Source organism: Rhinolophus hipposideros (assembly GCF_964194185.1).
Source record: "Rhinolophus hipposideros genome assembly, chromosome: 3".
NCBI lineage: Eukaryota > Metazoa > Chordata > Mammalia > Chiroptera > Rhinolophidae > Rhinolophus > Rhinolophus hipposideros.
Window position 1 is genome coordinate 14,929,487 of NC_138049.1, and position 63,136 is coordinate 14,992,622.

The 63,136-nt window shown below is 43.7% G+C and overlaps 1 protein-coding gene and 1 pseudogene across 2 annotated transcripts; one reads left to right on the top strand and one right to left on the bottom strand.

The window, feature by feature from the left end:
• Positions 1 to 3,440: 3,440 nt before the first annotated feature.
• On the bottom strand, positions 3,441 to 30,646 carry LOC308489973 (UL16-binding protein 1-like). Its single transcript, XM_081031582.1, has 5 exons — positions 30,150 to 30,646; positions 27,507 to 27,761; positions 27,013 to 27,288; positions 26,214 to 26,341; positions 3,441 to 3,884 (listed from the first exon to the last, which is right to left on the bottom strand). Exons 1-4 carry the CDS (start codon positions 30,256 to 30,258, stop codon positions 26,217 to 26,219), a joined length of 765 nt encoding a protein of 254 aa, XP_080887708.1. The 5' UTR covers positions 30,259 to 30,646; the 3' UTR covers positions 3,441 to 3,884; positions 26,214 to 26,216.
• An 11,525-nt stretch (positions 30,647 to 42,171) lies between these two features.
• On the top strand, positions 42,172 to 54,565 carry LOC308492313 (hsc70-interacting protein-like; annotated as a pseudogene). The gene is made up of 2 exons: positions 42,172 to 42,906; positions 54,230 to 54,565. The product of its transcript is annotated as a hsc70-interacting protein-like (transcript).
• The last annotated feature ends 8,571 nt before the right edge of the window (positions 54,566 to 63,136 follow it).

Here is a 63,136-nt window from a genome sequence, read left to right on the forward strand (position 1 = left end):
AGGTCCAGCACAGGCAGCAACCAACCACATATAATTTTGTTGTTCCTACAGATAGCAACAGGCCAGTAACAGGCCAAGGCTAAAATTGGCCTGCACAGGAAACCTGCCCAAGAGACACCAGAAACAACACACCAGAGGCCAGCTTCAGACCACACCAGAGCACTACCTGGTTAGCCCCACAAGAGGCACACCCAAAGGGGGGGTCTCAACAGGCACAAGAGCCCGCAGTGGTAAAGCCTCCTCTGAGGAGTCAGCCCCACAGCTCATACATTGTGGACATGGCCAATCCTCACAGTCAGTCAGCCCAGGAGCAATCCCACCCACTGACGTGCCAAAAGCAATCAAGGCTCAACTACAACAGAACACACACAACTTACAAAGGACACTCCTGGAGCACACACACACAGGAGATCAGGGAGACTACATAATTGGACTGTACAGGACACATACTACCTAAGGCCACTCAGCCAAGTCTGAGAGGCATAGGAGATCTACCTAAAACCTAGAAGCAAACACAGAGGGGCAGGCAGAATGAGGAAACAAAAAACCATGTCCCAAATAAAAGAACAGGAGAAAGCTCCAGAAATAAAACTAAATGAAACAGAGGCAACCAACCTACCAGAGACAGAATTTAAAACACTAATTATAAAAATGCTTAAGGAACTTAGTGAGAATATCAACAAAGAGATAGCAAGCTTAAAGAAGGACATAGAAATTATAAAAAATAATCAGAAATAAAGAATACAATAACTGAAATAAATAACACACTACAAGGAATCACCAGAAGATTAGATGAAGCAGAGGATCAAGTCAGTAATTTAGAAGACAAGGAAGCAGAAAACACCTAATTAGAATAGCAAAAATAAAAAAAAATAAAAAACAATGAAGATAATTTAAGGAACCCGTGAGACAGCATCAAGCATAACAACATTTGCATCATAAGCATATCAAAAGGAGAAGAGAGGGAGCCAGGGATCGAGAACCTATTCAAAGAAATAATGACCTTCCTAAGCTGGTGAAGGAAATAGACATACAAGCCTAGGAAGTGCAGAGAGTCCCAAACAAGATGAACCCAAAGAGGCCCTCACCAGACACATTATAATTACAACGGCAAAGGGTAAAGACAAAGAGAGAATCCTAAAAGAAGCAAGAGAAAGACAAATAGTTACTCACAAGGGAGCTCCCATTGACTATCAGCTGATTTCTCAACAGAAACTTTGCAGGACAGAAGGGAGTGGCAGGAAATATTCAAAGTGATGAAAAACAAGGGCCTACAACCAAGACTACTCTACCCAGCAAGGCTATTTAAAATTGAAGGAGAGATAAAGAGCTTACCAGACCAAAAGAAAAGAAAAGAAAAAGTAAAAGCTAAAGGAATTCATTACGACCATGCCAGTATTGCAGGAAATGTTAAAAGGACTTACTTAAGCAGCAAGAAAGGAGAAAACAAACTAATGAAGATCAAAAATATGAATAATAAAACGGCAATAACTCTGTATCTACCAATAATTACTTTAAATGTAAATGAATTCAATGCTCCAATCAAAAGACATAGGGTAGCTGAGTGGATAAGAAAACAAGACCCATACATATGCTGTCTACAAGAGACCCACCTCAGATCGAAAGATACAAAGAAACTGAAAGTAAAGGGATAGGAAAAGATATTTAATGCAAATGGAAATGAGAAAACACTGGGGCAGCAATACTTATATGGGACAAAATATACTTTAAAATGAAGACTATAATAAGAGACAAAGAAGGACATTAAATAATAATAAAGGGATCAATCCAACAAGAGGACATAACCCTAGTAAACATCTATGCACCCAACATAGGAGCACCTAAATATATAAAACAAATATTAACAGACATAAAAGCAGAGATCAACAGTAAACAATCATAGTGGGGGACTTTAACACCCCACTGACAACTGTGGACAGATCCTCCAAACAGAAAATCAACATGGAAAGAGTGGCCTTACATGACACTAGATCAGATGGATTTAATTAATATTTTTAGAGCATTTCACCCCCAAACAGCAGAATATACATTCTTTTCAAGTGCACATGGAACATTTTCCAAGATAGATCACATGTAATCCACAAAACAAGTGTCAACAAATTTAAGAAGATTGAAATAATATCAAGCGTCTTCTCTGACTACAGTGATATGAAACTAGAAATCAATTATAAGAAAAAAGTGGGGAAAAAACACACAAACACATGGAAACTGAATGCTACTAAATAATGAATGGGTCAACAATGAGATCAAGGAAGGAACCAAAAGATATCTGAGACAAACAAAAATGAAAACACAATGACTCAAAATCTATGTGACACAGTGAAAGCAATCCTAAGAGGGAAAATCATAGCAATGCATGCATATCTAAAGACACAAGAAAAATTTCAAATCAACAGTCTATCTTTTCACCTAAGGGAACTAGAAAAAGAACACCAAAAAAAGCCTAAAGTGAGTACAAGGAAGGATATAATAAAGATCAGAGTGGAAATAAATAAAATAGAGATCAAAAAGAATACAAAGATCAATGAAACCAAGAGCTGGGTTTTGAAAAGATAAACAAAATTTACAAACCTTTAACCAGACTCATCATGAAAAAAGAGAGAGAGGATCCAATTAAACTAAATCAGAAATGAAAAACGGAAAGTGACAACCAACACCAGAGAAATACAAAAAAAAAGAAAATTAAGAAAATACTACAAGCAACCATATGCCAACAAATTAGGTAATCTGGAAGAAATGGATAAATTCCTAGAAACATACAATCTTCCAAGGCTAAATCAAGAAGAAATAGAAAAGCTGAACAGACCAATTGCTACCAATGAAATTGAATCAGTAATCAACAAGCTACCAACAAACAAAAGTCCTGGACCAGATGGCTACACAGGTGAATTTTGCCAAACATTCAGAAAACGAATTAACACTTATTTTTCTCAAACTATTCCAAAAAATCCAGGAAGAGAGGAGGCTCACAAGCTCATTTTATGAAGCCACCATTATCCTGATTCCAAAACCAGACAAAGACATTACAAAAAAAGAAAACTACAGGTCAATATCACTAATGAACACAGATGAAAAAATCCTCAACGAAATATTAGCAAACCAAATTCAGCAGTACGTTAAAAAGATCATACACAATGATTAAGTGGGATTTATTCCTGGTATACAAGGTTGGTTCAGTACCTGCAAATTAATGTGATACACCACATTAGCAAAACAAAAAATAAAAATAATAGATGCAGAAAAAGCATTTGACAAAATCCAGCATTCAATTATAATAAAAAACTCTCAGTAAACTGGGAATAGAGGAAACATATCTCAACATATAATAAAGGTCATATATACAAACCCACAGCTAACATCATACTCAATGGAGAAACGCTAAAAGCATTCCCCTTAAAATCAGGAACAAGACAAGGATGCCCATTTCCACCATTTTTATTCAACATGGTACTGGAAGTTCTAGCCACAACAATCAGACAGGAAAAAGAAATGTTATAATAAAAGGCATCGAAATTGGAAAGGAGGAAGTAATATTGTCATTATTTGAAGATGACTTGATACTAAGTATATATAGAGCGCCCCAAAGATTCCACCAAAAAAAACTATTAGAAGTGATAAATGAATTTAGTAAAGCAGCAAGATACAAAATTAATATTCAGAAATTGGTTGCATTTTTATACATCAATAATGAACTATCAGAAAGAGAAATTAAGAAAACATCTTGGGGCAGTCAGTTAGCTCAGTTGGTTAGAGCGCGATGCTCATAGCACCAGTGTTGCCAATTCGATCCCCACATGAGCCAGAGTGAGCTGCATCCTCCACAACTAGATGAAAGCAACTGCTTGACTTGGGGCTGATGGGTCCTGGAAAAACACACTTAAAATAAAATAAAAGTTTAAAAACATAAAAGAAAACAATCCCATTTGCAATTGCATCAAAAAAATAAAATACTTAAGAATAAATTTAACCAAGCAAGTAAAAGACCTGTAGTCAGAAAATTGTAAGACATTGAAAAGAGAAAGTAAAGAAAATACAAATAAATGGACACATATACCATGCTCATGGATAGGAAGAATAGTTAAAATATTCATACCACCCAAAACCATATATAGATTCAATGTAATCCCTAACAAAATACCAATGACATTTTTCACAGAACTAAAACAAATAATCCTAAAATTTGTATGGAACCATAAAAGACCCTGAATAGCCTCTGCAATCCTGAGAAAGAAGAACAAAACTAGAGGTATTATGCTACTTGATATCAAATTATACTACAAGGCTATATTAATCAAAACAGCATGGTATTGCCATAAAAACAGACACATAGATCAATGGAACAGAATAGAGAGCCTACAAATAAATCCATGATATGGTCATTTAATCTATGATGAAGGAAGTAAGAATTTACATTGGTGTAAAGACAGTCTACTTAATAAGTGGTGCTGGAAAAACTGGACAGATACATGCAAAAAAAATTAAAGTGGACCACCTTCTTATGCCATATACAAGAATAAACTCAAAATGGATTAAAGACCTAAATATATGACCCAAAACCATAAAACTCCTAGAACAAAATATAAGAAGTAAACTCTCAGACATTAACCTTAGTAATATTTTTACTGATATATCTCCTGGGCAGAGAAACAAAAGAAAAAGTAAACAAATGGGACCACATCAAACTAAAAAATTTTTTCACAGCAAAGGAAATCATCAATAAAACAAAAAGAAATCCTACTAAATGGGAGAAGATATTTGCCAATGACATGTCTGATAAGGGGTTAATATCCAAAATTTACATTAAAAAAAAAAAACTCAACACCAAAAAAACAAACAATATAATTTAAAAATGGGTAGAGAGCATGAATAGACATTCCCCCAAAGAGGACATATGCTGTCAGACAATTAAGTTTGTGAACTCGTCCTAGAAAAAGTGCTACATACCTCATTGCTGAGTAGCACTACGGTCACCTTGAAGTACTCCCCTTGGGAAGCTATGCACTGACACCAGCACCTAGCCCACCTTTCAAAGCAATTTTGGAACTCTTTTTCTGGAATGGCCATCAGAATTGTCATCGTATTACCCTTGTCCTGAATGTCATCAAAATTATTTCCTTTCAGTATTTCCTTTATCTTCGGGTAAAGAAAGAAGTCATTGGGGGGGTCAGATCAGGTGAGTAGGGAGGGTGTTCCAATACAGTCATTTGTTTACTGGCTAAAAATTCACTCACAGACAGTGCCATGTGAGCTGGTGCATTGTTGTGATGCAAGAGCCATGAATTGTTGGCCAAAAGTTCAGGTCGTCTAACTTTTTCATGCAGCCTTTTAAGCACTTCCAAACAGTTAACGTGGTTAACTGTTTGTCCAGTTGGTACATATTCATAATGAAAAATCCCTCTGATATAAAAAGGTTAGCAACATCATTGCAACAAGTTCACGAACTTAATTGTCAGACCTTGTAAGGATGGCCAATAGATATATGAAAAGATGCTCACTAATCATCAGAGAAATACAAATAAAAACTACAATGAAATACCACCTCATCCCTGTCAGAATGGCTGTCATCAATAAATCAACAAACAACAAGTATTGGTGAAGATGTGGAGAAAAGGGAACCCTTGTTGGAATTACACATTATTGCAGCCACTATAAAAACCAGTATAGAGGTTCCTCAAAAAATTAAAAACAGAATTAGGTTATGACCCAGCAACTCTACTCCTGGGTATTTAGCCCAAAAATAGTAATTCGAAAAAATATATGCACCCCTATATTTATTACAGCACTGTTCACAGTAGCCAACAATTGATGGAAACAACAAAAATGCCCATCAATAGAGTATTGAATAAAGCAATTGTGGTACATTTATGTAATGGAGTGTTACTCTGCCATAAAAAAGAATGAAATCTTACCATTTGCAACAATGTAGATGGAACTAGAGGATATTATGCTAAGTGAAATAAGTCAGACTGAGAAAGACAAATACCATATGATCTCACTTATATGTGGAATCTAAAGAACAGAATAAATGAACATACATAACAGAAATAGACTCATAGATACAGAGAAAAAAACGAATGGTTGCTTGATGAGAAGCGGGTTGGAGGAAGGAGGAGAAAGGGAAGGAATTAGAAAGCACAGATTGGTAGTCACAACATAGTCATGGGGATATGAAGTACAGTATGGGGAATATACTGTAAAGTTGTAAAGACTATGTAGGGTGTCAGATGCGTACTGGACTTATCGGGGGATCACTTCATAGATTACATAAGCCTAACCACTGTGCTGTACACCTGAAACTAATATAAAATAATATTGAATGTCCAATGTGTATATATATATGTATATATATATATATACACACATATATATATACATATATACATATATATGGTCATGGGAGGTAAGGACAGCATAGAGAATATAAATAGTCAATGGTATTGTAACAGCTATGTACAATGTCAGAGGAGTAGTAGACTTGTTGGGGTCTACTTTGCGAGGGGTGTAAATGTCTAACCATTATGTTGTTTTGTACACCTGAAACTAATAAAAAACATAGAAAAAGTAAGAGAAAATGTCTCAGAATGCACAACAAAAAAATATGAAAAAATGAAAAATAAAATTACCTGATTAAATACAGGTATACTTCAGTGTTTAGCACATACCTGTTAATAAAGCAAAAATTTTCATGAAAAATGTGTATTACTAGCCTTCCATTTTATGTCCGTACATTTTCCCCCCAGATAAATATTAATCCCCTCTACTGACAATTTTCATCTATTATTGCAGAAATCAGAGGCTTAAGTGTTGTTCATTATCATTGCTGTTGTTCTTTGTTTGTTGATTTGTTGGGAGGAGGAAGGACCTGAGAAAAAATGCGTTTCAAAAGAGGAGTTGAAATCATTTTATTTCTAGCAGAAAATTTCGTGGTTTTCTTGCTTTCCTGTTGCTATGTCACGTGGTATCAGCCAGCTAGAGCTGAACAGTCAGTTATGCAGTTTCTAGGCAGAAAAATGCTTGCATTGCAAGGAAATGTCTAAGCATTCCATGAGGTAACTCTAGTAATGCGTGTTTTCATTGCTCGTTTGTACTCTTAAAGGTACAATTCTTCTGACTTTACATGTTTTCCTACGGTGCCACTCTGTATGTTAAATCCAAAGTTAACGATTTCTTCTGAAAGATAAAGTATTTCTATAATTCACACAGTTTAAGTATATTCTAAAAATGTATTTTAAACTATTTAAAATTGTTCATTAAGCTTCTATTAGAGTCCAAAATATATCTAGTAATATTGGATTAATTCAGCTGAGTTCAGTTTTTAAATGGTTCTGTTGTTCTACAATGTGGCTATTTACTTTATAAAGCCTAGAATTAATGTTTCCAATGACAAAAAGGGATTGGATGTTTTATTAAAATATCTATCATACTCACAGTATACCTAGAGTTATGTGGACTGATTTTGTGAAATTTATAAAGACTAAAAATGATAGTAAGTGAAAGTGACTTACTGGAGTTCCAGTATTCACTTAGTCTAAAAGCTAAAGCATGTTTGCTGAAAATATCATTTGTTTTTCCAAAGTACTAAAGATAGTACTGCTTGGAAATATGAGTCTCCCTAGAATTTACAGGTTGGTGAGATGATTCCTGGCTGAAATCCTATCATTCATCTGCTTTTACTTCCATAGCCTGGGACATGCCTTAGGGTTTGGCCAAACGTCTACATGTTTCTCATATACTCCCAAAGATAAGTGCCTGACTGTAAGCTACCTGGGTTGAAAAAGAAGGAGAACATTGTCTGTAAATTATATCTCAATAAACTTGATTTTTGTACAAGGTAGAGGGAGAGAAGGCTAGTGTGCTGAACAAAAGAAAAGCAATTAAGTTGTCACACCTACAATTGCATCTACTGACCTATTGGTTGAAAAGTGTTTAAAACCTTCCTTCATCTCCCTGAGACTACGATGGCCAACCTGGAATAGTCCAGGGTCAATTGAGCAGAGATGACAAATGAGCACTGTCTTCCAGCCCCTCCCCCAAATGAGCCCTGAAACTATACAAGTAAGAAGGAAGCAGATCAACAGCAGACTTCTCAACAGCGATCCTAATTGCAAGAGGGCCAAGAAATATTGTCTCCAAAGTATTGAAGGAAAAGAGCTTTGGGCCTGGAACTTTATATCCAGTCAAATTCTCATTTAAATAGGAGAAAAATCAATCAATCAATCAATCAATCAATCAATCAGAGGGTATTAGTTTTCTGTTGCAGCCATCACATATCATCACAAGATAATCTGTTTAAATCAACACATATTTATTACTTCCTAGTTCTGGAGGTTAGAAGTCTGAGTTGGCTCCATCAGCTTCTCTGCTCTGGTGTTACAAGGCCAAAATCAAAGTGTGGACCAGCTGGGCTCTTAGTCAGAGACCCTGAGAGGGATCTGCTAACAAGTTCAAGCAGATTACTGGTCGAATTCAGTTCCTTGGGACTTTGAGACTGGAGTCCCTACTTTCTTGTTGGCTGCCAACGAAGGGGTCTTCTTGCCTCCTGGGGGCCTGCTCTCCTGTCTTTGCATATGGCCCCCTATATCTCATAGTGCATCAAATCTCTCTGACTTCTTCTGCCACATCTTTCTTGCCTCTGGTTGGACAAAGTTCTTCACTTTTAAGGGCTCATGTGATTGATTACACTGGGCCCACTCAGATAACCAAGGATAATCTCTTTATTTTAAGGTCAACTAATTTGTAACCTTAATTGTATCTGCAAAGCCCCCTCACATCAGTACCTAAATTAGTGTTTGATTAAGTAACAAAGTGACAGGAAACTTGAGGAACATCTTAAAATATATATATACATATATATATACACACACACACACATATATATTTGAACATAGAAAGCTTAAAAAATATTTGCCACAGAAAGATACAAGATGAAAATACTTTTCGGAGGAAGGACTCCAATACATCTAGGAGATGTGACAAGAGAAATAAAAAGGATGAGTAACCAAAATTGATTAGATTATTGTTACCTAAAAAAGAGGGAGGATGCATTAAAATCACAGAAAAGAAAAAGTACACCTATAAATAATACAGAAATGAAATTCTGGACAATATCAGAGAAATTGGATGGGAGGTGGCACACATAAGAAATATGAAAACATGCCAAATACTTTTTATTAAAGATAAACAGAAATAATAATAAATAATGTAAGAAAACATTGGTGTGTGTCCCAGGTTCAGAGCAACCATTATGAGAAGAAAAATAAGGCATAAACTAGTAGAACACTCACTAAAATAAATGGAGTGCAGGTATGGAGGGGAAAATCTTTTTTTAAAGCATAATAAATGAAAAATATGATGGTAGAGATAAATTCTAATATAGCAGTAATTATAATAAATGTAAATTATTAAGCTCACTAATTGGATAACAGAAATTCTCAGGTTGGATTTATAAATAACCCAATGACATACATCGTTTTCAAGAGAAACCCTTAAAATGAAAAGAACAGAAAGATTAAAAGTAAAAAGCCTATCTCAATCAAACGAGGCTAGGTTTACTGCAAAAACAAACACCACCAAAATATTAGAGGCTTAATATGTATTGTACACTAAAAAGGGGTTAAGATGGTAAAGTTTATGTGTTTTGATCACAATTTAAATTTCGTAAATTATTTTTTCAAAGGCATTATGTCTCGTGCCATATGTACAATGTGAGGCAGCAAGAACTCTGCTCATTAAAATCAAGGAGTGCATTCAGTGCCCTGTTCCTGAAAATCTATAGCAATCTATTCAGTGAGATTGGCACATCCTACTGCCACTAACACAACCATCCTTCCCACATCTCTTGCTGTACAGAGGCTCAGCAAAACATGTTTAATTAAGACAGGAATGTACTTGGAGATGAAAATCCTGAGTCATGTAAGATTGGAATGATGTCGTGTGATGTAAGACATTCCTCCTTTTCATTTCCCATTGTCAACAAATTAAGTATCTGTGAACAATAGCACCTTTGCGGGTGTTGTGGGATCTGGCACCATATGTTGAGGGACCCAGGAGAAATCTCACTCACTTGTGCACTGGGTGATAGGGAGACAGGCCCCTGTTCAGGCTGAAGAACCTGCAGAAGCCCCTCTCTCTGCAGAAGAAAAAACCTAGAGAGTTCTGACCTGTGCAGATACCCATGGACCAGAGAATTTTCAGAAGTCCAACCTTCCCTAGGGCAAGGGAAGCTCCTAGGGCAGCTCACTATTGGAGGAAAAAAATACAACTTTGGACACAGCCAAAGCAGCCATAAGAGAAACTTTCCCAGAGCTGCCCCTCCCACCGAAGAAACACTGCCCCAGGCTGATATATTTGGGGGTAGTGAGCTCTGGGGCAGAGGAGGGGGGGAAATAGTGGTAAGTTAGTGTGCAGGCTACCTTAGTTGTGTGGGATGCAGCTGGAGAAACCCTTTTCTCTCCTGAAACACCCAGAGTACCGAGTCAGAACCTCGATGATTGGAGGAAGTGGGGAAGGAGACTGGGAAAGAGGCAGATGAGGAACACAGTTCTGGCTGACTGCACTCACAGGAAGTCCACCCACAACCGGGGAGTACCACACCCCAGGATCTCCCTAACAGATCCGTGGGCAGCCGCAACACTGCAGGTACTAGACACACACGCACACACACATGCACACTCACACACTGCAGCTAGTTTCCTGTGTGAGCGTCTATGTGTGGTGTGAGAGAGCTCTAGCAGACAGGGAGTGCACGCCACCAAGATTCCTGGGCAGTCTCCCACAAACGCGCTATAGCACCACCTTCTGGAAAACAAAAGAGAAGTTTCCATGAACCGCTCCAGTGAGTTGTAAAAACCAGTAAAGCATAAAACCTTAGGAACACTGCCATGAGCAGGTGTACTGATACAGAAACAGAGAAAACTTCAAATAATAACACCACCATCTAACAGAATACCCCCTCTGAAGGTAACTAGCAAACATTTCAGGAGGTGTCTGTTACTTCAAATGCAAAAGCAGCAACTCAAAGCTACAAGGGTCATGAGAAATCAAGGAAACATGCCATTCCAAAAAGAAAATAATAATTCTCTAATAACCAAACTCGAAGGCACAGAATTTTGTGATCTAGCTAATAAACAATTCAAAATTGCTGTTTTGAAGAAACTCGAAGAGCTACAGAAATCTGAGAAAGATTATTCAATGAAATCTTGAAAAAAAATATTATCAAAGTGAGGTTATGACCAAAGAGATAGAAATCATTTAAAAAGAACCAAACAGAGATTCTGGAGCTGACGAACTCAATGAACGGAATAAAAAATGCAATTGAGCACATCTGTAGAACGTAGACAGAATAAGTGAATTAGAGGCTAGAAATTTTGAAATAACTCTGTTAGATGAGAACAGAGAATGGAAAAAAAGAGATGAAAGCTTGCATAATCTTTCCATAAAAAAGACAAATATTAAAATAATCAGGACTCCAGAAGAAGAGAGAAGGAAGCAGAAATGTTATTTAAAGCCATAATAGCTCAGAATTTCCCAAACCTGGGGGGACAACTGGACATCCAAAATACATGAAGCTAAAAGATCACCCTGTTATCTCCAATGCGGAAAGACCTTCTCCAAGACACATTAAAATGAAATTGTCAAAACTTAAGAATAAAGAAAGAATTCTAAAAACAGTTATGTAAAAAGTAAAATAAAAGATTGTAGCCTAAAAGGAACCCCCAATAGGGCATCAGTGGATTTCTTAGCAGAAACACCAAAGGCCAGGATAAAGTGGAATGATACAAAGTGTTGGAAGACAAGAATTGCCAACCAGGAATATTCTATATGACAGTTATCTTTCACATCTGAAGGAGAAATAAAGACTTTCCTAGAAACACAAAAGCTGAGGAAGTTCACCACTAGACCCACCTTCCAGAAATGCTGGAAGGAGATCTTCAAGCTGAAATAAAAAGACACTAATTACCGACATAAAAACATATGAAAGTATACGACACACTGGGAAAGCTAAATATACAGTAAGACTAAGAAAACTCTAAATATGCAATAATATAGTGTGTTAACCATCTGTCTTTAGTATAAAACTCAAAAGAAAAAAGTGTGAAAAATTATTATAGCTATTATAAGTGTTGAATACACAACACAAAAAGAGGTAAATGAGGATATCAAAAATATAAACTGGGGGAGTAAAAAGGAGAAGCTTTTGTAGACAATCAAAGTTAACTTGCTATCAACCTAAAATGCGCTGTCTTATCTATGAAATGTCTTATGTAAACTCATGATAACCACAGAGCAAAAGCTTGAGCATACGTATTAAAGATACAGATAGGGAAACAGAGCATCCCAGCACAGAAAATCACCAATTTACAAAGATACGCAGAAACAGAAAGAAAAGAAACAATGGAAATTTTTTTAAAAAGAAAACTATTAACACGATGTGTTAATAAATCCTCAATATCAATAACTAAATTTAAATAGATTGAATTCACCAATTATAAGACACAGAGTGGCTGAATAAATAAAAAATACTTTAAAGGCCCAAATATATGTTACCTATAAGACACTCACTTTGCGTTTAAAGACACACATAGGATCAAAAGGGGAGAAGGGGGGAGAAGAGGGGAAATGAGGAGAAAGAGGAGGGGAGAAGGGAGAGGGGAAGGAAGAAGGGGAAGTGGGAGGCAGGAGGGGAGGATGAAGAAAAAGGGAGAGGAAGGAGAGGGGCGGGGGACAGGAAGGAGGAGGGGAAGGTGGAAGGGGGGAGGGGAAGGGGAAATTTTATTTTTAAAAAAGGAAATAGAAATACAACCGATTTATCTGTCTGGATAGTACTGGATGGGGGAGGGGAGGCGAGAGGAGGAAGTGGGGAGAAAAGGAGGGAGGAAAGGAAAAAAATTTTTTTTAAAAAGAAAATAGAAATACAACGTACCACTTTTTGTGTCTGGATAATATTTGCTTCCCAGGGTACACTTACCCGAGTCACTGGCCACATGGCTCTTTGGGGAAGGATGGAAGGAACCTTTGCACTTGTTGATTTGAGGGGCCCTCCTCATTGGAACCTGGCCTCTCTTTCTAGCAATGGGTTCCAGATCCAAGAAATGGCTAGTTTGGACACAGGGCACAGGATGCAGACATTTTCAATGTATGGAGTATAAAGTCTTTGTCTATTCCTCTAATTTAAATAGGACAGGGCTCAGTGGACCAGGACAGGGTGGGATTCATGGACTCTCCCAGTCCTCACAAGGAGCTATTAGTGGTTCCCCAGCTGTCAGGGGCCTCTGGGCCTCTCAATTGCCTTTTATAACAACAAGAAAGTCATTCAGGTTTCCCACTGGTGATGTCTGGAGTGATCAGAGTGATGAACTCTTAGGGTGGGGCTGCTCCCAGGGAGTCACAGACGGCTTCGCCACACCTACTTGTCCAGGGAAGTGAGCTCCAAATTTCAGTAGAACTCTTCCTAAGCTCCTGATCCCCAAGGTAATTCAATTTAGCACAGATTATTGAGCAACAAAATGTATGACACCTTGTATATAAGTGATAAAAGGACCCCTGCTGCTCCCAGTGACCACATGAAGTGTGCAGCACACAAATACACAAACACCTCTCACCAAGTGCGATAGTCGTACTGTGGACTCAGGTGTTAGGACACACAGGAGGAGATGACTTAGCCTGAGGAAGGACAAGAAGACTTAATGGGAGGTGATGTTTATGTCCAGCTTTAAAGCAGAACCAGCTCTTGGTGATGGGACAGGAAGCAGCAGCCAGAGGAAAGAGCCAAAACAGCAGCTTGAAGGCACGACTGTGATGACCAAGGAGTAGGCCAAGGTGTTATACCGTAGGGCACTGGAGAAAAGGAGAGGCCAGCAGGTGAGATGAGACATAGTGGATGCGTGGGAAATCCCATCCAAAATCATGATTTCCAGGAACATACACACACAGTGGGCTTAGGACATTGATCTACCTCAGAGCTGCTAAGCCCTCTTCTCTGACTTGGTTACCTGGAAGCTGCCGCATCACAGTGATGGGCAGGACCTAGAACAGTGAGTTTGCACCCCTCCCATTCCAGGCCTGGGCTGCCATGCTGATGAGGTAGAGGAGGGAGAAGCTGACAAAGGCTGGAGCACAGAAGGGTAAGAAGGAACCAAAGGAGGGTAGATCTGTTTTTATACAGGAGCAAGATGTGATGGAGACAGGGGAGGCTTAAAATTTTTTTAAACACATCTGTTGAATTTACTGAGGTCATCAAATTTTGAAAATTAAATTTTTCCTAAATTCTCATTTTTAACAACTTTCTCAAAAATTTTGAAACAAGTGAAAACTTACAAAAACATTGCACGTGCATTAAGAAACTTGTGTTCCTGAGCTATGTGTGAGTCAGCTGTCACCCTGATATCCCATCACTGCTACATACTCTAGTGTATTTCTTAAAAACCGGGAACAATCTCTAATATCATCCCAATCCTCAAAATGACTTGTCATCGATACATTAGCGCCAGCACTTCATTAGTCCCCACCAAGTTTCACCAGAATGTCCTCTATTCACCAATGATATTCAGGAAAAGGGCCTGAGGGACTGAGGTGTTTGCATCACCTTCTTATGCTAAAGTTGTAGTTTATGCGTGTTTTATTTGCCCATTTTGTGATTTGTATGCTTTTTAAAGATGTGTAGAGAGATTTGTATGTAGAGGGTCACTGTTCATGTGGATCAGCCAGAAGTCTTCATTAAAAGGTTTAATTGAAAGATTTAAAAATGTTCATTGAAAGATTTAAAAATGTTCATTTAGACTTTTGTTTTCATTTTTTTTTTTTAATATGTGAGCATGTATTTAAGGGTGGGTCATTGTATCCTGAAAAGGGAATGAGACAATGACTCTCATTCATTTTTGGTAGAAAAGAAAAAATGGCCACTTTGGAGGAAAGTTTGGCAGTTTCTTACAAAACTAAACATACGAAGTATGATCAAACAATACGGTGAATGTTTACATTAAAAAAAAAATTACAGTAAAAAATACATTGCCATTAACCCCCCTCACTTCAAACACACTTATTCCATCATTCTTGCCACTTTCTGAAGCAGTTCTGGAAGTCCTCTTTTGTGAGTATCTTTAGTTGCCCTGTCATGGCTGCCTCGATGTCCTGAATCGATTCAAAACATTTTCCTTTCATGGTCGTTTTGACTTTGGGGAAGAGCCAGAAGTCACATGGTGACAGATCCGGTGAATAAGGTGCATAAGTACACACCGTAATGTTTTTATTTGACAGAAAACTGCCATACCAGAAGCGATGTGTGCATTGTCATGATGGAGGATGATTTATGACACACTTTAAAACACACCTTCTCTCAACAGCTCAAACCTGACTGACTACACCAAACAAGTTGAAACTGGTCACACACTGTTACTAAGATTCAATGAACTGCTTCCCATATTGAAGATCCGTGCCCATCCATTGGATGTCACTTGGCAGCAGCATTCACCCTATGTTTTTTTTTTCTTTTGAACATGTGATTTGCTTTATTCATTATCTTTTATAATTTCTTTTATTATTATTATTATTAGTTTCAGGTGCACAAGACAAGGTAATACTTAGACGTTCATCATTTATATCCCTCACACTGTGAACCCCCTCCTCCCCCATCCCCCTTTCCACTATCCCTCCGACATCGCACCGAGCCATGACATTATATATACAAAATTATAGTTGGCATTCATTATTGTTCAGCTTCAGATGTACAGTACATTGATCAAGCATCTACATCTTCCCTGAGGTGGTCTCCCAAATGGGACCTGTGTCCATCAGATACCCTACAAAATCTTTACAACATTATTGATTACGTTCCCGGAATTATTTTTCAAAAACCCTGAGGCCATTTTGTGGTTACCAACTGTTTTCTAATCCCCTCACCTTTCCCCTTATCCCCACCCCCCCCCGCCCATCTAACAACCCTCAGTTTTTCCTCTTTGTCCCCAGAACTGTTTCTGATTAGTTCATTCACTTATTTTTTTCTTTAGATTCCGCATATAAGTGAGATCATATGGTACTTGTCTTTCTCTTTCTGGCTTATTTCGCTTAACATAATGTTCTCTAAATCCATCCATGTTGTTGAAAATGGTAAGATTTCTTTTTTCTTTATGGCTGCATAATACTCCATTGTATAAATGTAGCATAACTGCTTAATCCAGTCATCTACCGATGGACATTTCGGTTGTTTCCATGCCTTGGCTATTGTATATAGTGCTGCAATAAACATAGGAGTGTATACAGATTTTTGAATTGGAGTTTTGGATTTCTCTGGATAGATGCCTAGGAGTGGCAATACTGGATCATAGGGTAGTTCCATTTTCAGATTTCTGAGATACCTCCATACTATTTTCCATAGTGGCTGCACCAATCTGCAATCCCACCAACAGTGTACAAGCGTTCCCTTTTCTCCACATCCGCGCCAGCACTTGTTGTTTGTTGATTTATTGATGATAGCCATTTTGACTGGGGTGAGGTGGTATCTCATTGTGGTTTTTATTTGCATTTCTCTGATGGTTAGTGAGATTGAGCATTTCTTCATATGTCTGTTTGCCATCTGTATGTCCTTTTTAGAAAAATGTCTCTTCATGTCCTTTGCCCATTTTTTAATTGGGTTGTTTGTTTTTTTGGAGTTGAGTTGAGTGAGGTTTTTATAGATTTGTGATATTAACCCCTTATCAGATATATCATTGGCAAATATCTTTTCCCATTCAGTAGGATCCCTTTTTGTTTTATTGATGGTTTCCTTTGCTGTGAAAAAACTTTTTAGTCTGATGTCATCCCACGTGTTTATTTTTTCTCTTACTTCCCTCGTGCGAGGGGATATATCAGTAAAAATCTTACTCCGGGTAATGTCTGTGAAGTTTCTTTCTATATTTTCTTCTAGATATTTTATGGTTTCAGATCTTACATTTGAGTCTTTAAGCCATTTTGAATTTATTTTTGTATATGGTGTAAGGAGGTGGTCCAGCTTCATTTTCTTGCATGTGTCTGTCTAGGTTTCCCAGCACCATTTATTGAACAGACTGTCTTTACCCCATCGTACATTCTTGCTTCCATTATCGTAGATTAAATGGGCATATAAGCATGGATTTATTTCTGGACTCTCTATTCTGTTCCATTGATCTATGTGTCTATTTTTATGCCAGTACCATGCTGTTTTGATTACTGTAGGCTTGTAGTATAATTTGAAGTCAGGTATCGTTATACCTCCCACTTTGTTCTTATTTCTCAAGATTGCTGAGGCTATCCAGGGTCTTTTATGGTCCCATATAAATTTTAGGATAATATGTGCTATTTCTGTGAAAAATGCCATAGGTAGTTTGATAGGAATTGCGTTGAATATATATATTGCCTCAGGCAGTATGGACATTTTAACTATATTAATTCTTCCTATCCATGAACATGGAATGTATTTCCATCTATTTATGTCTTCTTTCATTTCTTTCTTCAGTGTCGTATAATTTTCTGAGTACAGATCTTTTACTTCTTTGGTTAAATTTATTCCCAGGTATTTTATAGTCTTTGGAGCAATTGTAAATGGAATTGTTTTTTTAATTTCTCCTTCTGATATTTTATCATTGGTATATACAAATGCAACTGATTTCTGAATATTAATTTTGTATCCTGCTACTTTACTAAATTCATCTATCAGCTCTAATAGTTTCTTGGTGGAGTCTTTAGGGTTCTGAATATATAATATTATATCATCTGCATATAATGATAATTTTACTTCGTCCTTATCCATTTTGGATGCCTTTTATTTATTTTTCTTGTCTGATTACTCTGGCTAGAACTTCCAGCACTATGTTGAATAGAAGTGGAGATAGTGGGCAACCTTGCCTTGTTCCAGATCTTAGGGGGAATGATTTTAGCTTTTCCCCATTGAGTATGATGTTAGCTGTGGGTTTGTCATATATGGCCTTTATTATGTTGAGATATGATCCCTCTATTCCCACTTTCTTAAGGGTTTTTATCATAAATGATTGCTGGATTTTATCAAATGCTTGTTCTGCATCTATTGATATGATCATGTGATTTTTATTTCTCATTTTGTTAATGTGGTGTATCACATTGATTTGTGGATGTTGAACCACCCTTGCATACCAGGGATGAATCCCACTTTATCATGGTGAATGATCTTTTTAATGTATTGCTGAATTCTGTTCGCTAGTATTTTGTTGAGGATTTTGGCATCTATGTTCATTAGAGATATCAGCCTGTAGTTTTCTTTTTTTGTGGTGTCTTTGTCTGATAATGGCTTCGTAAAAAGTGTTTGGGAGTCTTCCCTCCTTCTGGATTTTTTGGAAGAGCTTGAGTAGAACAGGTGATAATTCTTTTTTGAACGTTTTGAAAAATTCACCTGTAAAGCCATCTGGTCCAGGGCTTTTGTTTGTTGGGAGATTGTTGATTACTGATTCAATTTCCCTGATGATAATCAGTCTATTCAGGTTCTCTGTTTCTTGAGTTAGCCTTGGAAGGTTGTACGCCTCTAGAAAATTGTCCATTTCCTCCAGATTGTCAAATTTGTTGGCATATAGTTGCTCATAGTAGTTTCTTAAAATTTTTTGTATTTCTGCGGTGTCTGTTGTCACTTCTCCTCTTTCATTTCTGATTTTATTAATTTGGGTCCTCTCTCTCCTTTTTTTAATGAGTCTGGCTAAAGGTTTGTCAATTTTGTTTATCTTCTCTAAGAACCAACTCTTGGATTCATTGATCTTCTGTATTGTTTTTCTGGTTTCTATTTCATTTATTTCTGCTCTGATCTTTATTATCTCCTCCTTGTGCTCCCTTTGGGCTTATTTTGCTGTTCTTTTTCTAGATCCCTTAAGTGTGAAGACAAACTATCAGTTAGTGATGTTTCTTGTTTCTTTAGGTAGGCCTGCAGTGCTATGAACTTCCCTCTTAGAACTGCTTTCGCAGCATCCCATAGATTTTGGGTCGTCGTGTTCTCATTCTCATTTGTCTCGAAATATCTTTTGATTTCTTCCTTGATCTCCTGCTTGACTCATTCATTATTTAGTAATAAGTTATTCAGCCTCCATGAATTGGTATGTCTTCCAGTATTTTTCCTGTAGTTCATTTCTAATTTCATAGCACTGTGGTCAGAGAAGACAATTGGTATGATTTCAATTTTCTTAAATTTATAGACTTGTTTTGTGGCCTAACATATGATCTATCTTGGAAAATGTTCCATGTGCGCTTGAGAAGAACGTGTATCCAGCAGCATTTGGGTGAAATGCTCTGAAAATATCAATTAAATCCAAGTGGTCTACTGTAAAATTTAAGGCTGTTTTTTCCATATTGATTTTCTGTCTGGAAGATCTGTCCTTTGTTGTCAGAGGTGTGTTGAAGTCCCCTACTATGATAGTGTTACTGTTGATCTCTGTCTTTATGTCAGTCAGTACCTGTTTTATATATATAGGCGCTCCTATGTTAGGTGCATAGATGTTTATTAGGTGCATAGATGTTTATTAGGTTTATTAGGGTTATTGTCGGATTGATCCCTTTATTATTATATAGTGCCCATCTTTGTCTTTTAATATGTTCTTCATTTTAAAGTCTATTCTGTCAGATATAAGTATTGCAACTCCAGCTTTTTTTTCGCTTCCATTTGCATGAAATATCTTACTCCAACCCTTTACTTTCAGCTTGTGTGTGTCTTTTGATCTGAGGTGAGTCTCTTGTATACAGCATATACAAGGGTCTTGCTTCCTTATCTACTCAGCCACCCTATGTCTCTTGATTGGAGCATTTAATCCATTTACATTTAAAGTGATTATTGATAGGTACATAGTTATTGCCATTTTTAAAATTAGTAGTTAGATTGTTTTCATCTTTCTTCTATTTACAGAAGTCCTTTTAGTATTTCTTGCAATGCTGGCTTGGTGCTAATAAATTCCTTCAGTTTATTCTTTTCTGGGAAGCTCTTTATCTCTCCATCAACTTTAAATGATAGCCTTGCTGGATAAAGCAATCTTGGTTGTAGGCCTTTGTGATCCATCACTTTGAGTATCTCCTGCCACTCCCTCCTGGCCTTCAATGTTTCTGTAGAAAAGTCATTTGATAGTCTTATGGGAGTTCCCTTGTATGTAACCCTCTGTCTTTTTCTTGCTGCTTTTAGGATTCTCTCTTTGTCTTTAAGCTTTGGCATTTTAATTATAATGTGTCTTGATATGGACCTGTTTGGGTTTATCCTGGTTGGAACTCTCTGCGCTTCCTGGAGTTGTATGTTGGTTTCCTTCATCAGGTTAGGGAAGTTTTCGGACATTATTGCTTCAAAGATATTCTCAATCCCTTGCTTCCTCTCTTCACCTTCTGGTATTCCTATGATGCGCATGTTGTTGCGCTTGATGTTATCCCAGAGGTCTCTTAAACCATCTTCATTGTTTTTTATTCTTTTTTCTTTCTGTTGTTCTGTTTGGGTGATCTCTGCTAACTTGTCTTCTAAGTTGCTGATTCGATCCTGTGCTTTATCTAACCTGCTGGTAATTCCTTCAAGTGAGTTCTTAATTTCAGTAATTGTGTTTTTTAGTTCTAACTGGTTGTTCGTTATGATTTCTACCTCCTTCTTTAGTTCTAACTGGTTGTTCTTTATGATTTCTACATCCTTCTTTATGTCTTCTCTAAGCTCCTTAAACATTCTTATCACCAGTGTTCTGAACTCTGTCTCTGATAGGTTGGTTACCTCTGCTTCATTTGGTTCCAGTTGTGGAGGTTTCTTCTGTTCTTTTATTTGGGACATGTTTCTTTGTCTCCCCATTCTGACTGACTCTCTGTGTTTGCTTTGAAGTATTAGGTAGATCCCCTAGAGTTCTTAGTTCTTGCTGGATTATCTTACGTAGTATGTGTCCTTTATATTTGACTTGCACTACTTCGTTCTTCTCCTCTGCGTGTGCTCACAACGCTTGTGTTGTGAATATTGTCCTGTTCAAGAAGAACTTTAATTGCTTTTTGCTTGTGAGTAGGTGGGTTTAACTCCTAGGCTGACTAGTTGTGAGACTTGGCTCTGCCCACCACAGGGTGTTCTGCTGGGTGAGGGTTGACCACTTGAATGAGGTTTCACCTCTATGGGCTCTTGTGTCTGCAGAGAATTCCCTCTGGGTGTGTGACTTATAGGTCAAGCCCGGTAATACTCTGGTTTGGTCTGGAGTTGGCTTCTGGATATGTTGAATCTTGTGCCTCTTAAGCTGGGCCCTGGTAGGGCAGTTTCAGAACAAAGCAAATCATCAAGCACAACAACAACAACAAAGAAAAAAAATCAAGTACATTCACATGTAAAAACGACCGACAACCCCCACTCAACACAGGCAAATATATCGAAGAAATAAAGACAAAGCAAAGCAAAACAAAGAAACAAAAAAAAAATTTAAAAATAAAAACAAACAAACAAAAAGGAAAACAAACAAAAAAAACAACAAAACAAAAAAGAAAAAAGGGGAAAAGAAAAAAAAGAAAAAAAAGGAATAAAAAACAAAAAATACAAAGCAAAGCAAACAAGGAGCAGCACCAGTCTTGGCTTAAGCCCACCAAGTAATCTCCAGGTTGTCCTCCGCAGTGCCAAAAAGTCCCCTGACTATTGCGCAGGCAGCGCCATTCACCTGGTGCCCAGAGTGAATGTGGGACTGTAGATTTAAATGCGAGGGGCTGAGGGGTCCGGATGACAGTTTTTAGAGAGTCAGTGCTGTTTCTGCCCTTGCCTGAACAAAAGCACGCTGAGAGTAGCACCACCAGCCCTATGTCCAGTACTCCTGAGACTTAGAACACTTCTTCCGTGTGTGTGGCGGGGGAGGGGGGGGGATGGGGAGCGAGTAGGAGATTTTTGAGCTGCTGAGGGCCAGAAGCTGCCTCTGCCGCTTCTCCCTGCTGATCTCAGGGAGTGCCTCCACAGTTGGCCTTGCCCCGCCCCAGGCCAGCCAGAAAGGGTGGGGGCTGGGGAAGGAGGGGTCTTCTCTCTCCCAGACTAGCTGAGTCACACTCCCCCAAGCCCGAAAAGGTGGTGGCTGGGGGTGGAGGAGTCTCTTCTCTCCTAGCCCTGCAAAAATCACACTCTTCCCAGCCTCTTCCGTGGGTCAGAGCTGGCTGCCAATCTTCCCAGAGCCTGAGAACTAAGGCTCCTCTGTAATCTGACACCACTCCTCAGTTCAGGGGTCAGTTTAAGTCTCTGGAAGGGCGGGGGTAGGATTGCAAGAGCGGGGGGAGGGGCCCAGGTGTTGAATCTGTGTTCTTTGTCCGACCTAGGGACCAATAGCTGCCCGCCCCTGTGGGCGAGATCATCCCAGGGATGCAGGGAAAGAGCCCACCTCCTGGCTTCTGTGTTCACTGTTCTGCCCTGGGTTCCCGCGCAGCAGCGCGCCGCAGGGTCGTGGCTCTACCATGGGGCGGGCGGTGGCGCGTTTCTTCTCACCTTCCTCTCTCCTCCCCCACTCGCCCACTTAGCGCACCCCTAAGCAAACCTTCCATGAGTCTCTTAGCTGTTCTCCTGGCTTCTGTGCTCTCCTTTCCACCCTGGACTCCCGTGTGTCGTTGGAGCTGCCGGGGGGGTGGGGGGGGGGGGTGGGGGGGGTGGTGCTGCTGCACTGCTGCTGTTTTTGGCGTGCGCTGCTGCCGTTGGCGACTTTACTGGGGGAGTGCCCGTCTCCACCGGGGAAGTGCGCGTCTCCACTTCGCGCCCCTCTCTCCTCCCCCGCTCGCCCAACTAGCGTACCCCTAAGCAAACCTTCCACGAGTCTCTTAGCTGTTCTCCTGGCTCTTGTGTTCTCCGTTCCGCCCTGGGACCCGGGCGTCCCTGGGGCTTTGGGCGCCTCGGCCGAGGCTCTGCCGTGGGGGGGGGGGGGTGGCGCGTTTCTACTTCACTGTCCTGTCTCTTCCCCCATTGGCAATTAGCGCGCACCTTCAAGTAATTCTTCCAAGAGTCTCCCAGCTGTTCTGCGTGATGATCAAAGAACACCTCGATGGGTTATATGTGCTGCTTGCACTAAGATCCCAAGGAGGACTCAAAAAGAGCGCCCAGCTGCCACCATTCCTATGACGTCATCTGTTTTCTTTTTTTGACAATGGTTCAGATTACCTAGACAGCCAGGTAGCAAGAAATAGAAATCTTTTGCCAACATTTTCAATAGCTTTCTCTTTTGCTGGATATTTAGTTTGTTCCTATTTTTTTTTTTTGCTATAACAAACAATGCTACAATGAAAAATCATATATCTAGATGCTATTTGGTCCATGTTTGTAAGACTAGAACTAACACTCAGAATGCCATGGTGTAGAAGGAGCATATTGTCCACTGTACTAGATATTGTTAAATTATTCTTCACAGTGCTGATTCCATTCATACACATACCAACCATGCAAGAGAATTCCTGTTATTTCAGGACTTATCCTCTCCAGTAGTTATGGTTGATACATTTAAAATATTTGACAATTTCAGGTGTGTAAAGCTAATCTTTGTATTTTTCATTTATATTATTTTGATTATTTGTAAGATTTTCAATCTTTTCAGTAGTGTCATGAACTCCTCACATCCTTTGTCCTATATCTCTGGAGAATTTGTCAGGTTCTAATTTATTTGTAGGAGCTCTTTATATATTCTAGATATTAGTCCATTGTCATAAAGTGATTAAATGACTTTGAGAAGCAAAGATGTTTGTGCTGTGAAGATTTACTTCTCACTGAAGCGGGGAGGGATCACAGGAAAGTCATTGCTGGGGTAGAATGCTGTGTATGGTCACACAACAGCCTAGCCATTTGTCCCCCCCAACCTTTCCCTAAGGAAAGAAGAAGTTGTGGGACTGTGCCTCTCTGGAATGGAGTTTATAATATCCTGAGTCTCTTCATCTGGTCTTCAAGAGAAAGGTCTGCGGTCAACAATGAGTAAGATTCCTCGAGGGAGGGACAACTCAAGCCAGATGGGACCCCACTGAGAACCCAATGAGCTGCTATAAGAAATAATATGAGGGAGCCTTGCCCCTCCTTCCTCTTGTTCTTGTGGGAAGCTGCCGCTTGCCTCTGCTACTCCCTCTCACCTTATTGTGAGAGAGGCCCATTAGAGAGATAAGATCAAGCTCTTTCTGCTCAGTTCATGGGACAGTTTCACCGTGAGAGACTCTCCCCCAGGGTGGTGCACACCGCACCTTAGTCATCTTGGGACGAACAAATAATTGGGTATTGAAATCATTTTTCTGAAGTGGTGTAAGTTTCACAGACCCTGCCTCTAATCATGTGATGTTCATTGTTTATAATCAATAAATACTGTCAGTGACCCGATTCGGGGCTCCAGTTTCTTGAGGCTGCGAGTCCCTTGGTCTTCTGTGATTTAACTGTATATAAGTCTCTGTCTCTTTATTATAGTTCAACCCTCGCCGCCTCCCTCGCCTTCCCACGGCTTGTTGTGCAGGTCACAACAGGGTGAAATCAGAAAAATCCTTATTCTTTTGATCCATGTAGTTTTTTGAATCCAGTTAGCAGGATAAGACTGAGATGGACTTATTGCTGGTTAAGTGTGGTCCTTCAATTCTGTTTGCATAGTAATCTAGCAAAATCTCTGGTTTTATTTACTCTACGATGTGGAGGAATAACGATCACCAAAACTTCTGTGCTTTATAAAACAAAATTTGTAAGTAATTGTTTTTACACTATAAAGATGTAAATTTAAATAGCATTACACAGTGAAAAATTCCTCAAAGATACAATCATAAATATCATTCTGTCCTTATTTTCTTAAGATTTTTATAAAAATATAGCTAAGATACAATTTTATTTTAGTTTCATGTATACACAATAGTTATTCAACATTTATACAGAAGTGGCCAAAACAATGTATATACATTTTAAGAAAGGGAAAAACTATTAATATATACTGATAACAAAAGATGAATACCAGTCACCTTTGACTTCTACAATTACCAGAGGTGCTCAAAGTGGTTACCATCAGCATGCAAACATTTCTAATTATGGCACACTACTGCTTGAGCAGCATTGACCAAAGTGTCCATTTGTATACCTTTTTTGGCACCTCTGGTATTGTTGCAGAAAAAACAGCAAGGACCGAGAAACTCAAGCTGCACGCAGAGATCAGGGAGAAAACAGCTTTATTAAGCCGGCGGGCTCAGCGGGATCCTTCCCAAAAGGTGGAGCCCCCAGCAATGTTTTGAGCAGGTTTTTATGGGTTGGGGACTTCCTTGAATCAGGGAAGGGGTAGGTGTTATCTGTTGATTGGCTCAAGGTGTGGCTTGGAGGGGGCTATGCGGAAGTGGGCTGGGGTGTAGGCTGGGGACTTTTCTCTCTGCTGGGGCCACCATTTTAGCTCAGTTCCACGTGGCAGGGAACCACTTTAAGGTCAGTTTCCCCATCAGTATATAAAGAAGTGATCAACATGATAAGTCAGCGACCATCTGACACCATATCACACTATCATAATATTATTGACTATATTACCTATATTGTACATTACATCCCCACGACTTATGTATTTTATACGTAGAAATTTGAACCTCTTATTCCCATTCACCTTCCCTCCCTTTTTTCAATTACAGTTGACATTCGATATTATTTTATATTAATTTCAGGTGTACAGCATAGTGGTTAGACATTTACATATAATTTAAGAAGTGATCCCCCTGACTAGTCTAGTACCTACCTACCACCATACATACTTATTACAATATTATTGACTATATTCCTTAAGCTATATCCACAGCCCCATGACTATTTTGTAATTACCAATTTGTACTTCTTAATGCCTTCTCCTTTCTCACCCTGTCCCCCAAACCCCTCCCATCTATCACCTCAACAAATCTAGTAACTATTTAACATCATACATAATTATTACAATATTATTGACAAAGTTTTTATGCTGTGCCCTACGTCCACATGACTACTTTGTAACAACCAATTTGTACCAGTTAATCCCTTCCCCCACACCCCCTTAAAATTAACAGGCCTTAAACCTTGCTTTGGGCCCCTCCCTTTCCACTGGCACTAACAGTGAGGAGATATCAGAACTCGGGGCTAGGCTGTCCCAGTGATTGCCATCAGGCGATATGAGGTCTTATTCTCCTGGTTTCATTACCATGATGACAAGGTTCAGTGAGGCAACAGGGGTCGGGCTGGGAATTCAGCCTTCCCCATCCTCACTCCAGGCCATCTGCCCCTCATTCCCACTCAGTTCTGCCCTCAGTACCTGTTAATTGTAAATGAAACATCTTAGGATGCCGATTGTGATCAAGCAGGGGAGGAAGACAAGAGAGAGGATACAGCTGGTGGTTGTGGCCTTGGATTGGGTTGTGGCTGGGACCATGGTTGGTGGGGCTGCAATGGAATGAAACACAAGAGTGAAAGCTCTTGTCCAAACCTCAAATCTGAGGAGAAGCCTCCTCAGCACCTGCTGCCCCAGGTAATCCTACCACACAGACATTTCCTACCCCTCTACGTGTGGCAGCCACTATGATAGATTCTAGGTTTGGAAGGAAGAGAGGAGATGGGGCCTATGTTCCTGGGGCTCGTACAGCCAGTGGGGGAAGTTAGAATATGAGCAGTCACTGTGCTGTGACAGAGGAGGTGACACTCGAGGTGGGAAGGTGGTAGAGAAGTCCTCTCAGGAGCTGACAGTTGAGGTGGTATTGAAGGATTTACAGAAATAGACCAGGTGAGATGGAAAGAAAAGTGCTGCTAAGGAGAGGAACAGTACCAAGAAATGGTTTGGAAACAGAATGATGCCCTCATGTTTGGGGTCAGTAAGAAATCCACAGTGAGTGATCCAAAGTCATGTGGAGTGAGGAAGAGATGTCAGGAGGTGAGAAGGAAAAGGAAGGATGATAGGACATAGCCATGGCCATTATTTGCCCAAGAAGAATCCACAGTGGATGGATCACTCTCAAACACACACACACACACACACACACACACACACACACACACACACACGGTAAGTCAATCTCATCAAAAGAGAACTATCATGTCATCCCTCTCCTCTCTCTAACCTGGTGTTGGCAGCTCTTCCTCCCAGTATACCAAGAATTCATCACGCCATTCCTTGCAGATGCTCACTGGGATACTGGTGAAGATCATGGTCAAATCCTTGTCATGCTCCCACTTCTCTTTCATCCGTTCGCCTCCATGATGATCCACTGTATACTTTCTGTTCTCCAAGTCAAAGCGGAGGAATCTCTGTCCATTGAAACCAAACTCCCAGGACCCACTGATGGATTCATTGGCTTCCCACGGACACATGAACCTGCCCTGCAGGGAGAAAAAATCTGCAGCCCACCATGAGAAAGACATCAGCCTCTGCTCTTCACAGATCCTTTGACCCCACCTGGTATCCAGCCCTCTGCTGCACTCCAAATTCTTGGTCCTAACCCTCTCCTCTGTGTCATGGTCCTCTTGGGTGGCACCAACATCTAATATTTACATAAACACAAAGCTCCCTAACCCTACATCTGTTCTACTTCTGCCCTGAGCCTTTCAAACTTACATATAGTTGTAATAATCTCTGGTTTAATGTTAGGCAGGGCCTTTTTAAGCTCTTCCGTCAGGTCTTTCAGAGTTTCTGTCTGTGTTTTCCAGGCACCTGTGGCATTCACCTTCATCCCCAGAGGACCGATGGGTTTAGCCATCTTGTTACTACAGGTATAAATAAGAAATGTGTTTCCATTGACCTGGCCTTGAACCTCACACCATGGTTGTCTATTAGGAGTGATGGTGAAGTTGTAGCAAAGACAGGGAGCATCTGTGAAGGAAAAACACAGGTGATGGTTGGGGTTGGAAGAAAAGGACCCATAAGCATCTCTCCCCCATCTCTGTGACAGCAAGAGAATCCCAACTGATGGCTAGGCTGGCAGAGCAAGGACTGACCCTGCATGGCCCCTCCCTTCACCAGTTGAAGGCCAGCACCCCTCCCTTGCTTGAGGAGTTCCAGGAGGCCTCTGCTTGGTAAGAAGCCACACATTCCCAGATATGTCCCTTCTGCCCACCAGGCCAATACCCACCATCAGTCAGCCCATAACCATTGCAGGGACATGCCAGGCTGGATAGGGAGAAAAACAGTCTAGGTGGCAGAGGATTGTCACAAACTAACCTGTACCCTGCAAGGAGAAGATAAATTGTCAGAGGGCTATTCCTGAGGAAGCTGGATGACAGTGGGTGCGGGGTGAGGAGAGGACCCACCGTTGGATTAGGAAGAGTTGACATGTGTCACGGAATTTAGCACGGCCCCTGGGAAATGGTGCTAACCTGCTATTAGGATGGGTCTTGGGACTTTGGGAAAAGGAATGGCTACACTGCATGGAATAAAATAGCAGGAACTTCCAAGGCAGACAGTACAGGGAGGGATTAAAAGGCTCCAAGAAATACATATGTCAGAATGGATATAGTATAAAAAGCTAAAACAAAAAAAAAAAACCAGAAACTGTTCACAACTAGGGTCCATGGGAAGCCCTGGAAGACCCTTTGTTTATCAAACTTATAAAGAATGCATGATGATGATGGGGTTCAAGTCAGGCCCCCCTAAAACGTGCCATTTCGGCGTATCAATTATTTCTAGTTAAAGTTACTTAAGAAACATCAGTACAATGTGACCTGCCTTTGTCCCCCTGAAAACAGGAAAGAAACCTCCCATGTGAAAGGTACCCTCCCTGTCCATGAGGTAGACAGGCATCCTTAGCACCACAAATGGGGAAGTTAGGGCTGGGAAGCCTGTATAAACAAACCTTCTTATTTCTTAACTAATTTACTATTCCAAAGCGAAACCCCTGTCTCAATTTTTCAAAAATTTGTTTCTTTCTCTAAAAGGTACAAAAGCTGCCTACTTTGCTCAATTCGGAGAGTCTTATATTTCTATGGGTCCGAAGAAAGAAGTGATTTTTCAGTCATGGAAATGACCAAGGTCACAGGGAACAAATGAGATGCAGAAGCAGGTGGCCCTGATCTTAATACCAAATAAGTTGCACCTGCATGACCCTCAGGTCACACCTATGGCTTCATGCTGTGTCAAATGCCCCCTTGGGCCAAGGAATCCAGTCTACAGAAAGGAGGGGGGCAGTGGCCCCACTGAGTGGGGCCCACATCCTCTCACATTCACTCCACCCAGAAGCCACAGGCAGGACAGGCAGGTTTCTGACCCACAAAGGTGGAGGCGTGTAGTACACAAAGGGACAGGCACTAACTGGCCTGGAAAGATCACAAAATTCACTATCGGCCTGTCCTATGCTACTGTGTGAGGAATGAGCCTTACAGCATGTATATGGGCTTGGGACCTAAGGGTGGAGTGAGATGCCTTTCCTTACCATGATGCTCAGAACCACGCTTTGGGAAAGTGTGCTTCCTGGCCCTGCTGCTCTAGGTTCCCTGGGCCAGGTGCAGAGGCTTTTGCTGAGGTGAGTCCTCAGGGAAGGCGGATAAGGTGCCACTGGTGGAGGACGTGGTTAGGGTCACTTCCCCCCTGGGGAGGTGTGGGCGGCACTGGAGTTCTTCAAACCGCATAGAACTGGGTAATGAGACAGCACTGTGAGCTCTCTGGGGAGCAGTCCCGAGGGGAAGCAGACCGCGAGGAGGGCCCGGGGCTGCCTGGTTGGCGGATCAGCTGGCAGGACCCGCTCAGTTCAAGGGTGGACGGCAGTGGGGATGAGGGAGGGTTTGTGTGGGAAAGCTGTGTGCGCACAGTAGGGGCATCTGTTTATTCTCGTACGCGACCCTGCGGAAATGCCCGCGCTGACGCCGGGAGTCCGTGACTCACGCTCCCACTCCCAGAAGCGCGGGCCGGGGGGGTGGGTGCTTCAGCAGGGCGTCCTGCTGCGCCCTCCGTCCCTCCCTTCTTCTCCCCGCCGCGATCCACCCCCACCCCCAATGTGCCCAACATCACTTTTCCTCCCAAGCCGCCTCGTTTGGGTCCCGTTTCTTGCCGGGATGGCGACAACCGGCCCCGTAAGCCCGCGAGGCGGAAACCAGCCCTCGGGAGGATGGAGGAGGGGGCGGCGGCGCCCCCGGCGGGAAGCTTCGTGAACTCCCGTGGGCACCGCATCCCCCCATCCCCCACCCCCCGTCTCAATGTCCCCCACCCTCTCCGCCTCCCTCCTACCCCTCACCCCAGCGCCCCCTGCCTGTCCCATTCCCAACTCACCGCCGGGCTTCCAGGGACCCTGCGCTGCCCACGTGCAGTCCCGCAGCAGAAGCACGACCAGGGGCACGACCAGGGGCACAAGGCCCTTCGAGCCACCAGTTCGCACCATCGCCCCTGTGGCCGGAGGTCGGGAGGCCTGTGCGCGCAGACAGCGGGAAAGTGCCAGGGAGCCTTTCCTCCCCGCGCCTTTCCTTCCAGCCGGTTGTCGCTCTGCAGGCGTGGAGCTCCACAGGCGGCGACTTAGAGGAAAAAGTGCTGGGCGCGCGACCCGGGCCAGGAAAGGGGGTGGGTGGGCGGCGCTCGGAACTTGTAAGGCAGCGCGTCGCTGGTCAGAGCACGGCCGGCCCCGCCTCTCCCCGCGGCACCGCACTTCGCGCTGGAGACGCTTTCCGGGCGCAGACGGTCAAGGGCGCCCCCCTTGCGACCACCACCAGCCTTCCCCAGGCCAGCGCGGCGCCTTTGCTGGGTGTCCGGCCTCCTCGCCGCGCCCCGCCTCTTCCCTGCGCCCGGACTCCACCCTGCGCCCCGCACCTGCGCCCTGGGGCAGCCACTGCCCCGGAGCCCTGCCACCACCCACTTCTGGGGACACGGGAGCCCAAACTACTGGCAACCGAGGAGTCAGGATATAGGGGTACCCTGCGGGTCTCAATCCACAGTCACCCACAGACAATCCTTTTGCCTACTCTGCTCAAATGACTTGCCCACACAAACCCTCCATCATCCACACTGCCCTGCACCCTTCAACTTCCCAGCTCGCTCTGCCAGCTGATCACCTGACCTGCAGCCCCAGGGGTTCACTTCAACAGACACATCTCAGCCACTTCTCCTCACCACTCACTGCTCCCCACCCCAGCTCACCATGTTTTATTACCCAGTTCGTTGGTGTTCAGATACTCCAGTGTTCTAACACCTTCCCACCTGTGAAGTGACCCTAACCACGTCCTCCACCAGTGGCACCTTATCCCCCTTTCCTGAGGACTCACCTCAGCAAAAGCCTCTGCACCTGGCCCAGGGAACCTAGAGTAGGAGGGACAGGAAGCACAATTTCCAAAATATGACCTTGGGAATGATGGAAGGGCACTCTCACTCTACCCTTTGGCCCAAACCTGCCTTTTCTATCCACTGAGGAGGCAGCAGCACATAAAGGTCATAGATTTAGGCAGGAGGCTGCAAACCTTTTCTACAAAGGGCAATAGTGAGTGCTGTGATCTTTGCAGGACACTCAGTATCTGCCTCTGTATGCACTGCACACCTTCACCTTCCAGTGCAAAAGAGCCAAACAACATGCAAACGAATAGGGAAACCAGATCTGAACACTTTCCTAGACTGCGGACCGCAGATTTAGGGTATATAGTGTGTTCCAGATAAGGGGGTCCCAGTACCCTAGGGAATGAGCTCCTGGTCCTCTTCCAGAAAGGGAGGGGCACTAGCCTTCAACTGGTGAAGGAAGAGCCTGGGCAGGGGCAGTCCTTGCTCTGCCAGCCCTGCCATCAGGGGGATTCTTTTGCTGACATAGAGATGGGGGAGGGGTGCCTTTGGCCTTTTTCACCCAACACCAGCCCTGACCTGCATTTTTCCTTCATAAATATTCCCTGTCTGTGCTATAACTTCACTGTCCTTCCTGATGGAAACCATGATGTGAGGATCAAGGCGAGGTTGATGGAAACACATTTCTAGGATCACTGTGGTAGGAAGGAGGTCAAACTCCTTGGGGCTCTGGGGAGGAAGGAGAATGGCTCAAAGTCCTGGGAGAGACAGACAGAAACTGAAAGGCCCGATGGAAGAGCTCAAAAAGCAATTGCTTGACATAAAACCAGAGTTTTCAACAACCACTGGTAACTTTGAAAGGCCCAGGGTGGAAGAACAGTTGTTTTTGGGTTAGGGAGCAATTGTGTTTATGTAAAAATAACTGAACTGCTTCCCACGTTGGTGCTTACCCCAGTACACCGGGGACCCTAGCCTAAGGCACAGTGCGTGGTATTGTGCTCACATGCCAGAACTCTCCCTCTCCTGCCAGGTCCCAGCTCCTCTCCAGAAAGCCTTTCCGGAATACCCAGGACCCATCATGAATTTGGCACGTGTCCTGTGGGGTCCTTCCTCTCTTCTGTTGAAAGTTGTGTGTTCACCTACAATTTAGGTTCCAGGAGGACAGACAGTGTCTTGCATTTTTGTACTTCAGACCTTGGTAGGTATCACTAAAAACATCTGTCAGATGAATCCACCTGATAACAATATGTGCACCTTTGGTCTGTGGTCACATCAGAGTATTTTACGACCTCAGACAGTTAGAGGTGACACCAGAGTAAACATGCAGAAAGTGGAGGAGGATGAAATGCAGGTCCCTCCCTCAGCGGCCAGGCCCTTCAGAGGGAGTCCCCAGGGCCACACCTCCATCTTTCTCTCACAGCTGCTCACTCTCTTTGCCTCAACCTCACTGTCAAATCACAGCACAGACGGGGACAACTCTGGTGTGAAGTCCAGGCTCAGTGGATCCAAAGCCTTTTCTTCCGTATGACAGTGACAGCAAGATCAAACCTTGGGGTCCCCTGGGAGAGAAATGTGGACAGAATGACCCAAATGCTGGGAGAACTGAGGTGAGAGCTCAGGAGATACCTACCTGTCATCACACTCAAGGAAAATAAGACCAGGGTAAGTGAAGGGAGATGGAGAAAGTCAGCAGGAGAAGGAAGGAGCGGGTCACAGGCAGGGCAGGGGCTTTCTGTAAAGGAACTGAACTCTGTTCCCACCTCAGAGACACAGTGGACCTGATGGAGAAAGGGCAAGTCATGGAGAGAATAGAGGCCCCTAACTGTGCAGACACACACTTGAGCTACTAGGAGACGGTGGAGCTCTCAAGAGTCAGGATGACGTGTGTGTGTGCCTTCCACCTTACAGGCCAAGCTGTCCTGTCAACTTAAATGGATAGACTGCCATCCTCTTTGACATGATGAACATGAACAGAATGGTAATAGATCCTGGAGCCAGAGGGATCCAGGAGGACAAGGAGCTGGCTGAGTATTTCAGGAAGATCTCAACGGGAGATTGCTGTTACTGGCTTAGGAATTCTTAGAACACTGGGAGAAACTGCTGGAGCCCTCAGGTAACAACAGAGCCGGGTGTGGAGGATGTGGTAGCTCTCTTTATAGGTCTAGTGCCTTCCATGTGTGGGTGTGAGTACGTGTATGAAACTGAAAATTTGATGGATGGATCAACTGATTGATTTCCTAGTGGACTTACTGTCTGGAGAATCGGTGACTGCCATATGATTTGCCAGCATCCTCCTTTCCCATCCCAGCTCCCTCAGCACAGGAGTCTCCTTCTCCAGTTAACCAGTGATCCAGTCACCCTGGACTGCCAGACGGTCCCCAAAACTCTGTGCACCATTGTGCTTCCAGGCCTTCTCTTCTTCCTCTATTATAGTTATTCTTCAACCAGCTCAAATGTCATTCTTATGGAGCCTTCACCTCCTTCCACAGACAGAGTTAAGCATCCCCAATTTTGTTATTTTGAAGAGGTCTACCCACATAAACGTATCCAACTGTGCGATAATCAGAGGACCAACTGCTGTCTCCCTTAGTAGAAATATGAGCTCCATGAGGACATAGCAGAACCCCTGTACGTCTTCAGACCACAGGACCTAATAGTGGGCTGTCACATAATAAGTCAGGAAATGTGAGGATGATGGGGTGACATGTGCTGTCTGGGGGAAGTGGGTGCTGAGAAAGGTGTACTTTTAGGTTGGACAAGGTTTTTCCTCATTTCCTTTGTTCCAGTGCCATCATTAAAGGCCCCAGATACCCAACAGTCTTCACTCATCCAGTTAATTGCATGGATCTTCCCAGAGACCGTCATGTGCTGTCTTAATTGTCATCATCTTGAAAGTAAGCGGGAGACCAGGTTCCATGGACGGTGAGAAGCAGGCTGCCCTGGCCATTGGGCAGGATGTAGTCTGGTAAGGATGTGGGAGAGGTGAGCCCTGGTCTCACCTGCCCTGATCCATCTCTACATGGAAATGAAGCCCTTTCTTAGTGCTGAGCCCCCTTTTCTCTCCACCCTTTTGACCCAGGTGACAGAAGACAGATTAACAAGAGAAACACAAACAGAAGTTTATTAACACGTATACCTCTAATACAGATGAGAGATACTCTAGATTTCAGGATTAAGTATCTTAATAGGGAAAGTTGGCGTGAAAAGTGTGTGTGTGGGGGGGGGTTTATAGGCCTCTTAGAGGGGGGCAAATGATTTTTAGGAAAGATAAGTGAGCTTCTAGAAGAATATATGAGAAGTACCGTGTTTCCCCGAAAATAAGACCTAGCCAGACAATCAGCTCTAATGCATCTTATGGAGCTAAAATTAATATAAGACTCGGTCTTATTTTACTATAAGACCAGATCTTAGATAATTAATATAACATAACATAACATAACATAACATAACATAACATAATATAATATTGGCTCTTATATTAATTTTTGCTCCAAAAGACGCAGGAGAGCTGATTGTACTGCTAGGTCTCATTTTTCAGGGTAAAACGACACGCAAGTGTCCCAAAGTCCGTGTTGTGGCGACTTCTCTCCTGTGATGAGTCAGTCCTTCTTGGTTGATGAAACTCCCAGGGAAGGGATAACAACTGAGTTCCTTTTTGAGGACTGTCTTTAGCCTGAAATAGAAATCTTTTCCTGTTCGGCTGTTTCTCACATGTCTACAACTCAAAATAATCAGCGTGTGAAAGCAGATATTTGGGGGTGGCATGTTCTGCTACCCTTCACACCATACCCAAAAATTAAATCAAAATGGATTATACATATTCATATATGTGAAATAAAACTATGAAAGATTACAAGAAAACATAGGAGTAAATCTTTGTGAACTTGTTTGGCAAAACCTTCTTAAATACACTAATAGCACAAATGACCAAAAAAAAAGTAGATAAATTGACATCTCCAAAACTTAAAACATTTGTACTTCAAAGGATACCATCAAGAAAGTGAAAACACAACTTATAGAAGGAGAGAAAATATTTTCTAATCATATCTCTGGCAAGGGACTGGTATCCAGAATATATAAAGAACTATTACACTCAATAATATAATGATAAATAATCCAATTTAAGAAGAGACATTTCTCCAAAGAGGAATACAAATGGCCAATAAACACATGAAAAGATGCTCCTCTCATCAGCCATCAGGCAAATGCAGATCGAAACCACAAAGAGATGCCACTTCACACACACTAGATGGTGATCATCACAGGACAGGAAACAGGAGTTAGGGAGCCTGTGAAGAAACTGGAGCCCTCCTGGATGGCGTGGGCAGAGAGTATGGAGATGGACAGTCAGCTTGGGGGACAGAGAGAAGAGGGGTACATGTGTGCTGGGGAAAGACCCGTGTCTGTGACCGTGGAGGTTCGATATGAAAAGGGAGGACATAATGGAGGAGCTGCAGGAGGGAACGTTGCTAGAGGGCAGTGAGTGGAGACCTGCTCCCTCTGACTTGTCTAGGCCTTGATCACAGAGCTTGGCAGCTGCCCGGTGGGGCAGGCGGGTCCATCCATGCCCATCGAGGCTAGGCTGGGTTCTGCTCCTGACACTTTGCCCAGAGACTCTAAGCAATTATATTCCCCTCAACTCTGAGGCCAGGCCTAGAAAAGGCAGTTTAGCCCCCACTTCACCTCCTCACCTCCCCATAGGGAGCTTGGCAATATGACTGGGGGAAGGGAAAGACTGCTTCTACAAGCATTTCCTCCAGGCTCCCCCAGCAGGCTCTCCTCAGGAATCAGTTCAGAGTCCAGCTCCAAACCTACTGAAGAGATTCTGGGGAGAAAAAAAATCAAAGTTTGATATCTTCCTGAGAGATTGTGATGGAGGAAGTCTATGGAGCACATGCTGAGAAATACTGGGGAGTTTCAGGAGACTGGTTACCTGGTGGGAGGCCGGCTCTAGGACTATTGAACAACATATTTGTTGACATGTAATTCAAATAGCAGTGAATGAGCACAGTGAGCACAGCCCTAAAACATAAGGGCTGCTTTTAAGTCCTTTAGGGTACATAGGGTCTCTAAATCATTTGGAGACCTCAGATGTACATCACGTCACATTTTTACAAGGAGACACTATATTCAATTTTTGCTGTAAAATTTGTAAGAATGTTTAAAGTTTGATTTTGAAATTATTTGGCTAAAACACGAGGAAAAAATCATTAAGCTGGAGAATTAAGATTATTGTTGTTTATACACTTTTAATTCGTGTTTATTTTGCCTCCATAAAAAATAAAACAGAAGCAAAAATTATTTAGTAGCATGTAAATCAAATACTTATGGCAAACTATAACTTCATGGCAATCATTCTGTAAATTCGGGATTATTGCAAAGTTGGAATATATAACCTACACAGTACTAACAAATGGAAAGACTTTTCATAAATACTAAACCCAGCACTTAAAGAACTGAATAAATTACATTTTGTAGGTAATTAATTAAACTTTTGTTCATTTCTGTTTGGGACTTGCGCTTTAGAACTTTGTATCCAAATGTGCATAGTGATCTGAAGTTTCTCTTTGGCCAATTGGATATCTCACAGGTTTTACATACAGTAAACCACTTTCACCTTAACTCTTTTGTTCCCTTGTTTCTTTTTCTACATTCCTTTAAATCTTTTTCTTAACTAGTTGCCTTGGGGATTGCAATTAGCATCTTACCTAAAACAATTCTGTTCAGATTAATACCAATTTTCTTCCAATATAACTCTATTATCCTCGCCCTCTTTGCACTGTTCTTATCATACAAATTTCATCTTTAAACGTTATACCCAACAAACAGGTTTTACATTTGTGTTAATGCAGTTGTCTTTTCAATCACATAAGGAATACACCTACATTTGTGGTTTCTTTCATACTTATTATGTAGTTACATTTACCTGTGTTGTGTATTTTGTCACGTGGATTCAACGGACTCCCTAAGGCTAAGGCCTGGTACTTCAAACACACTGACTCACTGGCTACCACTCCCAAGAAACAGCAGCCCCAGGATTGGCTGCACTCCCAATCCCCACACACACCTGCCAAGGACCTTTGAAGGACACATGGGTGCTGAAATCCCCTCTAGGGAAAGCTGGACTTCTGCAAATTCTCTCCTCCACTGGTATCTGCACAGGTCAGCACTTTTCAGGTTTTCTTTTGTTTCCCCTCTCTGACTTCAGAGAGAGGTGTGTTGTCAGGTTCCTCAGCCTTCACAGGGTTCTGTCCTCCTGTTACTGAATGCACAGGTGGGTGAGATTTCTCCTGGGTCCCTGGGTCTCCTGGGTCCCTCAGCATATGGAGCCGGATCCCACTACACCCAGAAAGGTGCTTTTGTTCACAGATACCTAATTCATTGTTAATCTCTCATAACATTTTTCCATGACAATATCCCCATGTCTACGTGTACTTTAGCTAGAGCTCTGAATGTCCTTTTGATTCTGGGTCTCAGGAGAACCTGACTCACACAGTCTCATGCACATGGTCTCATTTCCAGGATGAGGTGGTCAGGCAATGGGGCAGGGTGTGGCTAGGAATCACCTTTTCAGTCCTCACTCCAGGCTCTCTGCCCTTTGCTTCACTCTCAGTTCTGTCCAAAGTAGCACATACTCTAAAGCACTCTGCCTAGGACACTAAGGAGGACTGAGCAAGTTAAGATATTTTGGGAGACTCGGGCTGGGCGTGACGCACGTGGCCTTGGATTGGGCCATACCTGGGTCCGCGGTTGGTGGGGCTGAAATGGAAATGCAAGAGTGACAGCCTTGTCCAGACCCTGAATCTCAGGAGACGCCTCCTCAGCTCCTGCTCCCTCAGGTAATCCTACAATGCAGACAGTTTCTAGCCCTCTACTGTGTGGCAGCTGTAGTGACAGGCCCTGGGGTTGGACCGGTGAGAGACGGGCTGGACACTGTCCTCAGGGAGCTCATTCAGCTAATGGGGAAGAAAGGGTTACAATATGAACTTTCATTCCTGCTGTGACAGAAGAGGAGGAGACACATGAGGAAGGTGGTAGAGAAGTCCTCTCAGGAGCTGACGTATGAGGTGGTATTGAAGGAGTTCCAGAAACAGACCAAGTGAGATGAAAAAGAAAAGTGATGGTAAGAAGGGGGAAGAATGAGAAGAAAATCACTGAGAACAGAACGGTGCCCTCATGTTTGGGGTCAGCAGGAAATGCACAGTGAGTGGTCCAAAAGTATGTGCAGTGAGGAGGAGACCTCAGGAGGTGAGAAGGGAAAGGAAGGATGGCAGAATATGCCCATGGCTACTCTTTTCCCAAAAAGAACTCACTGTGTGTGGGGGGATCACTTTTTCAAACACACACACACACACACACACACACACACACACACGAGGCTTTCCATCTCATTTCCAGAGAGCTTGCTCTCTGCTCAGTTACCTGTATCTGCAGCATTCCCTTCCAGGGGACCAAAACTTGCTCAGGCCAGACAATACAGTCTGTATTTGGGGTTTTTTTGAGGAACCCTGTCACATCTCTGTTTTTTTTTAAATTAAATTCTTTTATTTTTAAATTGGGTAACAGTGTGTTTTTTCCAGGACCCATCAGCTCCAAGTCATTGTCCTTCAATCTAGATGTGGAGGGCGCAGCTCAGCTCCAAGTCCAGTTACCATTTTCAATCTAGTTGCAGAGGACACAGCCCATCATCCCCTGTGGGAATTGAACCGGCAACCTTATTATTAAGAGCTCTTGCTCTAACCAATTGAGCCATTGGTCGCTTCAAGGTCTCTTTTAACAGTCAGCCTCCAGTGTCTTTTTCAAACATGGAGGTGTGTAGTACATACAGAGACAGATACCAAGAGCTCTGTAAAGACAAAAATATTCACAATCTGCCCTTTATAGAAAAAGTTTGCCATCTCCTGCCTAAATCTACGACCTTTATATGATGCTGTCTCCCCAGTAGGAGGAAATACGTTTGGGACCACAGGGTAGGGTCAGAGTGCCTCAATTTGCCATCATTCTCAGGATCATACTTTGGGAAACTGGGCTTCCTGTCCCTCCTACTCTAGGTTCTGGGGGGCAGGTTTGGAGGCTTTTACTGGGTGTGTCCTGAGGGCAGAGGGATAAGGTGCCATTCGGTGGAGGAAGGGGTTGGGGCCACTCAGAGAAGGGAAGGTGCTGGAGGCACTGGGGTTCATGGGGACAGGGTGAAATGCATGAAATGGACAGTGAAGGAATGTGGTGAGCTGGTTGGAGAAGCAGTGACTCATGAGGGGAAGTTTCTGATGAATTGAGCAAGTGGAGCTGTAGATTCCTGATCTACTGCTAAAGCACTCTGGGAGTTCAGTGGGGATGATAGAGGGTTTGCATGGGAAAGTCCTCTGAGCAGAGGAGGGGCCTGAGGTTGTCTAGGGGTCGCGTGTCCCTTCCAGGTCCTTGGGGCTCTGGCTGCCACTTATAGAGGGGCAGCCTGGGGACTGGGGATGGGGTGGTACTTTAAAAGAAATTCCCCAAAAAAAAAAAAAAAAAAAAAAGAAAAGAAAAAAAAGAAATTCCAGACTAGCTCTCTCTTTCCCCATCCCACCTAAAAGCACTCCTATTTTTGCCCAAGCGGACTCTTTTCTGTCCCTCTCCTTGCCCAGTGGTTGGCGATGACCATCCCCTGGGATGCAGCCCAGGCTGAAAAGACCCCTTGGAAAGATCTGAGGAGGGGCCGCGGCGCCACGTGTCTCGAGAAGGTTCCCAAACCCCTGTGGGCACCCCATCCCGGACGCGGTCTTCTGTGACCCCTCTCCTTCCTTATCCCTGTCCCCCACCGGCCCACTGCAGGTTACATCCCTAAGTCACTGCCACGCGGCGCGCGCGCCGCCCAGGGAGAGTCCAGTAGCAGAAGCGGGACCGGGAGAAGGAGACTGAACTTGGTGCTCACAGCTCGGGCCTTCGCGACCGGGAGCCGGGAGGCGACCCTACTGCGGCGCGGAGTCGTGTCCACAAGGTCCGAGGAGGGAAGGAATCCCCAGTGTCGTCCCTGCCTGCGCCCCTCCGGGTTTACCCTCCCCAGTGGCCCACCTCCAGCTCCTTGGGGGCAGAGTGCCCGAAAATTTCAACCCCTTTTCCTCCAGCCCCTCAGCCTTTCTTTTCTCCAACCCATTCTGCGGGCTCCTATCTTTTCCAATCTCCTTTCTGATTTCACACTCATTCCTTTTCTTAAAACACCATGGTTTCATTCTTTAGAGCACTTCCATTTTAATGAAAGGAGCTGAAGACAGCCGTTAACCGTCTTGTCACCGAGGATGTGTTTTCTAGTAGTTTCTATCCCAGTGGAGTCCAAGGCATTTTGTTAACCAAAGTAATTCCTCTTTGCATAAGTTGTGGTACTGAGGTCAGAATTGATATTTCCAAGTTTCTCCTGCAGACAATGACTCCAAAACACCCAAGGAGCAACCTAAAGTCTCTGGTAAGAGTCACCTGGCACTTAAGTCCTCCAGGACTGCAAGGAGGTTTTAGCCTCCTTGGCGTTTTCATGTTCACACTTGTCTCTTTCATTCAATCATTCACGCAGCATCTGACCAGCATTTAAGTAACATCACCTTCTCTGGGAATAATCATCACAATCAAGAGTAAAACCATCATTTCTTGACTCTAAGAACCTCCTGATTCCTGTTCAGTGGGTCCTCCTCTGTGGTTTTATTTCTGCATTTTCAAAGACACCTCAAACGACAGAAGCAGTACTACAGCCTGCAGTGCATGGCCCATCTCTCTCATCAGGAGAGACCCTGGTACATGGCTTCTGGGCAGGCTGAACAATTAGGAGACCTGTGTTGGTCCTCAGCACGTGCAAACAAAGGATTACTGGTACAATCTCCTCACTTAATCTCTTTTCATTCCCTGAGGTAGCATTTCCTATATTACAACTACGGAAACGGATGCAGAAACAAGCACAGACCCATCAGCCAGCGATAGAGGAAAAATTTTTCCTCTTGACAGTGTGAAGGGCACCAGCATTGTCGAGAAGCTCAGTGATGGCGGTCTCTGCTGCCCATGCTTGGCAGGTGGAGATGATATTCCAGGTATGGGCTCCTAGCGGTAATGGGGATGATAAAATCCTGAAATAATACATTCGAGATATAGGTGCTCAATTGTCACAAGCAGGCGGAGTGCAATTATTGAAATGATCAGAAAGGTTGGAAAGCCAGCCCAGGCTCTGGCTCACAGAATACAGAGAACTTAGAGGCAAGACGGGTGGACAGGCAACCCAGAGACTGCAGGATTTATATAATAAAAACAAATAAACATAAAACACAAGAATGAATGATTAGGAGGCTAACACAGCCTCCCAAGAAGAAGACTGGATCCTTTGCCCCGTTTCCAGACTGAGCCACTTCTCAGACCTGGCACCCATTACTAGAAGGTAATGCCAGGTTCCAATGAGGAGGGACCCTCCAAGGTGACAGCAAGTGCAGTGATTCCCTCCAGCCTTCCCCAAAGAGTCACGTGGCTATTGACTCAGATGAGCGTACACAGGAAAGCTGAAACTCCCCAGATATTCATATGGGACCTAGTGTGTGAGTTGACAGCAACCCTGGGGATCAGAATCATCATCATGCCCCCCTGCTATTAAAGGGGTACCTGGAGGTGGGGGCCAGGTAATAAACAGACACCTGTCCCGGGTCCTGCTAAAGAAGGTGTTATTGGTCCACAGATCCACACAGCAGTCATTTCAAATTCCCCAAGTTTGTAACAGGAATAGAAAGTCTTTGTAGTTAGTGAATCACTTGTGGGCTGAGGGCTACCACAGTAGGGAAATTTAAGTACAGTCTTCTCAAACTGCCTTCCCTTTCTCTAACAGAATGTTAAAACAGTATTTTATCCTGGATAAAATGACAGACATGAGTACCAACCTTAAAAGTCAAAAGGCCCTTCCACACAGTCACGCTGAGCTAGTGCCCAGGCCTGGAATCGGGCTGCAGCCTCAGGAGCGCCTGCCACCTCCCGCCGCTTCCAGACCATGGACCCCCCCACACCCCAGCAAAGTGAGCGAGTTCCGGCCTTCGTGAAAATGTATAAGCAGGATCGGAGTCTTCTATACACTGAGCAAATGCTCTTCCTGAGGAAGTGAGTGGAGAGTATGGGGGGTAAAATACCACCTATTCATAAAACTAAATCAGAAGAAGATATCAAGGAAGAAAAAGCAGATCTTAAGAAGATGGAGTAAAACAGAAAGACAGATGAACCATCAAGTGAGGAAAGTGATCTAGAAATTGACAATGAAGGTGTGATTGAACCAGACACTGATGCACATCAAGAAATGGGAGATGAAAACGTAGAGATAACCGAGGAGATGATGGATCAGGCAAATGATAAAAAAGGGGCTGCCATTGATGCCCTAAATGATGGAGACCTACAGAGAGCCATTGACTTGTTCACAGATGCCATCAAGCTGAATCCTCGCTTGGCCATTCTGCATGCCAAGAGAGCCAGTGTCTTCATCAAATTACAGAAGCCAAATGCTGCCATCCGGGACTGTGACAGAGCTATTGAAATAAACCCTGATTCAGCTCAGCCCTACAGGTGGCGAGGGAAAGCACACAGACTTCTGGGCCATTGGGAAGAAGCAGCCCACAATCTTGCCCTTGCATGTCAATTGGATTATGATGAAGATGGTAGTGCAGCGCTGAAAGAAGTTCAACCAAGGGCTCAGAAAATTGCACAACATCGGAGAAAGTATGAGCGGAAACGTGAAGAGCGAGAGATCAAAGAAAGAATGGAAGGATTAAGAAGGCTCAGAGGTGGAGACGAAAAAAAATGGCGGCGTGAGGTGAGCCTCTGTAACGCTCCCCTGGAATTTACAACGAATCGGACAACAATAACTCCACAAAGGACTCCTTGCACAGCAGACAGGCAAGACGAAGAGGCCGACTACTGAATGCACCTCCAGGTGGGTGAATCGCGCGAGCGGGGGAGGAGGGAGAGGAGAAGTGCGGAGACGGAGCCGCGCAGGCACAGGACACAGACCTAGCTCAGTGCTCGGAGCCCGCTGCGCCCGGATCTTCCGCAACTGCGGGAGAGGGAAGGACTCGGACTGCTAGGGCTCCGCTTACGGCCCACAGGGCTGAGGGGGCAGCATATAAAACCGCTGAACCCAACGCTCCCGGCAGACCTCGGAGCGAAGACTGAGGGAAGAGGGCTGAAATCGGTGGTTTAAGCCCTCACTGCCGAGCGGAGAACGGAAGCCTTAGGCACGGAGACTAGACGCCCCCTCCCTACCCTCCCAGTGCTCGCCCCGCCCCCACCTGCCCGGTGCTAGAAGCCATAAAGTAGCAGTGTCGGATCAAAGGACAGAATATTTGCTGCTCTGAGAACTGTGGACCGCAGACACAGATTCGCAGCTCAACTAGTTCCGGCAAAGGGGAGGGAGCTGTGGAAGCAGGACTGGCTGTGGTGGTGGTCGCCGCCATTGCTCTGGGCCACCTCTCACAACTCACCCCGCCTCTGGCCCCACCTATCTGGGCGGATCCCTGCAGGAGTAAACAGAACTGCTGAAACAAACGGGCTCTGAATCTGGTGCAGAAAGAGCTTTGGAACTCCAAAAGCTCTTCGCATACCTATCAACCTGTTGCAGAAGACACTCCTGTAGATGTCTAGGAAGAGAAATAGTAAATCAGTGATTGCCATGAATAACCAAGGCAACAAGATAGCTCAGAAAGAAAGTGAAAAGTCACCAGAAAAGGAACTTAGAGATATGGACCTTTGTGATTTAAATGACAGAGAATTCAAGATCGCAATTCTGAAAAAACTGAACGAGATGCAAGAAAACACAGAAAGGCAGTTTAATGAACTCAGAAACACAATCAAAGAACACCATGAGCATTTTACAAAAGAGATTGAAATCTTGAAAAAGAACCAAATAGAATTTCTGGAGATTAAGAACTCAATAGAAGAAATTAACAATAAAATATCCAGCTTAGGTAGTAGAGTTGACCAGATGGAGGAAAGAATCAGTGACATCGAAGATAGGAACCTGGAATTTACACAGAGGGAAGAAGAAAGAGACTTGAGACTTAAAAGAAATGAAAGAACTCTACAAGAACTTTCTGACTCCATCAGAAAGAGCAATATAAGAATAATGGGTATACCAGAAGGAGAAGAAAGAGGGAAGGGAACAGAGAATATATTCAAACAAATTGTCGATGAGAACTTCCCAAACTTGTGGACAGAACTGGATCCTCGAATCCAAGAAGCAAATAGAACACCTAATTACCTCAATCCCAACAGGCCTTCACCAAGGCACATTGTATTGAAGCTGTCTAAAATCAATGATAAAGAAAGAATCCTCAAGGCAGCCAGGGAAAAGAAGACGGTAACTTACAAAGGAAAGCCCATTAGATTATCATCAGATTTTTCAGCAGAAACTCTACAAGCTAGGAGGGAATGGAAACAAATATTCAAACTATTGAAAGAGAGAAATCATGAGCCAAGAATAATATATCCAGCAAAGATCTCCTTTAGATATGAAGGAGGAATAAAGACCTTTCCAGACATCCAGAAGCTGAGGGAATTTTCTAATACACGACCTGCACTACAAGAAATACTAAAGGAGGCTATTAGACCACCATCAACAGGGACAACTTGTGGCAACCGAAACATAAAATGGGGGAGTGTAAAGGCCTGAACTGGAATATGGGAATAGAGAAAGTAAGCGTACTGAAGAAACTGGAATACTCTAAATATCAAACTTTCTTTTACATAAACTCAAGGGTAACCACTCAAAAAACATCCAAATCTGAAATATATACTGTAATAAAAGAAGAAACAGAGGGAAACATCATAGAATACTACCACACAGAAATAACAGACAACAACAAAAAGGCAAAGAAACAATGGAGACACAGCCTTACCAGAAAACTAAAGACAGAATGACAGGAAATCCTCACATATCAATAATCACCCTGAATGTAAATGGACTGAACTCACCAATAAAGAGACACAGAGTAGCAGATTGGATCAAAAAACTAAACCCAACCATATGCTGCCTACAAGAGACACATCTCAGCTACAAGGACAAGCATAGACTCAAAGTGAAAGGGTGGAAATTGACACTTCAAGCAAATGGTACCCAGAAAAAATCAGGTGTAGCCATAATGATTTCCGATGAAACAGACTTCAGGGTGAAAAAGATAACAAGAGACAAAGATGAACACTTCATAATGGTAAAGGGGACTATACAACAAGAAGACATAACAGTCATCAATATTTATGCCCCCAATCAGGGAGCACCGAAATATACCAAGCAACTACTAACAGAACTAAAGGGAGAAATTGACCAAAACACAATTATACTAGGGGACTTAAATACATCATTGACAGCTATGGATAGATCATCCAAACAGAAGATAAATAACGAAATCGCAGCCCTAAATGACAAATTAGATGAATTGGACATAATTGACATATATAGAGCACTTCATCCTAAAACATCAGACTATACATTCTTTTCTAGTGTACATGGAACATTCTCAAGGATAGACCATATATTGGGACACAAAATCAGCCTCAGCAAATTTAAGAAGACTGAAATCATACCAAGCATATTCTCTGATCACAAAGCTTTGAAATTGGATATCAACTGCAAAAAGAAAGCAGGAAAAAACACAAATACATGGAGATTAAACAACATACTTTTAAAGAACGACTGGGTCAAAGAAGAAATTAGAGGAGAGCTCAAAAGATACATAGAAACAAATGACAATGAAAATACATCCTACCAAAATTTTTGGGATGCAGCGAAAGCAGTTTTAAGAGGGAAATTTATATCATTACAGGCCTATCTCAAGAAACAAGAAAAATCCCAAATAAATAACCTCATGTTACACCTTAAAAAACTAGAAAAAGAAGAACAAGCGAAACCCAAGGTCAGCAGAAGAAAGGAAATAACAAAAATCAGAGCAGAACTAAATGAAATAGAGAACAAAAAGACAATAGAAAAAATTAATGTGACAAAAAGCTGGTTCTTTGAAAAGATTAACAAAATCGACAAACCCTTGGCTAGACTCACTAAGATAAAAAGAGAGAAGACACTAATTAACAAAATCAGAAATGAAAAAGGGGAAGTTATCACGGACACCACAGAAATACAAAGGATCATTCAAGAATACTATGAAGGACTATATGCCACCAAATTTAATAACCTAGAAGAAATGGACAAGTTCTTAGAAACATATAGCCTTCCAAGGCTGAATCATGAAGAACTGGAAAATCTTAACAGGCCGATCACCAGTAACGAAATTGAATCAGTCATCAAAAACCTTCCCAAAAGCAAAAGTCCTGGACCAGATGGCTTCACCAGTGAATTCTACCAAACCTTCAAAGAGGATCTAATACCAATCCTGCTCAAACTCTTCCAAAAAATTGAAGAAGAGTCAGTACTCCCTAACTCATTTTATGAGGCCAACATTACCCTGATGTAGGGGGCGGGTGCCTATAAGGCACCATCACATAACTGAGAAGCATGAGATAGAAAAAGTTACTTTAGATAACACCCACATCCTGTAGGGTGTGTCCGGATGGCTTAAGACTGCTAGCCTGCAAAAGTTACTTTAGATAACACCCACATCCTGTAGGGTGTGTCCGGATGGCTTAAGACTGCTAGCTTGTAGCAACCCTTCTTATGTTAATGCCCCTCCACCCAGCAAAAAATGTATATAACCCCTGATTGAGCTGCAATAAAGTGAGACTTGATCAGAACTCCTGTCTTGTCTCCGGTCTTTGTGTCTCCCATTTTCCTCCCTTCTAGGTGCTTCGGGGTCCCTCGTGTAGTGTCCCGCGGGTCGGGACAACTGGCGCCCAACGTGGGGCCTGAAGTCTCCTAGAAGATGAGATGCCTGAGTTCGTCCAGTCTAAAGAGCTGCAGCATATTTCTTCTTTGATCACCATAAGACTACCCAACTTGTGGGAGATCTGTACAGGTAAGCGGACGACTCCTTCAAAAAATGGGACATATATTTGTGTTCTAGACTTATGTATAGTCTACAGGCTTCCCCTCAGACACTTAGACTAGGGTTCCCCTTTCCCCTAACCTGTTGTCCCAGTCTCCCTTTTTATCTGCTCTCAGCTCACTTTGGGTTTTAGTCGTTCACCAACGAGACAGTTTTCTAGGTGTTTGGGACCGTTTAAGCGAGATTTTGCCTGCTTACTTTGAGCTCCAATCGTCCACCCAGAGGATTTCCCGACCGGTTGAGTCCCGACTGGCTTTCGCCTGAGGGTCGTTACCAGCCGCGTCGCCTCTCGGGGTCCGTATTGGCGGATTATACCAACCGATTGCTCACGTAAGGGCTTTTTCTCCTCTCATCCCAACACCCCCGTCGCTCTGGCCGGGTGAGTCCCAAAAGACATTCGTCTGCGGGTCGTTACCATCCGAGCCGTCTCGTTTGGGTCCATGTTGGCGGATTGTACCAACCGACTGCCTACGTGAGGAGAGTCTTTATTCCTTCTCATAATGGGACAAGAGGTTAGTGTTCATGACAAGTTTATCTCAGGACTAAAAGAGTCCTCACCTAATTGTCCTGATTTTAATGTAACTTCGAGCCCACCTGAGGACGATCAGTTAAGCCTTGAGGATGAGGCTGATTTAGAGGAAGCTGCCGCTAATCCTGACTGGCAGTCTCTGGCCTCTAATCAATTGCCCCCTCCCTATAATCCCCAAATGCCTTCAGCTCCTATCCAGGATCCTGATCAAACTCTCCTCTCCCACCAAGTCCAACAATTAGAAAAAACCGTTCAACTCAAAAAACAACATCTAACTCTCCTTAAACAACTTCAACAGTTAGATTCACAACTCTCCTCTGCTGCTAAAAAACCCCCTCTTAATCTTTTCCCTGTTATTGAAATCCCCCCAATAAAAACTGAAGGAGGCAGTGCAGATAGTGATGAGGACCCCGACAGAGACAATAAAGAACCCGCCAGACACTATAAACGCCTTGATTTAAAAACCACAAAAGAACTCAAAAAAGCGGTGGACGAATATGGTCCCATGGCCCCCTTTACACTCTCAATTTTACAATCCCTAGATGACCTCTGGTTAACCACCCACGATTGGCACTATTTGGCCCATGCCACCCTATCGGGGGGTGATTATGTTCTCTGGAAATCTGAGTTTTCTGAGGCCTGTAAAGAAACTGCACGCCGCAACGCAGAAGCAGGAGGCGAGTGCACTGATTGGACCTATGATAAGCTCAGGGGCTTTAAGCCCTACGATACAAATGAAGCTCAACTACAATATCCATCTGGCCTTTTTTCTCAAATTCACCTTGCCGCTACTAAGGCATGGAAAAAACTTCTCCCTAAGGGGCCGGCCACAACTCAACTCACTAGTATTAGACAGAAGCCAGATGAACCATATGCTGACTTCATCAGTCGCCTAACCAATGCCACTGAAAGACTCCTTGGTAGCACAGAAACTGATAGTGATTTTTTCAAACAATTAGCTTTTGAAAATGCCAATTCTGCCTGTCAGGCAGCCATCCGCCCTAGAAAAAAGGGTTCACTCTCTGATTACATTCGCCTATGCACTGATATTGGTCCTGGTCACCAAATGGGCCTTGCTATCGGGGCAGCTTTAAAAGATTCATTATTTAATCCGTTTAAAAGCAAAAATAATTGTTTTTCATGTGGCCAGCCCGGACATTTTGCCAATCAATGCCCAACCCCTCGCCAGACACCATTAAGCCAACCCACTCCCATACCCATATTGCCCCCACGAGTATGTCCCAGATGCAAGAGAGGCAAACATTGGGCCAATCAATGTAGATCAAAAATAGATGCCCATGGCAATCCTCTCCTGCCCCAGCAGGGAAACTTCCTGAGGGGCCAGCCCCAGGCCCCTACAGAGAATCCAAACCTTGGGGCGACTCGGTTTGTTCATCCACAACAAAACTTTGTCCTGTCTCAAGTCTCCTCCGAGCAACCCCCGGCAGTGCAGGACTGGACCTCAGTCCCTCCTCCAAATCAATATTAACTCCTGACATGGGACCTCAGATACTACCTACGGGTGTCACCGGACCCCTACCACCAAACACTTTTGGTCTAATAATCGGAAGAGGCAGTTCGAGCCTACAAGGCCTATATATTTACCCTGGTGTTATAGATAATGATTTTACAGGAGAAATACAGATTGTAGCCTCTTCTACTTCCTCTCTCATTTCTATACAACCAGGACAGAGAATAGCTCAACTACTCCTTCTCCCACTCCAGACCACCCATAAATCTGCCAGCAATGAGCCTAGAAACAAAAAGAATTTTGGATCCTCAGATGCTTATTGGATTCAAAATCTCTCCCCCAATAAGCCCATGCTAGATTTAAAACTTGATGGAAAAACCTTTAAAGGCCTTATTGACACTGGTGCTGATGCAACCATTATTAGACAAGAAGACTGGCCACTTTCTTGTCCCCTTTCTGACACACTTACTCACCTACAAGGCATAGGACAGACAACTAACCCCAAACAAAGTGCCAAGTTCCTAACATGGCTAGATAAAGAAAATAACTCTGGCACAGTACAACCTTACGTTGTACCCAACCTCCCAGTAAATCTGTGGGGCCGTGACATATTATCCCAAATGGGAGTAATCATGTTCAGCCCCAATCCCAAGATAACCACCCAGATGTTAAAACAAGGGTTTCTCCCAGGTCAGGGATTAGGAAAACAAGGACAGGGAATTAAAAAACCCCTGTCTACTGCCCAGCGCCCACCTCGTTTAGGCTTAGGACATTTTCACTAGTGGCCTCTGACCAACCTGCACCCCATGCTGACCCTATATCCTGGAAAGACAACTCGCCCATATGGGTGGATCAGTGGCCACTAAGTTCAGAAACCTCTGTTTTGTGGCGAGACCCCATAACAAATCTATGGTCAGGCCCAGATCCTGTCCTCATTTGGGGACGAGGATCAGTCTGCATTTTTGATAATAAAACCCAAGCTGCCAGGTGGCTTCCCGAGAGACTTATAAAACAAATAGATGTTAACCCCCATTCCAGGGACAGCCCTGCTCCCTGAGAAGCCATCTTTTACAACAGGCACAAAAATGACTGCTAATTCATGCAACATAGCTCTCCCTTTTTTTTTAGTCCAACCCCTTGGCTTTAACAATATACTACAGAGGTTATTTTAGGAAGCCTCTCCTTTACAAATTGCTCCTCCTTCATTAATGTATCCTCTCCTATGTGTGCACCCAATGGATCAATATATATCTGTGAAAATAATTATGCCTACACCTATTTACCACAAAACTGGACAGGAGTTTGTGCCCTAGGCTCCCTCCTCCCAGATGTATCCATCATTCCAGGAGATGAGCCAGTCCCTATCCCGACTTTTGAACATATTGCAGGATGCACTAAACGTGCAGTCCATTTTATTCCCTTATTAGCGGGCCTAGCATCACCACCGCACTTGCCACCGGGTCCGCGGGGATAGGACATTCCCTAGGACAATACCATAAATTATCTGGGCAAATCATATCAGATGTCCAGGTACTCTCAGAAACCATCCAAGATCTTCAAGATCAGGTGGATTCCCTAGCAGAAATTGTCCTCCAAAACAGGAGGGGATTAGATTTACTTACTGCAGAAAAAGGGGGCATCTGCCTGGCCCTCAGAGAAAAATGTTGTTTTTATGCTAACAAATCTGGAATTGTTCGTGACAGAGTCAAAAATGACAAGAAGACCTTGAAAAAAGAAGAGACATCCTTTCCAACCCTCTCTGGATTCAATGGACTTTTTCCCTGCTTACTACCCCTGCTTGGCCCCATACTTGGTGCTTTATCCTACTATCACTGGGACCCATCCTCCTCAATAAACTCATGCGCTTTCTCAGACAACAAATAGAGGCCTTGCAGGCCAAGCCCATACAGGTCCGTTATACCCGACTGGAGATGCAAGAGCAAGGAGATCCCTATCTCCAATAACAGGAGTCATAAAACAGGACTCCTCCCCTGTGAGATGAACTGGATAGCCAATGACGGGTAAGAGGACAGCTCTCTAAGTAACATAAAAAATAAAAAATAAAAACCCGTCACTGTACCAGGTTTCACAGAGATGGACTGTCCCAACCTAAGACAGGCACAGTTCCCTAGGGGCTTAGAGCTCTTTTTTCTTTATAAAACAGAAAAGGGGGACCTGTAGGGGGCGGGTGCCTATAAGGCACCATCACATAACTGAGAAGCATGAGATAGAAAAAGTTACTTTAGATAACACCCACATCCTGTAGGGTGTGTCCGGATGGCTTAAGACTGCTAGCCTGCAAAAGTTACTTTAGATAACACCCACATCCTGTAGGGTGTGTCTGGATGGCTTAAGACTGCTAGCTTGTAGCAACCCTTCTTATGTTAATGCCCCTCCACCCAGCAAAAAATGTATATAACCCCTGATTGAGCTGCAATAAAGTGAGACTTGATCAGAACTCCTGTCTTGTCTCCGGTCTTTGTGTCTCCCATTTTCCTCCCTTCTAGGTGCTTCGGGGTCCCTCGTGTAGTGTCCCGCGGGTCGGGACACCCTGATACCAAAACCTGGTAAGGACAACACAAAAAAAGAAAACTACAGACCTATATCTCTGATGAATACAGATGCTAAAATCCTAAACAAAATTCTAGCAAATCGAATACAACAATGCATTAAAAAGATTATTCATCACGACCAAGTGGGGTTCATCCCCGGGGCACAAGGATGGTTCAACATTCGCAAATCCATCAATGTGATACATCACATAAACAAAATAAAGGACAAAAATCATATGATTCTATCAATTGATGCAGAAAAAGCATTTGATAAGATACAACATCCATTTATGATTAAAACACTAAAATTGGTATAGAAGGAAAATACCTCAACATAATAAAGGCCATATACGACAAGCCCTCAGCTAACCTCATAATTAATGGTGAAAAGCTGAAGCCCTTTGCTCTACGTTCAGGAACACGACAAGGTTGTCCCCTATCACCTCTGCTTTTCAACATAGTGTTGGAAGTCCTCGCCAGAGCTATCAGGCAAGAGAAAGAAATAAAAGGCATCCAAATTGGGAATGAAGAAGTTAAATTGTCACTCTTTGCAGATGACATGATGCTATACATAGAAAACCCTAAAGACTCCACCAAAAAGCTATTAGAAACAATCAATGAATATAGTAAAGTTGCTGGCTACAAAATCAACGTACAAAAGTCCATTGCTTTCCTATATACCAACAATGAAATCTCAGAAAAAGAGATAGAAAAAACAATTCCTTTTGCAATTGCAGCAAAAAGAATAAAATACCTAGGAATAAACTTAACCAAGGATGTGAAGGATTTATATGCTGAAAACTATAAGACATTTTTGAAAGAAATTGAAGAAGACACAAAGAAATGGAAAGACATTCCGTGCTCATGGATTGGAAGAATCAACATAGTTAAAATGGCCATATTACCCAAAGCCATATACAGATTTAATGCAATCCCCATTAAAATCCCAATGGCATTTTTTAAATAAATAGAACAAAAAATCATCAGATTTGTTTGGAACCACAAAAGACCCCGAATAGCCAAAGCAATATTAAAAAAAAAAAGAACAATACTGGAGGTATCACACTCCCTGATTTTTCCTTGTACTACAGGGCTACAATAATCAAAACAGCTTGGTATTGGCGGAAAAACAGACACATAGACCAATGGAATAGAATTGAGAACCCAGAAATAAAACCACATAAATATGGACAGATAATTTTTGACAAAGAAGCTAAAAACATACAATGGACGAAAGACAGCCTCTTCAATAAATGGTGCTGGCAGAATTGGATAGCTACGTGCAAAAGAATGAAACTGGACTGCTATCTGTCACCATGTACCAAAATTAATTCAAAATGGATCAAAGACTTAAGCATAAGACCTGACACAATAAACTGCATTGAAGAAAACATAGGTACTAAACTTATGGACCTTGGGTTCAAAGAGCATTTTATGAATTTGACTCCAAAGGCAATGGAAGTAAAAACTAAAATAAACAAATGGGATTATATGAAACTGAAAAGCTTCTGCACAGCAAAAGAAACTATTGACAAAATAATGAGGCAACCAACTGAATGGGAGAAGATTTTCGCAAACAGTTCCTCCGATAAGGGTCTAATATCCAAAATATACAAGGAACTCATGAAACTCAACAACAAAAAAACAAACAACCCAATTGAAAAATGGACAGAGGACCTGAAGAGACATTTCTCCAAAGAGGATATACAAATGGCAAATAGACATATGAAAAAATGCTCAACATCGCTAATCATCAGAGAAATGCAAATGAAAACCACAATGAGATATCACCTCACCCCAGTCAGAATGGCTTTCATCAACAAAACAAATAGTAACAAGTGTTGGAGAGGCTGTGGAGAAAAAGGAACTCTCATACACTGTTGGTGGGAATGCAGACTGGTGCAGCCGCTATGGAAGGCAGTGTGGAGGTTCCTCAAGAAATTACGAATAGAATTACCATATGACCCAGCAATCGCTCTCCTGGGTATCTACCCCAAAAATATAAAAGCATTTCTCTATAGAGACACGTGTACGCCAATGTTCATTGCAGCTTTGTTTACGGTGGCCAAGACATGGAAACAACCAAAATGTCCTTCGATAGATGAATGGATAAAGAAGTTGTGGTACATATACACAATGGAATACTATTCGGCGTTAAGGAAAGATGATATAGGAACATTTGTGACAACATGGATGGATCTCGAGAGAATAATGCTAAGTGAAACAAGTCAGACAGAAAAAGCAGAGAACCCTATGATTTCACTGATATGTGGTATATAAACCAAAAAGAACAAGACAAACAAATGAGAAACAAAAACTCATAGACACAGACAATAATTTAGTGGTTACCAGAGGGTAAGGGGGTGGGGGGTGGGTGATGAGGGTAAAGGGGATCAAATATATGGTGATGGAAGGAGAACTGACTCTGGGTGGTGAACACACAATGGGATTTATAGACGATGTAATACAGAATTGTACACCTGAAATCTATGTAAATTTACTAACAATTGTCACCCCAATAAAATTAATTAAAAAAAAAAAAAAAAAAAAAAAAGAAGGCTCAGAAAGAACGTGAGAGAGCCCAGAGGGAGGAAGAAGCCAGATGACAATCAGGAGCACAGGAAGGCTCTTTTCCAGGTGGCTTTCCTGGGGGAATGCCAGGTAATTTTCCTGGGGGAATGCCTGGAATGGGAGGAAGCATGTCTGGAGTGGCAGGAATGCCCAGGCTCAGTGAAATTCTTAGGGATCCAGAGGTTCTTGCAGCCATGCAGGACCCAGAAGTCATGGTGGCCTTCCAGGATGTGGCCCAGAACCAGGCAAATATGTCAAAATATCAGAGCAACCCAAAGGTTATGAATCTCATCAGTAAATTGTCAGCCAAATTTGCAGGTCAAGCATAATGTCCCTCTAACAAATAAAGCCCTGGCTGAAGGAAGAGCAACAGAGATCACCCAGTGGATGTTGCAATAATACAAACCAGTGTACCTCTGACCTTCTCGTGAAGAAAGCTGGGGTGCTTTGAAGAGGATCCCTACCCCTCTGTCCCAATGCAGCTGTAACATGTTACAGTGCTTTGCCATAGGGTATTTGTTCAGATAATGTTTTCCTACTAGGAATTACAAACTTTAAACACTTTTAAACATTAAAAATATTTAAAAACAAATTAAAATGGTATGTAAAAGCCTATATTTTTCTTTACTAATCAAAAAAAAAGAGTCGAAAGGATGTAGGGGCATAATCCTTATCCTATAGCCATTAAATAACAGTCTGGGCAAAAGACTTTCTGTAAATCTCTAGCTACTAAATATTACAGGCTATGCAGATCATAGGTCTCTGTTGCAACGACTGAGCTCTGCTGCTGTAGCAGGAAAGCAATCATAGACAATATGTAAACGGATGAATGTGGCTGGACCTTGTTCTTGGGCCATAAGACCCAGCAGACCTATGGTACTAGAGGCAGCTGTAGCAGGACAAGGTGCTATGGAGACTTGATGGCATTCCTACTGGAGAATCACAGCACAGACCCTGTCATGAATTGAATGACACTGGGGAAGCTGAGGGAAAGTGCTCCTCATGTATGTGACCCACTTACACCACAACCATCTGTGGCAAACCATCCCTGATTCCCGGGCTGTAACCCCACCTCCACTCAGTCTATCTCTATGACCCCACTGGGGATCCCCAACAGGTAGCCCCTAATGGTTGTTTGACTTGGTCCTTGGAAAGGCAGCGGGTACTGTGGGCAGAAATGAGATGGGAATTGGAGGCTGCTGGGGAGATACTAGCCTGCTGTGAGGACTGGAGAACACAAGTCCCACTGTGCCTCCAGCCAATGGGCCTTTTCTCCATTAAATGAGCAAAGTACACTAAGAACTCCTCTTCCACACATTTTACATGTGAAGACAATGAGCTCAAGTGACAATAAGTCTCCACTGTCCTGTGGGCAGGTGGAGGAGGCCTGTGCCTGGACACAGGTCCTGTCTCTACTTGAACCAGGGACATAGGATAGCAGCAAAGTCTTTGAATTAACAGGTTTAAAGGAGATAGAAGGCTCTGGACTGATTCACTAGAGTTATGTAGGAATGGCTGGTGCTGGGTGGTTTGGAAGATAAGAGACTCACAGAGTGTGGACAGGATTTAGGCTTGGGTTTGGCCAGATCTTGTTGGGTCCAGGTGATCTGGGTGTGGGAAGAGACTTCCATGCATAAGGATGGGGGTCAGGAACCCGGGTTTAATCTCTGGGAGGAGGTAACCAGGAAGGGCCTGGTAGGCTCAACCCAGGAGGCTGGGTTAGGGAGGCAAGTGATGGGAGAACACGAGGGAGGCAGAGGCTGGCATTAGAGACCGGCAGGAAGGCCAAGTTGAAGGAGGATGGACCTCTGTGAATACCAAGCATCCCTGGCTCAGCCCCAGCACATGCTCCTGGTCCCCAGCCTCCCATAAGATCACAGGAGCTGGTGCAACTGGCTCCTGATTTTAATGGATGTGGACTCTAGATCATAGTCCCAGAAACAGGAATCACGTATCTGGATGAAATTCTGGCTGATGGGTCTATGCTAGTTTCTGCATCCATTTCCCCAGTTGTAATATTAGGAAACGCTATCTCAGAGAATGAAAAGAGATTAAGTGAGGAGATCATGCCAATAATCCTGAGCTTGCACGTGCTGAGGACCAACACAAGTCTCCTAATTGTTCAGCCTTCCCAGAAGCCATGGGCCAGCGTCTCTCCTGATGAGAGAGATGGGCCATGCACAGCAGGCCATCGTACTCCTTCTGTCGTTTGAGGTGTCTTTGAAAATGCAGAAATAAAACCACAGACGAAGACCCACTGATCAGGAATCAGGAGAGTTTCTCAGAGTCAAGAGGTGATGGTTTTATTCTTTATGATGATGATTATTCCCAGAGAAGCTGATGTTACTTAAATGCTCGTTAGATGCTCATGAATGATTGAATGAAAGAGACAAGTGTGAACATGAAAAGGCCCAAGAGGCTAAAACTAAAACCAGAGGTTTGCAGTTCTGGAACTTTAAATGCCAGGTGACCCTCATCGGAGGCCTCTAGGTGGCACTGTGGGTGTTTTGGAGTCTTTGCAGGAAAACTTGGAAACACAAATCTGACCTCAGTACTGCAAACTTGTCAAAGAAGAGTTACTTTGGTTAGCAAAAGGCCTTGGGCTCCACTGGGATAGAAACTACTAAAAAACACCTGGTGGATGACATCACTGCTACAGGCTGTCTTTGTCCGATAAAATCGTGAGTCTTTTAAGAAAATGAATCATTGTGAAACCGAAAAAGAGACCGAAAATGGAACTGGCCAGGAGAATGGGGTAGAGACAACGAGGGCTGAAAGACAAGAGGAGAAGAAAATGAACGTTTTGTGCACTTAGCCTCCAGGAGCAAGTTGGGGAGGAGGCGGCGCAACCCAGAGGGCCACGGGCAAGGACGACACTGGGGTTTCATTTCCTCCTCGGACCATGTGGACACGACTCTGCGCCACAGCAGGGTCACCTCCGGGCTCCAGGGCCCGACCGCGTGGGGTGCGGCACCAAGTCAGCCTGGGCCTGCAGGTCCTGCTTCTGCTGCCCCACTGTATGGGGTGGCGCTGGACGGTGAGTTCGTCCGTGGACGTTGCGGGGCGAGACCGGCATTACAATCAGGACGGGCAATGGGTTCCCACCGGGGTTGGGGACCCTGCCTTCCGGGTGGCGCCACCACCCCAGCTCAGTCCCCTACTCGGGTTTGTTTTCGTCTCTGCGGCCGGCGGCGAGGCAGGTTGTCACCCACCACAGGGAAGGAGAGGGTCTGAAAAGAGGCCACAAAGGCGAAAAAGTAATGTTTTTAGGTGGGATGGGAGGGAGACAGTGCGCAGCGAGAAATCTGCGGGAGCACCAATACCCTAAAACTAACCCGTCCTCCTCTCCTCCCCATCCACCCTTCCCTCTCTTTCCCCTTGCCCCTCACCCTCCCCTTACTTTCCCCCTCCCATTCCCTCCCCTTCTCCCTGTCCCCATTCACATCCTGCACTTCTGGGAGGTGGGAGCCTCAGCCTCAGGTTCCCGAGAGTCAGGACAGGGGCGTTTAGGCACGGTCACGACCCGAATAACCGCACGCCCCCACTCTGCTCGCACAACTTTTCTACACAAACTGCATTATACCACTGCTCTCCACCTTTGAACTTCCCAGCGCCCTCTCTAGGGGATCATCAAACCTGCAGCCCTAGGTGCTCACTTCACCAGGCACCTCTCAGCCAGTTCCCCTCATGAGTCGCTGCTCCTCTATCCAGCTCAGCACATTCCTTCACTGTCCATTTCATGCATTTCACCCTGTCCCCATGAACCCTAATGCCTCCAGCACCTTCCCATCTCTGAGTGGCCCCAACCCCTTCCTCCACCGAATGGCACCTTATCCCTCTGCCCTCAGGACACACCCAGTAAAAGCCTCCAAACTTGCCTCCCAGAACCTAGAGAAGGAGGGACAGGAAGCCCAGTTTCCCAAAGTGTGACCCTGGGAATGATGGTATATAGGGGCACTCTGACTCTACCCTTTGGTCCCAAACATATTTCCACCTACTGGGGAGAGAGCACAACATAAAGATCATGGGTTTAGGCAAGAGATGGCAAACTTTCTATAAAGGATAGTGTTGTGCCGGAGACCCTGCTCCCTGCGCCATTTGTCATGCAGGGCGGCCTGCAGGGTCTCAGCTCCCGCTCCCCACATAAGAACGCAGGATGTAGCTAGGCCAAAAAGAAACACCCACGGAGCCATACATAGGGGAGTCATACCACTATGGTCTCACTGGACACTGGGCGAGAGAGACACAAGCAGTAGTAGCCACACATCAGCAGTTGCCATTCACTTTCTCGGCCGGCCAACCAACCAACCAATCAACGCAGCCCTGCAGTTACATCAGTAGCCAACTGGCTAACAGGTTACAGCTGATGGCCAAGCAATCACAGCTGATGGTCATTCACTACCTGAGCCAGCACCTCCCCACGCAAGACCGAGAGAGCCTGGAAACTGCTCTCTGGGACTCTGTCCCCACAGACAGATTGTGAATATTTTTGTCTTTACAGAGCTCTTGGTATCTGTCTCTGGAACAGCTATGCACTCTACATTTGTGGTGCAAAAGCAGAAAAGACAACATGCAAACGAATGGGGAACCAGATTCGTCCACTGTCCTAGGTGGCTGACCCCAGATTTAGGGTATATAGGGTGTCCTAGATATGGGTGACCCTCTCCCCTAGAGAAGCAACTCCCAGGAGACTTCTCTGTGTGTTGAAGAGCCAGATCCCTGCCGTGTCCTTCCCATGGCTTCTGGGTGGAGTGAATGTCAGAAGATATAGGTCCCACAGGTATGGGCCACTGCTCTTTTCCTTTCGAAGACTGGATTCCTTGGCCCAAGGGGCCCTTGAGACACTGTATGAAGCCATAGGTGTGACCTGAGGGTCATGCTGCTGCCACATTTCTGGTGTCAAGATGAGGGCCACCTGCTTCTGCACCTCATTTGTTCCCTGCTCATGCCCATTCCAGAAAAATCTCTTGTGTCTAATGACCTCTGGTCCTCTCTGACCCAAGGACTTAGTGTGCTGACGAGCCCACCTCATGATGGGCAGCTCTGCTATCCTATGGCCAGAGGCCTTGTCTCTACCAGGCCCCATGACCCAACCAGGAGGCACTTTCAAATGTATGGATGTTCCTGCTGCAGGTGGCATGGCTCTGCTTCTGACCTAGGGGTCAGTGATGTGATTCTCCACTTAAGATGCCGTGAGGTCCACATAGCACCTTGTCCTACAACAAATACCTCCAGTGTCATAGGTTTGTGGAGCATGAGCCCTAGTGGCAGGTCCAGCCACATTCATTTATTCACGTATTGTGTTCAGATACTTTTGTTCTGCAGCAGAGCTAAGTAGCTGCCAAAGGCTTAGGATCTGCAAAGCCTAAAATATTTGACACCCATTTACAGCAAGTCTGCAGACCAGGCTGCTATTAAATGGAGATAGGAAAAGGCCTCTGCCCCTGCATCCTTTAAAGTTAGGATTGCTTCTAATCTCTGTCATGTCACCCAGGATATGATACTGTTTTATCATTCTCCTTGGAGAAAAGGGAGGACGGGATGAGAAGGAAGTACTTGTACTTTCCTACTATGGTAGGCGTCACCCCACAGATAATTCACTAACTACAACGATTTTCCATTCGTGATATGAAAAGATCACTGTTGGGCCTGGGGACCCAGTGACACCTCTAATGAGCAGGACCTGGGACAGTGTCTATTCATCATCTGCCCCCCCACCCCCCATGCACCACTTTATTAATGGGGGAGCCACGATGACGCTTCGGAATCCCAGGGATGATGTCAATCACACACTAGGTCCCACCTGCCTCAGAAGTTCTGGATTATCTACTCTATGCACTGTTGCTATCCTTTTTCCCAAAGTCCCATGACCCATCCTAGTAGCAGATAAGTACCATTTCCCAGGGGCGTGCTAACTCCCGGACCCATAATTGTCAACTCTCCCTTCTCCAACTTTGGGTTCTCTCTCACCCCACACCCACCATCATCCATTTTCCTCAAGAGCAGCCCTGACACACTCTCCCTTCTCCCCATAGGGCACGGGCGAGTTTCTGACAATCCCCTGGCATCTAGACCAGTTTCCCCTATCCAGCCTGGCATGACCCTGCAATGGTTATGGGCCAACTCATGCTGGCGTTGGCCTTGTGGACAGAGGGGACATACCCAGGGATGTGTGGCTTCTTCCCAGGCAGAGGCCTCCTGGTTCTCCTCAAGCAAGGGAGGGGCACTAGCCTTCTACTGGTGAAGGGAGGGGCCAGGCAGGATCAGTCCTTGCTCTGCCAGCCCAGCCATCATGGGATTCTCTGCTGTCTCAGAGTTGGGGGAAGGTGTACTTGGGGTCCTTTTCTTCCAACCCCAACCCTGACCTGCATTTTTCCTTCACAGATGCTCCCTCACTTTGCTATAACTTCACCCTCACTCCTAATGGACAGCCATGGTGTGAGGTTCAAGGCCAGGTCAATGGAAACACATTTCTATATTCGTCACTGTAGTAGTCAGAAGGTCCAGCTATATGGTCCTCTGGGGATGAAGGTGAATGACCAAGGGCCTGGGAGAGGCAGAAACTCTGAAAGCCCTGGTGGAAGAGTTCAAGAAGAAACCACTTGACCTTAAACTAGATAGAGACTTTCACAACCATGGGTAAGTTTAGAAGACTCAGGGAAGAAGAACAGTTGTTGTAGAGTTAGAGAACAATTGTGTTTATGTAAATATTGGAAGTTATTTGCACCAATGAGGCCCAGAAGCCAAGGTGGACATAGAACACAGAGTAAAACCGGGAGTTAAGACAGAAGCAGCAACGCAGGGGATACCGGGTGGGGACAAAGGATCTGTGAAGACCCGAGGCTGAGCTGTGTCCCATGATGGAGGCATAGACCCTCTCTCCCTGTCGGGCAGGACCATGTGTCTGTGGGGAGCCAATGGACGCATCAGCGGATCCTGGGTGTTTGGCTTTGAAGGACAGATAGGTCTCCTCTGACTTGGAGAACAGACACTGGACTCAGACTGATAGAGAGACATGGGGACAATGACAGAGATGTGATAACGTCTCTCACAAAATCTCAAGTGTAGACCATGTTGTCTGACTTGAGGATGTTTGGTGCCCTGGAAAAGAATGCTGGAGATGCAGGTAATAAGCAGAGAGTGACGTCTCTGGAAATTAGAGGGACAAGCTCAGTGTGTGTATGTGTGTTTGAAAAAATGATCTATCCACAGTGAGTTCTTCTTGGGAGAACAATACCGTGCATATGTTCTGCCATCCTTCCTTTCCCTTCTCACCTCCTGACGTTTCTTCCTCACTGCACATACTGTTGGACCACTCACTGTGGATTTCCTGCTGGCCTCAAACATGAAGGCATCATTCTGTTTCCAGAACTTTTTTATGTCGTGTTCCTTCTTCTTAGCATCACTTTTCTTTTTTGTCTTACTTGGTCTATTTCTGGAAATTCTTCAAGATCATCTCAACTGTCAGCTCCTGAGAGGACTTCTCAACCACCTTCCTCATGTGTCACCTCCTCTTCTGTCACAGCAGGAATGACAGTTCATATTGTAACCCTTTCTCCCCCATTAGCTGTATGAGCTCCCTGAGGACAGTGTCCAGCCCGTCTCTCACCGGTCCAACCCCAGGGCCTGTCCCTACAGCTGCCACACAGTAGAGGGCTAGAAACTGTCTGCATTGTAGGATTACCTGAGGGAGCAGGAGCTGAGGAGGCATCTCCTGAGATTCAGGGTCTGGACAAGGCTGTCACTCTTGCATTTCCATTTCAGCCCCACCAACCGCGGACGCAGGTATGGCCCAATCCAAGGCCACGTGCGTCACGCCCAGCCCGAGTCCCCCAAAATATCCTAACTTGCTCAGTCCCCCTTAGCGTCCTAGGCAGAGTGCTTTAGAGTATGTGCTACTTTGGACAGAACTGAGAGTGAAGCAAAGGGCAGAGAGCCTGGAGTGAGGACTGAAAAGGTGATTCCCAGCCACACCCTGCCCCATTGCCTGACCACCTCATCCTGGAAATGAGACCATGTGCATGAGACTGTGTGAGTCAGGTTCTCCTGAGACCCAGAATCAAAAGGACATACAGAGCTAGAGCTAAAGTACAGGTAGACATGGGGATATTGTCATGGAAAAATGTTATGAAAGATTAACAATGAATTAGGTATCCGTGAACAAAAGCACCTTTGTGGGTGTAGTGGGATCCGGCTCCATATGCTGAGGGACCCAGGAGAAATCTCACCCACCTATGCATTCAGTAACAGGAGGACAGAACCCTGTGAAGGCTGAGGAACCTGACAACACACCTCTCTCTGAAGTCAGGGAGGGGAAACAAAAGAAAACCTGAAAAGTGCTGACCTGTGCAGATACCAGTGGAGGAGAGAATTTGCAGAAGTCCAGCATTCCCTAGAGGGGATTTCAGCACCCATGGGTCCTTCAAAGGTCCTTGGCAGGTGTGTGTGGGGATTGGGAGTGCAGCCAATCCTGGGGGCTGCTGTTTCCTGGGAGTGGTAGCCAGTGAGTCAGTGTGTTTGAGGTACCAGGCCTTAGCCTTAGGGAGTTCCTTGATTTCACGTGACAAAATACACAACACAGGTAAATGTAACTACATAATAAGTATGAAAGAAACCACAAATGTAGGTGTATTCCTTATGTGATTGAAAAGACAACTGCATTAGCAAAAATATAAAATCCATTTGATGGGTTTATAAGGTATAAACATGAAATTTGTATGATAAGAACAGCGCAAAGAGGGGGAGAGTAACAAAGTTATACTGGAAGAAAAATTGGTATTATTCTGAACTAAGTTGTTTTAGATTAAGATGCTAATTGCAATCTCCAGGGCAGCTAGCTAAGAAAAAGATTCAAAAGAATATAGAAAAAGAAACAAGGGAATAAAAACACTTAAGATGCA

Excerpts from the sequence above, each read along its gene's own strand:
- LOC308489973 (XM_081031582.1), bottom strand. The coding sequence starts at position 30,258 with ATGGTGCGAACTGGTGGCTCGAAGGGCCTTGTGCCCCTGGTCGTGCCC. Across the intron at positions 27,762-30,149 it reads GGGTCCCTGGAAGCCCGGCG|ATGCTCCCTGTCTTTGCTAC; the intron begins GTGAGTTGGGAA and ends TTTCCTTCACAG. Across the intron at positions 26,342-27,012 it reads GGAAGAGCTGCCAACACCAG|CCCCACCAACCATGGTCCCA; the intron begins GTTAGAGAGAGG and ends ATTCCATTGCAG.